This window comes from Vanacampus margaritifer, chromosome 6, assembly GCF_051991255.1.
Source record: "Vanacampus margaritifer isolate UIUO_Vmar chromosome 6, RoL_Vmar_1.0, whole genome shotgun sequence".
NCBI lineage: Eukaryota > Metazoa > Chordata > Actinopteri > Syngnathiformes > Syngnathidae > Vanacampus > Vanacampus margaritifer.
Window position 1 is genome coordinate 7,283,105 of NC_135437.1, and position 72,089 is coordinate 7,355,193.

Below are 72,089 nucleotides of genomic sequence, written 5' to 3' on the forward strand. Positions count from 1 at the left end.
AAGCACTTGTGATTTTTTTTAAGTCCCCTAGATGGTGCTCTTGGTTGGAAGATGCAGTGGAAATTTGATACATTTCCATTGCACTAGGCTTTATATTTAAACCAAGAGCACCATCTAGGGGACTTAAAAAAATTCACAAGTGCTTCATGAAGCTTCATTTTGCCATCACTGCCCGAAAGCACAAAAAGTGAAGTGGAATCCTTAGCGTTTCTTTGTCGCTTTTATTTCGAACTACACTCAAACCTAGCGAATCATTTCCTGAATCAGTCACGAGGTTCATCCGCTTCGCGGGGCTTCAAACGTCACCACGTACGTCATCAACACGCGCATCGACTCGTCGTTCATAAACCACTCGTCACCGGCACACGCTTCAGGGATTCGACCCGAGAAGTACGAATTTCGTACTGAACGGACTTAAACATCGACACTGTGCCTCTGTCACTTCTTTATTGAAGTCAAACATAATTGCTTCATTTCGTGTCTGATTAAATGTACCAGACAGTGCTCGTCGAAATCTCTCGGCCCTGTTTATGTTAGCCTAGCTTAGCTTAGCTTGCTAGCCGCCAAAAAGGATACGGCCGTCAAATGTGTGCGTAAAGTGTCGTGACTTGGTGTGAAAATGTGCGCAAGAACGAAAGTCAAGTACGAAGAGGAGCTTTGTGGAGCACAAGAGGAGAACGAGCGACAACGTCAACTACTGGACGCTGTTTGCAAGCAGCCTCGAGTTGTGTTGAACAGAGCGGGTTTGTCACTTGTTTAATTCATACTTTTCAACAATATGTCCGTATTTATTTTTGAAAGGAATCTTCATCCGGGCACTTTGTTACGTACAATTACAGTTTTTCCTCAGTCGCCATGGACTATATGAACAAATCAGTTCCGCATTCGACGTACGAGTGCACCCAACCTTCCGGTGCGGGGAGACTTTAGCGGAGCGCACTGTTGATGTGATGTAAAACTCTAAGCCTAAATCTTTAATCCACTGAAAAAGAACAGGAGTCACTCCTTGCTTTAATACTATGTCATCAGAATTTTAAAACGACTAATTAGATCACCCAGAGCCGTAATTTTAACGGCTTGAGCTCTTGTAATGATGTAATTGCTTAAAATGATTATTACACGTAAATACAAGCCGTTTGAGTAGCTACTAAAGGAATATAAGAGTTTGTAAAGATGGGAATAAAGGAAATAAGGGTTTGAGTAAGGATGTACAAGAATGCAGTGCTTCAGAGTAAACAGGAGCCAGCTTCAAGGACGAGATAAGACCGAAGGCCAGAAGTCTGGGGGAGATTCCAGCCAGAAGCAGCCCGAAAACAACTTGGCGAAGAAAGGACGTCCAATCATAGAGAGCTAAAGTTAAAACTGCAGTAACACATAGCCAATAGAATTATGTTAGGATGTCTTTGTCTTGTGTGATTTGCATATTGTGTAGTATAACTATTCACTGGGGCAACTCGGATGAGAATACGTCTGCTGGTGGCAACAGAGGCGTACAGAGCTGTATTGAGAGGGACCCGAGACCCAGGTGCTTGTATTAGATCTGTGTGTTAGGAATAAATCCACTCGTGTGTGAAAATGCCGGCTTCCTGATACCTTTCTATTGCAGAACGAGCATGCTATTGTTGGATGAGTGATAGTTTGGTAAGGTCACAAATTGGAGTCAGATTATTAACTTAAATTTATATTAATATAGCAATAAATTCCAACAATTTATGGTGACCCCGACGTGATGCAAGAGAGGTAAAAAAGAAGTCTGGGACTTCGAGAAAACCACAAGAGTCTGGGACTCAAGGATCTGGGATCCACGTCCACACTCAGGTGACGACCTGAAAAAGCCACACGTCCGATCGGTTTTCCTCTTGGGCCCATACTCAAACAAGGTGAGCAGATTCCTTTTGTTTAAATTCTGCACATTGGCAACGCTAAATTATGAGAGGAAGGAATGTGGGACGTGTTAGTAGGGTATAAAATCTGGGATTTACCTACTCGAATAAGTTTGGAACTGTTCGTGGTTTGATACGGTTTAAAATCTGGGATTTACGTATAAAGTGTGGACATTAGTAGGGTATAAAATCTGGGATTTACCTACTAGAATAGGTCGCAACTATTCGTGGTTAGATACGGTGTAAAATCTGGGATTTACGTATCGATACGGTTTAAAATCTGGGATTTACGTATCAGTGTGGAAGCGGTGTGAATGTAAAAACTAAAATTAAACTGCAAGAGAAGTGATTAGGACACGTGCGAGTGGATTTAAGGATGGCAGAGAAGAGATAGTGTGATGAGGGTCTCGGGTCCCCTGAAGTCTGGTCGGAGATTAATGGTCATTACGCTAAAATGGAATCACAGTTGATTAGTGGAATAGAAAGTAAGAGAGGAAAAGAAAGAGGTTGAGTACCACGGGGGATTGGCTTTTGGGTTGATTGTAGGTGTGTTATTAGCCGCTAAGTGTTGATCACACTTAAGTGAGTGCTGTTGTGTGTGTTGTGCTATCAGCGGTCTGTGTTGAACACACAAGACGTCTGCTGTGTTAAACGCCCGTTTATTGACGGTGCGTGGTGTGATATTAGCCGTCCGTGAATTTTTTACGTTCGAGGGCTGTGTGTTATAAGTCGCCGTGAAGATCCAGGATATATTTGTTGATCGCGCAAAAGGTATTTAATATCTGTTTCGTTTTCGTCTTGTTTGTGTTTGTCTGGAAAAAAAAAAAAAAAAAAAAAAAATTTTCTGGGGGGATTAATGAGAATAGTTTTGATCTGTTATATCGTAGTATCATAAGTGAGACGTCACTGACTTTATAAATATTAAAAACGACTAATTACTACATATTATGGACGAAAAAATTGACCGTAACTAAGGAGGTTTGTATAGACTTCCGGTCGAGAGTCAGAATTGGTCGCTAAGCGAACAGTGAGGTCATGATGCTGGACGCATTTCCACCACAGCGTCAACGTAAGTATGAAACTCTTTTAAATGTATGAATGCGCACGAATTGTGATAGTGGTTGGTTCTCACCGTTGTAAAATGTGGTGTGTTTGTGGAACTTGATTGTGTAAACAGCGCCAGACGCTGATTACCTCCGTGAAAAACACTTCTATAAGTTTCTTCGAATGGAAGAAAAGTTAGACGTGTGGGGTCGTGAGCCAAATGTTGGTGTGTGCTAGAATGTTAGCGTGGGATAGCTCTGTGAAAGTTGCGCAGATGATTGTGATTTTGAGAATGAGGAAACTGATGCTAAGCTAGCGGCTCTGCCAGCGTACAAGTTTTGCGCAGAAGAGGAGTTTTTGGTAAGATGCTACTGTGCGAATCTGTTTTTAAGGCTAAGGATGAGTTAGCTGCGGGCAGCCGCATCTATTAAGAAATTGGAACATAAATTGGATGAAGTGTTGACTGTGAAAGATGACCCGGGGGGAAAATTTGAACCAAGCGAGAGCTCTTGGCTTAGAAATGAATTGCTGAGTGTACGCGTTTGTTTGTTTGTTAAGCTCCATGGTGTGTTGTGGCCACGCGTTTTTTCGTTGTTTGTTTTAAATTGTGCGCGACGTGTCTGTGTCGCAGCCGTAACGTTGCGATGGATTGTGCGCGAATAAGTCGACCTTTGAGCTATAAGTACGTGGTGAAGTTATTATTAGACGAATAAATGGTGTATTTTACAAATGAGTGCGCACTTCGGAGTGGTTTGTGTTCGTCTGTGGTTCAACAACTGAGACGACACTGAATTAAGTTGAGGAGGTTGTGTGTGAGTGTTTGTTGAGCCCAGTTGGTGAAATGTTTGGAGCATGTGTGGATTGTGTGATTTTTTTTCCTTGTTTGTGTGCCTGCAGGGAGTTTGTGACTGTTTGTGTGACTCTGACAATGGGAAAGGTGTGTTGTGTGATGTTCTAGCGAGATTTTAGAAATCAAAATGGCCGTTTGGTCTGTTTCTCCTCACTGCCTTTGTGGAGATGAGGAAAGTGCAGAAGTTAAGTGAATGGAAGTGTAAGTTTAGTCCTCTCTCCCATTGTCTCCATTTGGGAGACTTGTAGTCTGTTGTGTGTGTGAATAGCAGGGGTCTTCTAGTCATAAAATCAAATTGTTCCTGTTATGCGGAAGGATATAGAGGTCTAGGTGTTAACTACAGGCCACTATCATATTATTTTTAAAATCAGATCCGTGTTTTTTATAGTTGAATAAGTAATAAAACCAAATTTTAATTGAAATAGACTTTTCATTTTTGATTTTTATATTTCCCCTGCATCTCTGATAACTTATTCGTAGGTGTGAAAATGATTTAACCTTTGTCTTTATCTGAGTCCCATTCTAGAAGTCTGGAAAGGACTTCCATCCAAGTGGCCAGGGTGACTGACTGACAGCTGTCACATGTTTCTTAAATTTAAGGTCACATGTAATGAAGAAGGAGTCTATGGTAGACATATGCGTAAATATAGTAATACTACTTGCTATAATGTAGAACACATTTAGATGAAACTACAAAATACATAGTTTTTGAGAAAATTATTATTATTTTTTGATTATAACAAGCATATAAATCTCTTGCTATGATCTCATCTCCCTCTGTCTGTTCCGAGTGTATAAGTGTTTCAGGCAGGTTCAATCTTTGACGAGAGGTGTTGTTCTTGGGTGTCTCCAACGTGCTGGAATAACCTGGCTGTTGGGCACAGAGTGGACGGCGAACTGAACAATGGTCACTTTCGGGGGGGGAAGTGATCACACGGACTGCGAAAAGGATGGTATACTGCAAATCCGCTCGCCATGAGACTGTTCAATGACTCTTATGAATTATCTGAGCAAAATGTCCATCAACTCTTTGAGCAGACATCTCAAACTCTCATCACAGCCGTCCTGATGAAACTGTCAGCGGTCTCCAGAGACAGCTAAGGCCTGCTTTGAACTTTGCCCTGCATAAACTGCTATCAACAAGGACAGGAAGGAATATGAACTCCAGTGTGGACTCAAAGTTCGAGTCATCTGAGATCGGCCTTTGAGTCATATTTTGGTCTGTTTTGAGTACAGTTTGCACTCTGTACTGTGTCGGTAAAGGAGATGTGATCTATAGCAACGCAGTTTCGGAAGTTGAGAACGGCTTATGTGAATTAGGGTAGTATAAAATTTATTCTAATCTTTAAAACTATATTTTCCGTTGTTTGATGCTTGTTGAATTTGGTCTTCTAATTTTTTGCCCATTTTCCTTTTAAATTTTAGCTTCTGGATTGGACTCAGATGTGGAACACTTACGGCAAAATTGCTGGTTAAAATTTTTAAATTTTTGATTAAGGTCGCAGCACTGATTTTTAATTGGGTCATGATCTGCAAAGTTGCCTAGTGTGTTTTACAAGCCCCGCTACTATGTAGAAGAGGGGAGGATAATTAGCATTTTAAGATTACTTTTTGGTTTATTTGAAGTAGGTATTTTGATCTTTTATCTTATTTTACAGTTAGTTAGTTTTTTCCTCACCCTGTGTTGCCTGGACGGAATTCAAATTTGCGGCTCCAAGGGTTTTGTTTTTAGGAATTGTTGCAAGACTAAGCAGGATCTGCTCCTGTAGTCTTGGTGTTGGCCAAATTGCCCCAATTTGGTTTTTATAATCTACAGGACACAAGGTGTCTGTTTTTCCTCTTTGAAGCAGCAATTTGGAAGCGGCTGCAGTTTTCACATTCGGGTCTGAAATGATCAAAATTGATCTTTATCAGATGGGGGAATGACTGGTCTGTCTGTGTATGGTTGAAAAGGAAGTCTGATGTGAGAATGAAGTTTGGTGTGAGGAATTTACAGGCAGCGAATGAAGAGGATGGGAGTTGGAAAAATAAGTTCTACAAAGATGACAAAAGACGACCCTTATAGCAGAAATACGGTAAGTATGTTCCATCTCAGAAACAATTGAAAAGTATAATTTCTAGAGCCCATGGAATATGCCATTTAGGTGTGGAAGGAACATTGACACACCTGGGTGACATTTTTTCATGAGACAAGTTGTTAAAATTGAACTGCAGTGTTTATTTAAGGTATAAGTATAAATCTCTTCTCAGACTGTTCATGGCCCGGCCGGACATGAATAGTTCTGAGTTAAGATGATGTTGTTTTTAAATGATTTACACTGCTATAATAAGAAACCAGCGTTAAAAATACACAAATTTGATGTACGACAAAGAGCAACATTATGCTCAGGCATTGGAGCTGTGGATTGAGACCACAGGTAAACACCCAGGCAGCTACCCTGAAGCTGAGATGATGTTCAGGATGGCGATGCTGAACGGCCTCCCAAATGAGGTGCAAGCGATTATGAGAATTGAAACTAAAGGACAAAAGTGGTACCATTACTCACAGTTGCGCCCGGCCCCAGAATTTGTGCCTGCCAATGGTGAGCTTAAAGATTGACTGCCCGGACGGGCAGGTCAAGAGAGGGAATGTGTCGATGGCGAGAATTGGATCAAAATCGGACTCGGAAGTGTCTGAACAAAATCGACGACGATGCAAATGTTTAACTTTATTGACTATTTTGTTTGCAGGCTTGTGCTTTGTGTGGACTATGTTAGCGTTTGAACATATGGTGCGGGATGATAGAAGTGATGGAACGAAAGGAGAACGAGTGATGGTGTATCATTCCTGTAATGGAAAGGTATGGTATGAAGCAGAGCAAGATGGTGGTAAGACGCTGACACAGACACAACAACTACTGTTAAATCTGAAGTGTAAACAACCGACACAGGTATCTCTATGGTCACTAATAATTGGCTCCTGATGGCTGAACAGGCCGCTAATAATACTAACGAGGATTGTTTAGTATGTTTAGGTGCAAGACCAATTTTGAAAATCATGGCAGCAACTGCTGTACCCAAAACCTGTCTCTTTGGTTTCCTGTAAAACAAAACTCTCCAAGGAAAGTGCAGCCAATTGGATTCGGCCTTTCCACTGACAAATATGGAAAAGCAAAAGCCCATTTTTGACATCCATGTTGCACAACAAAATTTTACCTGCCTAAAGTTACATGGGAGTGGCCCTGGGATTGGAAACATCCAGGAGTCATGGTGTAATGAAAATGTGTCTTTGCCAGCAGGAATCCCACTCGCTCGGGCTGACGTGTGGCTGTGGTGTGGGACGAAAGTGTTGTATGATAGGCTTCCCCCCAATGCCTCAGGTAAGTGCGCCCTAGTAACGCTGATCATGCCAATTAGTGTGACAGCATTAGACATGGCCAGAATAAATTGGGAAGGCGTTAGACAGTGGGGAAAAATCCCCGTCCTTGGGAGAAAGAAAAGGGACATGCAAGAATGGTTGAATGCAGGAGACCCCACATACATAGATGCAATTGGAGTTCCGAGAGGGGTCCCTGATGAATACAAATTGGTGGATCAAGTGGCGGCAGGATGGGAGAGTATTTTTCTGTTTATTACAGTAAACAAAAATGTGGACCGGATTAATTATGTCCACTATAATGTCCAACGATTGGCGAACTTTACCACTTCGGCACTCCAGGCAGTGCACGAGCAATTAGCAGCCACGTCTCTTATGGCATTCCAAAATAGAATGAGTTTAGATATGGTGTTAGCTGAAAGAGGAGGAGTGTGTGGTATTTTTGGGGAGCAGTGTTGTACTCTGATCCCCAACAATACATCTCCTGATGGTCGCCTTACTAAGGCATTGGAGGGTCTGCGCACGCTAAGTAATAAAATGAAAGAGCATTCAGGCGTGGACACCAGTTGGTACTCTGACTGGTTAAACGTCTTTGGCAAATATAAAAGCTTGATTGCATCAGTATTGATGTCTATCGCGATGTTTTCCGCTATTATGGTGTTATGCGGCTGTTGTTGTATTCCATGTATCAGATCATTGACTGTTCAGACAATGGAACGCACGTTGGGGCCACTACCCCCGGGTGGTCAGTATATGATGATCCCACAGAAGGACCCCCAGGAAGCGGAGACAGCTGTCGCCCTCCGGGAGTCCAGGATGTAAGTATGTGAAGGTGGTCTCAGGGACCTGCGGCCATGAGAGAGAGTGAAAGTTTTATATTAATTTTTTATTAGAAGTGAAGTTTTTTATAGATTTTTTATAAGAGTGAAATCTTTATTGATGTTTATTCATTTTTGATTGTTTAGTGTTTTTTTTTAGCTCGTGTTTAATAGATTTTTAGCTTAATGGCTAGTGTTTTTTTAGCTCGTCTTTAATAATAAAATAAGGTATGTGAGTGATGACCTCAGTCGTCTGAGGTCATGAGAGGGATTAAAGGAATATAAGAGTTTGTAAAGATGGGAATAAAGGAAATAAGGGTTTGAGTAAGGATGTACAAGAATGCAGTGCTTCAGAGTAAACAGGAGCCAGCTTCAAGGACGAGATAAGACCGAAGGCCAGAAGTCTGGGGGAGATTCCAGCCAGAAGCAGCCCGAAAACAACTTGGCGAAGAAAGGACGTCCAATCATAGAGAGCTAAAGTTAAAACTGCAGTAACACATAGCCAATAGAATTATGTTAGGATGTCTTTGTCTTGTGTGATTTGCATATTGTGTAGTATAACTATTCACTGGGGCAACTCGGATGAGAATACGTCTGCTGGTGGCAACAGAGGCGTACAGAGCTGTATTGAGAGGGACCCGAGACCCAGGTGCTTGTATTAGATCTGTGTGTTAGGAATAAATCCACTCGTGTGTGAAAATGCCGGCTTCCTGATACCTTTCTATTGCAGAACGAGCATGCTATTGTTGGATGAGTGATAGTTTGGTAAGGTCACAAATTGGAGTCAGATTATTAACTTAAATTTATATTAATATAGCAATAAATTCCAACACTACTAAAGCTATTTTGTTTATTAGATTTTTTTTAAATGTAAATTATGTATTGTAGCTCCTCTCCCGGGACTACTGGAGTCCGTCCACACAGTGGTTGGTGTTTTCATCCCTAATATTCAATGTTTGTATATCATTTTTTTTTTTATTATATCCGGAACAATCAGGGTTACAAAGTTATGATAAGTGATTTCTGGAACAAAATGAAGACTGAGACGATACGTAACATTCGCCAGATTTGTTATTCTTTCACGGATTTGGCCCATGTGATAATCTTAAATATAAAATACATAACATCCCAATAAATGGACTTTACGAAACCATGTGTATCTTGTGTCCCGCAGACGTCAGTGAAAAATATCTTTGTCCTGAGCGGAGGGAGCCAGAGTTCCCTGGTGTGAAAGAGGAGGAGGAGGAGGACTTGCAGCCTCTTCAAGTTAAAGAAGAGGAGCAGCCACAGCCTCCCAACATAAAAAAAGAGGAGCGGCTGCCGCCATACATTAAAGAGGAGGAGCATTTCACAGAGTTGCCCGTGACTGCTGTCCATTTGAAGACTGAAGATGAATGTCAATATGAAGAGAACAAAGGGGCGGAGCTTCCCAGCAGCAGCTCAAGACAACAAATAACAACAGAAGATGATGAGGACCAAGCAGACAATCGGTTACCTCCAACGTCAGATGGTGAAGACGCGTCACACTCTCCTCACACTAGTGACTATGAACAGTTTGACGGTGATGTGACATGTCACACTGACAGCAAACGTTGGAAATGTTCTCAGTGTGGGAAAACTTTTGGCTACAAGTGTCATTTGAGAACCCATTTGATTGGCCACACTGGTGAGAAACCTTTTGCCTGCTCAGTTTGTGGTCAAAAATTTGCTCGCAAGGAAACCATAAAAATACACACAAGAACCCACGCTGGCGAGAAGCCTTTTGCCTGCTCAGTTTGTGGTCAAATTTTTGCTCAGAAGGGAAACTTAAAAATACACACAAGAACCCACAGTGGAGAGAAGCCTTTTGCCATGCTTCATAGCCATCTCTTTGTTTTCCTGTTCATTAAAAAAAAGTATTGCTATCCTCTAAATGTTGCTGTTAGTTTGAGTTGATGCATTTCAAATGTGTTTTGTTTCATCTGCCAAATTGTAACGTTAATTTAACTTGAATGAGATGAAGGCTTTTTACTGTTTAAATTGTTTGTTTGTTTTTTACACTTTCAAAGAAAATGGACCAGTAGTTCAAAAAAATGGTGGATTTGTAAGCCATGTTTGAAAACAATTTAGTATTTTTGTTACAGTGGAAACTAGAATTAAAGGCGAATCCACGACTGTGTGCTTTTGTTTCATTTTTGTGTGCTCTGGATTGTACCAATTGGGACCAGTAGATGGCAGTGTACAATGGAGCAAAACAGCTGTAGATAGAGAGTCTGGCCAACTGAAAACACGGACGCCATGTTACCCTCGGCCACAGGAGGGCGCGTGCGCTCAAGCGTGCTGTAGCCCATGAGCATGCCTATCGTTTTCCGCGCAAAACACTAGATAACTTTCTTACACAAACTATAGCTGCACAGTTGTTTTTAATATTTTCCCTTGTTTTATTTTTAATTTTTTTTGCCTTTGAGGAATTTGACAAGCCAATAATATAAGGAATACTTTACACTGCATAAATAATACAGGCTATTACTAGTATAATATGGTATACAGTATTTTTTACTGTACATGGATTTTGATTTTCAACCTTGTGAATGCTGCAAATGTATCAGTGTGTTCATACATAACACATAATACGTTCAAATAGAGATCTGATTACATATATTTGCTTTTATGTCCTGCTTTTGGCGCCTGATATGACAAGCAAGATACCTGATAATAAAGCCAATTTCATGGTACCAATGAATGTGATATAACAGGTTCCTCTGTAACTTGTGAGTCATAAGGAATATATGGTCCAAAATTTAAACATGATTTCAGTGTAACTGACAACCAAATGTCATATTTTCTTATCATTTTTTTATCAATGTCTTTCAATCGTACATATACCATTATTTATAACATTTATTTACGACACAAAATTCACAAATAATTTCCACATTATGGGCTCTGTTTTATCAAGAGTTCAAATTAATATTGATTTCAATTATGAGTTTGTAGAGACGAGAGAGTGAATGGACTTAAAACCAATTATAACTTCTAATAAATTTGAATTCTTGATAAAGCAGGGCTCTGGACTGCCAACACTTCATTAATCCAAAGTCTTAAAAAAATTAAAAAGTAACACGGCACACTTCACTCATTTGACGAGGTAGAAGACTTCGTGACTGAAGTCCACCTACTTCAAATCGTGTTATTTTACTTATTTCACATAAGAATGATGTGTTTTACTTTCACTTCCCACAATTTCCTCCTTTGTGAGTTTCTATCCTTGCATTTTCATTTCTTTCCCACTTCTTCAAGCATAAAATAAAATAAAATAAAACTTAAAATCAGCCATAAATCCTTGTTTACAGTTTTTCCACTAAGCACAATGAATATGATATTTGCCTATCAAAAAAATAATATTAATTAAATGCCAAACTGAAAAGTTCAAATCATCCATAAAGAAAATAACAAGACTTAATTCCATTTGTGGAACGTCATTAATTCTTACCGACAACCAAGTTCTTATATCAGTCCAAAATCTTTGTGAAATAGAGCAAAGGAGAAAAAAAACAAAACAAATGATCCAAAGTTTCTTCGTCATTTTGGCAGAAGGAACAGTTATCTACCTCAAACTTAAAATTTCTCTTTAGAAATTCTGCCACAGGGTATATCTCATTTATGAATTTAAAAGTTTGTTTCACTTTAGGCAACACAGGCCATATAATATATTTTGGAAATGCCTTATTTATATGAACTGAATTTACTCAATTAAAACCCTGCCAAACAGTCCCTCTACCAAAATCATGAAATATTCTGTTTTTAAATACCTTTCCAATTATTTTTTTGTCACATTTCTTATCAAAAAGATTGTATTCATCCACCATTAGACAGGGCAATGCCTTTGAAGCATTCTTATACACCAAAAAAACAACAACTCTGAATTAAGAGAATCAAGGGTAAAGGGATTACATCGCAGATTTTGCTATATTCTCTTAGAGAACAGTTAAAGTTATATTTCACTGTAAAGTCTAAATCACTTGTTTTTTTAAAATCCATTACTATCCATTAAATCAGTTACACATTTTTATTTTAAATATTGATTTTCTATTAATCATAATTATTCTATTGTTCCACAAAATTGTCTTGTGAGGAGAAAACTGATGGGCAAATATTAAAAAAAAAATTGTTTATCAAAATTAGACAACTTTATCGGGACTCTGCTCACATCAAAATCACATTTCACCACAAAATCCAAACAACCAATCTTTTTAAACAAAGATCTAGGGATGTGGTATCACATAGAATTGGGCTGCGACAAACAAGACTTAATCCAATTCACTCTAAATATACCAATCATCGATTAAAATTATGGAGCTTTCACACCATCCTTGTCATATTCCTTAACAAGCTGGGATCTTTTAATATAATCTGTTTTATTCCTCCATAAAAACTGAAACATAACGCTATTGGCTTTATTCATATTTCATGAGGATATACAGGAACTAAACATGTTTCTTAATCGTCCAAATGGAGTTTGAATATTTTTTTTGTTTACTCTCTAAACGAATATAGAATTAAACGTTTTATTTTAGATTTTGTTTTTTTTAACAATATATGTCGTTACATGAGATTTGTCCAAATGTGGTTGCCGTAGAGTTCATGTGACGGTGACCGAAACATTCCTGGCTGCATTCAAATAACACACTTATTTACATAATTCATCCTGAATTCGTACTGAACGGACTTAAACATCGACACTGTGCCTCCGTCACTTCTTTATTGAAGTCAAACATAATTGCTACATTTCGTGTCTGATTAAATCGTATCAGACAGTGCTCGTCGAAATCTCTCGGCCCTGTTTATGTTAGCCTAGCTTATCTTAGCTTGCTGGCCGCCAAAAAGGATACGGCCGTCAAATGTGTGCGTATAGTGTCGTGACTTCGTGTGAAAATGTGGGCGCAAGAACGAAAGTCAAGTACGAAGAGGAGCTTTGTGGAGCACAAGAGGAGAACGAGCGACGTCAACTACTGGACGCTGTTTACAAGCAGCCTCGAGTTGTGTTGAACAGAGAGGGTTTGTCACTTGTTTAATTCATACTTTTCAACAATATGCCCGTATTTATTTTTGAAAGGAATCTTCATCCGGGCACTTTTTTTTACATACAATTACAGTTTTTCCTCAGTCGCCATGGACTATATGCACAAATCAGTTCCGCATTCGACGTACGAGTGCACCCAACCTTCCGGTGCGGGGAGACTTTAGCGGAGCGCACTGTTGATGTGATGTAAAACTCAGCCTAAATCTTTAATCCACTGAAAAAGAACAGGAGTCACTCCTTGCTTTAATACTATGTCATCAGAATTTTAAAACGACTAATTAGATCACCCAGAGCCGTAATTTTAACGGCTTGAGCTCTTGTAATGATGTAATTGCTTAAAATGATTATTACACGTAAATACAAGCCGTTTGAGTAGCTACTAAAGCTATTTTGTTTATTCAATTTTTTTAAATGTAAATTATGTATTGTAGCTCCTCTCCCGGGACTACTGGAGTCCGTCCACACAGTGGTTGGTGTTTTCATCCCTAATATTCAATGTTTGTATATCATTTTTTTTTATTATATCCAGAACAATCAGGGTTACAAAGTTATAAGTGATTTCTGGAACAAAATGAAGACTGAGATGATACGTAACATTCGCCAGATTTGTTATTCTTTCACGGATTTGGCCCATGTGATAATCTTAAATATAAAATACATAACATCCCAATAAATGGACTTTACGAAACCATGTGTATCTTGTGTCCCGCAGACGTCAGTGAAAAATATCTTTGTCCTGAGCGGAGGGAGCCAGAGTTCCCTGGTGTGAAAGAGGAGGAGGAGGACTTGCAGCCTCTTCAAGTTAAAGAAGAGGAGCAGCCACAGCCTCCCAACATAAAAAAAGAGGAGTGGCTGCCGCCATACATTAAAGAGGAGGAGCATTTCACAGAGTTGCCCGTGACTGCTGTCCATTTGAAGACTGAAGATGAATGTCAATATGAAGAGAACAAAGGGGCGGAGCTTCCCAGCAGCAGCTCAAGACAACAAATAACAACAGAAGATGATGAGGACCAAGCAGACAATCGGTTACCTCCAACGTCAGATGGTGAAGACGCGTCACACTCTCCTCACACTAGTGACTATGAACAGTTTGACGGTGATGTGACATGTCACACTGACAGCAAACGTTGGAAATGTTCTCAGTGTGGGAAAACTTTTGGCTACAAGTGTCATTTGAGAACCCATTTGATTGGCCACACTGGTGAGAAACCTTTTGCCTGCTCAGTTTGTGGTCAAAATTTTGCTGAGAAGGGAAACTTAAAAAGACACACAAGAACCCACACTGGAGAGAAGCCTTTTGCCTGCTCAGTTTGTGGTCAAACTTTTGCTCAAAAGGGAAGCTTAAAAATACACACAAGAACCCACACTGGCGAGAAGCCTTTTGCCTGCTCAGTTTGTGGTCAAATTTTTGCTCAGAAGGCAAACTTAAAAATACACACAAAAATCCACACTGGCGAGAAGCCTTTTGCCTGCTCAGTTTGTGGTCAAACTTTTGCTCAGAAGGGAAACTTAAAAATACACACAAGAACCCACACTGGCGAGAAGCCTTTTGCCTGCTCAGTTTGTCGTCAAAAATTTGCTCACAAGGAAACCTTAGCAAGACACATGAGAATCCACACTGGCGAGAAGCCTTTTACTTGCTCCGTTTGTGGTCAGAATTTTGTTCAGAAGGAAACCTTAAAAAGACACACAAGAACCCACACTGGAGAGAAGCCTTTTGCCTGCTCAGTTTGTGGTCAAAATTTTGCTAAGAAGGGAACCTTAAAAAGACACACAAGAACCCACACTGGAGAGAAGCCTTTTCCCTGCTCACTTTGTTGTCAAAGATTCCCAAGTAAGGCTGAAGCTAAGAGGCACACGTGTGCTGGTGAGAATAGCAGCGATGAATGAAGCTTGATATGATCTCATTTATGAATTTACATTTAAAATGGTGCAGAAATTTCCAATGATCCGTGTACTTGTATTGTGTGTTGTGTGTCTTACTCTTGACTTACCCTATTTTGTCATTTAAATTCATATTTAAAATGTTACATCAACCTGACAAGGGGCTGCAGATGAAAACTATCTGACGGCTATAATCTGACATGTTTACTTGTAAATGTCCGTGCATTAGCGCTGTGCTGTGCTGTCACTATCAAAAAGTTTTAGAATCGATTAATCAGATTCATTGGAATTTTGCGTAACACTGTATTACAAAAGGATTTCCCCCCTGATTATTGTTTATTATTGGTCTTTATTTCATACTTCATATTCGTATAGTGATTTAAAAAGAAAAAAAAGTGGGGTTGAAGAAAAAAATGGCTCCAAACAATTAGTCGATTATTACAGTAGTTGTCGATTAATTGATTAATTCTGACAGCTCTACTCTGTCCCTTACATATATTTTTATAATACATTTTCCATGTTTAATATGCATGAAAGGTAATTACAATGACAGTGATTTTAAATGATCTCCATTTTTGTGCTCTATTTGTATTGCGTGGACAAGTGTTGACAATTCGGGAGAAACTTTGATTCATTGTGGTGAGATGAAAAAGTGTACCTGATTATGATCCTGAATAAAGTACTGCTCTTCGCATGCCTTTATCTCAACAACGTGCTCACACTCACGACTTTCAAATTTTCAATTCTATTTCAATTCCATTTTCTTACAATAAATCAAAAGCAAAGGATATTTACTTAAGTTGGAGATCGCTAGTTTGAAAACAGCCCCTTACTGTTTTTACCAAGTTAATCAAATTGCAGCCGGAAGTCACATCGCACGACTGATATCATTTTGTAGTCAATGCCGTCTCGGGGCTGATTCAAAAACTTATCGCTGGCTGAGTCTTTGGGACGAGTATTGCAAAGGTAAAACTTGTTTATGATGCAGTGCAGTCCTTTCATGAATATGACTCCGGCTCCAGAGCTGTGTGTTCGTGCAGTTGGAGTGGACGCTAACTATCTGGCTCATTAATGTGATTTGAAACATGCAATTCGACACCTCTGTTACAATCTTTGTTAGAGTGTACGTTTACTAGTAAAATGGATGAATATTTATCTACTAATTACAATTATCTACTGACCTCGCAAAAAAAGATCGCTGCAAATCCGTGAATACTTTGTGGGCTGCCAGTCCTTTCTGTCGATTGCTGCTATCCATCGACGTCTTTTGTCTTCATTAGTAGGTATGCGATAAAAAGCAACATTTGGTTTACTCCTTTGTCTGTCTGTACAACCGACCGCACAGCAAGATGTGACCGTTTTATAAGATGATCGATGAGATAAAGGACTTTACGCTGTACGAGATTCAATGGTTGCAATACAAGCAAGTGGCTCTTTTGGCGTCCAGCGTCCCCGAAGGGGCGTTCCCATGAGGGCTGTGACGTCACGTGCAAAAGGTCAATAGACCATGCATGGCTGCTTTTCTGTCTGGTGTCTGATGGAAGAGAGCGGGGGATGGGATTGACATTGAATGAGACGATAGACAGCACACCTTGACAACTATACTCAAAACGTTTTACTTCTGCTTCCAACTTTTGAAAATGGATATCTGTGATTTGCACTTCTTACTTTTTTGAAATAGTGTTGTTACGTTTTCAACCTCAGTGGATGACAACTGAAGGTATTATTTGATTATTATATTAAGTGTAATCTTTGCGTGTTCAAAATAATTGCATTGAGATCTCATGAAGAAGCTTTCTTTGCAAAGATTTATTTGAGAGCTCTCAAAGACACAGTTAGGGAACCCACATCTGAACGCAATGTCGAGCCCCCAAGTGTATGTCAGACTACAAATCATCCACTCATTTATAATCAAAAGATAAAAGGTTCCTCTTCCCGCCTCTTGATTGAACAAAGGACAGACATGTCGACTCCTAGGTTGAACAAAGGTGTAAAGTTGATGGTAAACAGACATGTGTATACAGTTCCCCTTCTTGCTCGGGGAACAGATAAGATTACACAGGATTTGACCTTAGACCTTATAATTTTACGACCAACTGACTACTGACAACAGACTCTGATAACTTCATGCACATTCCTATCTTCAATAGCTTTGAGGGTAATAGGATCAAATAAAGTTCACAAAATCATTATCCCACTGTATTCTTTTAACTACACTCATGATTATATCACATCTTTATGCTTATAAGTAAATTCAAAAACAGTAAAATTATAAATTGAAAATGTTAAATGTCTTCAGTCCCTCCATTGAACTAATATAAATTCAAAAAACCGGACATTTAATCCCACAATAGTCTAGAGAGAAAGTCCAGCGCAGATCTTGATCGTCGCAAAATGAAGCAATGTTTATGTGTGGAGTTCAGAAATAAGAACAGCAGGAGAGAGAGAGAGAGAGAGAGAGAGAGAGGGTAGTTTAGCAGTCATATGGCATTAAAGGACAATTTGATTCATTAAGAAATTTTCAGTGGAAGGGGCATATCATATGAAAAATAACCCTATGTGTCATAACTATATCCAACAAAATGTGTCACGACGCAATAGCAGATGTGTTTGTGCAGTGAAGTCATCTCCTGGTGAAGGTCCCCCCCATGGAACAGTGCCTCGGAAAGCACTTAGCATCCTCCTGGAACAGACAGCCGGGGCATCTGGGTCAGCAGCTTAGTCAACCCCCTCGGTCGGGGTCAATTGATGTGATTGATGAGCCTGGGACCACATGTGGCTCACATGTGGTGGATGTGGCCCCCACTATTATGATCAGCGAACCAGATCGACCATTTTTTCACCAATCTGTATGCAAAATCATTTTCATTTAGTCACTTATAACATACATAGTCTTCATTCTTTACTTTGAAAAGAGCACCTGGTAGTTTTTGTTAGCAAATGTTAATTGTTTAAGTTCTGTAGGTCCTGGAACGTGCTGTTGGACACGGAAAAAGTTATTTTTGTTGTGGCATTCAAACAGAATCCGTTTAATGACATTTGCACATTCAATGACACAATAATGAAAGTCTTGTAGCCATTGAAACTTTATGAGGCCAATTGTTTAATATTTCTATTTTTCTTTAATGTCCTTGAGATCAGAGATAATATACTAAATCAAATATGTTTTAATCTCAATGCCTTTTCTATATCTTATGAAGTTTTGTTTTTTCAAATGGGTTCGTCTGATCCAATATTCCTAGGAAACCCTTATGATGGTAGATAATGATTAATCAAATATTTTACCATGATATTTACTGTTGTAGCTTTAGCATAAATGTGCTTTTTGTCGTACATCAAATTTCTGTATTTTTTAACGCTGTTTTTTATTATAGCAGTGTAAATCATTTAAAAACAACATCATCTTAACCCAGACTGCTCACGTCCGGCCGGGCCGTAAACAGTCTGAGAAGAGATTTATATATATATATATACTTATACCTTTAATAAACACTGCAGTCCTGCAGTTCATTTTTAACAACTTGTCTCATGAAAAAATGTCACCCAGGTGTCTCAATGTTCCTTCCACACCTAAATGGCATATTCCATGGGCTCTAGAAATTATACTTTTCAATTGTTTCTGAAATTGAATATACTTACCTTATTTTCCCCATGAGTGTCTTTGCCAGCCCTTACTTTCCTCCCATGGTCAAAATCCGATCACCTCACTTCTCCTCCTGTGAATTTATTCACTCACATACTGTAGAAGTATCACTTCATTCACTCACATACTATAGAAGTATCACATCATTCACTCACATACTATAGAAGTATCACATTCAGACTAACTTATAGTCCTATATTTATTTAATTCAACATGAACTGTTTGTGTGCATACTTTCTTCGTGATACACACATACAGACCAGTAACTGACTCCCTCTCATCTGATAAGGATCAACTTTAATCATTTCAGACCTGAATGTGAAAACTGCAGCCACTTCCAAATTGCTGCTTCAAAGAGGGGAAAAAACAGACACCTTGTGTCCTGTTGATAAGAAAAACCAAATTGGGGCAATTTTGTCAGCACCAAAACTACAGGAGCAGATCCTGCTTGGCTTGCAACAACAATTCAATAAAACCAAAGCCCTTGAGGCGCAAATTTGAAACCTGTCCAGCAACACAGAGTGAGGAAAAAACAACCTAACTGTAAAGTAAGATAAAAGATCAGAGGGACCTACTTAAAACAAACCAAAAAGTAATCTTAAAATGCTAATTATCCTCACCTCTTCTACAGAGTAGTGGGGCTTGTATAACACAGCAGGCAACTTTACAGATCATGACCCAATTAAAAAAATTACAGTGCTGCGACCTTAACTCTTTCACTGCCACTGACGTTTAAAGATGTCAAGTAAAAACCTACCGAGCACTGCCAATGACGTCAAAAGACGTCATCCAATGATTTTTTTATTTTTTTTTGAAACGGGTAGAGGACACCCTTCTGCATGTCTGGTGAAAGTTTCCAGCCTGTCTGTTGTGCCTAATGACTATTTTTGGCCCCTAGAGGGCAGCGATGACTCTCTTTTGACAAGATCGGGTGGGCGTCAGTAGAGGCGGAGCTAGAGCGTCGAGCAGGAGATGAGAATGGAAGACAAAGGAAAAATGGCGGCCGGTCGCGAGGAGTTCACGCCCGAGCCGTTTTTTTAAAAGACCAAAAGCATCGCTGAAAGAGCACATTGTTGACGACGATGATCATCATCGATGATGAAGATGAGGGTGGTGACTCCGTGGTTGGGAAGCATTGACGCGGCAGTAGAAGACGTTAGAGGGAGCTAGATGGAGGAGGGAACGGGCAATGGCGAGCGTTTGCAAGCAGCTCTACACTTACAAGACGAAAGGCATCGACCAACGCTAAAATAGTACATTGATGACGACGATGATCATCATCGATGATGATGAAGGTGAATCCGAGCTTGACGGCGAAATTGGAACCGCTGATGCGGCGGCTATGACGGTGTCGTAACGCGGAGCGCAACCGAGCACGCACAGGCGGACGTTCGATCGGACGACGGAGAGTGCCCCGAGTCCAATGCATATTCATCGGAGGAAGTGTGTACAGTCTGCTACTTGCTTTTTATTCCCCGGAAAAAAAGCCCGTCAAGAAAGTGTAGCGTTTGCACGCAAAACGGACCAATGCGAAAGTGAAAGTAAACTGTTGTGCGAGTCCTGGCGTCTCCTTGCACGCAGGAGAGCGTTACAAAAGGAAAAACTGTATTTGAAACATCCACACAATTGTAAGTAGTACCACAGTTGCACACATTTGTAAATAGTTTGCGAAATTGTTTTGTCAAATTGTTACACTGTTAAATGGAAATAAACGTATTTTGTCATTTAAATTCATATTTAAAATGTTACATCAACCTGACAAGGGGCTGCAGATGAAAACTATCTGACGGCTATAATCTGACATGTTTACTTGTAAATGTCCATTCATTAGCGCTGTGCTGTGCTGTCACTATCAAATAGTTTTAGAATCCATTAATCAGATTCATTGGAATTTTGCGTAACACTGTATTACAAAAGGATTTTTCCCCTGATTATTGTTTATTATTGGTGTTTATTTCATACTTCATATTCGTATAGTGATTTAAAAAGAAAAAAAAAAGTGAAAAAAAAATTTTAATATTCTTGAAATCTAGTGTCAGTGAATGTTCTTACTCCACTTGCTTATGAAGGGATTTTATTATTATTATTTGCAGGAAAATAGCTAAATTTGTTTTCAAAGCTTGATATTGATGAGATTGGGAGTGGGACTTAATAGGTTTTTCTTCCTCCAACTCCTTTTCAGGCTAGGTTTAGTTGAGTATTGTCTGGAAAAATTTATATATTGTTGATGTTGATTGCGGCCATAAATAAATGAACAAATGAAATGAAATAAATGGGGAAACAAGTTTTAGACAACTTTATCGGGACTCTGCTCACATCAAAATCACATTTCAGCACAAAATCCAAACAACCAATCTTTTTAACTCTTTCACTGCCACTGACGTTTAAAGACGTCAAGTAAAAACCTACGGAGGGCTGCCAATGACGTCAAAAGACGTCATCCAATGATTTTTTTTTTTTTTGAAACGGGTAGAGGAAACCCTTCCGCATGTCTGGTGAAAGTTTCCAGTCTGTCTGTTGTGCCTAATGACTATTTTTGGCCCCTAGAGGGCAGCGATGACTGTCTTTTGACAAGATCGTGTGGGCGTCAGTAGAGGCGGAGCTAGAGCGTCGAGCAGGAGATCAGAATGGAAAACAAAGGAAAAATGGCGACCGGTTGCGAGCAGCTCACGCCCGAGCCGTTTTTTTCAAAGACCAAAAGCATCGACCAACGCTAAAAGAGCACATTGATGACGACGATGATCATCATCGATGATGATGATGATGGTGGTGACTCCGTGGTTGGGAAGCATTGACGCCGCAGTAGGAGACGTGGGGGGGGAGCTAGATGGAGGAAACGGACAATGGCGAGCGGTTGCAAGCAGCTCTACACTTACAAGACGAAAGGCATCGACCAACGCTAAAAGAGCACATTGATGACGACGATGATCATCATCGATGATGATGATGGTGAATCCGAGGTTGACGGCGAAATTGGAAGCGCTGACGCGGCGGCTATGACGACGTCATAACGCGGAGCACAACCGAGCACGCTCAGGCGGACGTTCAATCGGACGACGGAGAGTGCCCCGAGTCCAATGCATATTCATCGGAGGAGTGGGTACAGTCTGCTACTTGCTATTTATTCCCCGGGAGAAAAGGCCATCAAGAAAGTGTAACGTTTGCACGCGAAACGGACCAATGCGAAAGTGAAACTAAACTGTTGTGCGAGTCCAGCGGCGTCTCCTTGCACGCAGGGGAGCGTTACAAAAAGAAAAACTGTATTTGAAACATCCACATAATTGTAAGTAGTACCACAGTTGCACACATTTGTAAATAGTTTGCGAAATTGTTTTGTCAAATTGTTACACTGTTGAATGGAAATAAACGTATTTCGCAATCTAAAAACACTTTTTCATTGTTGGTGAAAGCGTTTTACAGAAGTAAAGCACTATTTAGGTGTTTGTGGCATCATTCATGGACAAAAAGAAGTGTACAATTCACTAGAGTGCATGAAATAACATCGTTTCACAAAAAGCTCTTTTTCTCCATTTTTTGTTTCAAAACAGAGAATTTCGGTGAAAGTAACCATTTTCTATTGTTGATTACTGAAGAACGGAATAAGGTAGAAACAAACTTTTTTTTCTGATGAAAGCTGAGAGTCCAATCTTTCATTTGGTAGTATGTGTGTTTCCATAGTCCAAACACAACATTTTCTGTGGACCTTGAAAGATCACTCAAAATGCTTAAATCGGCTGGCAGTGGGGACAACCCGGTTCTGAAAACGTCTGGCAGTGACGTTTAAAGACGTCAAGTAAAAACCTACGGTTCACTGCCAATGACGTCAAAAGACGTCATCCAATGATTTTTTTTTTTTTTGAAACGGGTAGAGGAAACCCTTCCGCATGTCTGGTGAAAGTTTCCAGTCTGTCTGTTGTGCCTAATGACTATTTTTGGCCCCTAGAGGGCAGCGATGACTCTCTTTTGACAAGATCGGGTGGGCGTCAGTAGAGGCGGAGCTAGAGCGTCGAGCAGGAGATGAGAATGGAAGACAAAGGAAAAATGGCGGCCGGTCGCGAGGAGCTCACGCCCGAGACGTTTTTTTTAAAGACCAAAAGCATCGCTGAAAGAGCACATTGTTGACGACGATGATCATCATCGATGATGAAGATGAGGGTGGTGACTCCGTGGTTGAGAAGCATTGACGCGACAGTAGAAGACGTTAGATGGAGCTAGATGGAGGAGGGAACGGGCAATGGCGAGCGTTTGCAAGCAGCTCTACACTTACAAGACGAAAGGCATCGACCAACGCTAAAATAGTACATTGATGACGACGATGATCATCATTGATGATGATGAAGGTGAATCCGAGCTTGACGGCGAAATTGGAACCGCTGACGCGGCGGCTATGACGGTGTCGTAACGCGGAACACAACCGAGCACGCACAGGCGGACGTTCGATCGGACGACGGAGAGTGCCCCGAGTCCAATGCATATTCATCGGACGAAGTGTGTACAGTCTGCTACTTGCTTTTTATTCCCCGGAAAAAAAGGCCGTCAAGAAAGTGTAACGTTTGCACGCAAAACGGACCAATGTGAAAGTGAAAGTAAACTGTTGTGCGAGTCCTGGCGTCTCCTTGCACGCAGGAGAGCGTTACAAAAGGAAAAACTGTATTTGAAACATCCAAATAATTGTAAGTAGTACCACAGTTGCACACATTTGTAAATAGTTTGCGAAATTGTTTTGTCAAATTGTTACACTGTTGAATGGAAATAAACGTATTTTGCAATAAAAAAACACTTTTTCATTGTTGGTGAAAGCGTTTTACAGAAGTAAAGCACTATTTAGGTGTTTGTGGCATCATTCATGGACAAAAAGAAGTGTACAATTCACTAGAGTGCATGAAATAACATCGTTTCACAAAAAGCTCTTTTTCTCCGTTTTTTGTTTCAAAAGAGAGAATTTCGGTGAAAGTAACCATTTTCTATTGTTGATTACTGAAGAACGAAATAAGGTAGAAACAAACTTTTTTTTCTGATGAAAGCTGAGAGTCCAATTTTTAATTTGGTAGTATGTGTGTTTCCATAGTCCAAACACAACATTTTCTGTGGACCTTGAAAGATCACTCAAAATGCTTAAATCGGCTGGCAGTGGGGACAACCCGTTTCTGAAAACGTCTGGCAGTGAAAGAGTTAAGTCCATTTATTGGGATGTTGTGTATTTTATATTTAAGATTATCACATGGGCCAAATCCGTGAAAGAATAACAAATCTGGCGAATGTTACGTATCGATCGTCTCAGTCTTCATTTTGTTCCAGAAATCACTTATCGTAACTTTGTAACCCTGACTGTTCCGGATATAATAAAAAAAAAAAGACATACAAACATTGAATATTAGGGATGAAAACACCAACCACTGTGTGGTGGGACTCCACTAGTCCCGGGAGAGGAGCTACAATACATAATTTACATTTTAAAAAATCTAATAAACAAAATAGCTTTAGTAGCTACTCAAACGGCTTGTATTTACGTGTAATAATAATTTTAAGCAATTACATCATTACAAGAGCTCAAGCCGTTAAAATTACGGCTCTGGGTGATCTAATTAGTCGTTTTAAAATTCTGATGACATAGTATTAAAGCAAGGAGCGACTCCTGTTCTTTTTTTAGTGGATTAAAGATTTAGGCTTAGAGTTTTACATCACATCAACAGTGCGCTCCGCTAAAGTCTCCCCGCACCGGAAGGTTGGGTGCACTCGTACGTCGAATGCGGAACTGATTTGTTCATATAGTCCATGGCGACTGAGGAAAAACTGTAATTGTACGTAACAAAGTGCCCGGAAAGCTCAAAAAGCTTATGAAAGCTTTAGCTCCTTCCTACGTTGTACCTACACGGCAGGTATGTATGTCACAACATGAAGCACTATATTATCGGATGAACCATTTCAATACTTTTCAATTCAATAAATTATACTTTTTTTTTAGACTTTGAAAGCCATGGTGGAAAAAAGGTACAAAGAAACCAAGGATAAAACAAAAGCCATTGTGGCAAAAGCATCTGCATGTAGTTTGTCATCAGATATGTGGACTTCCATCAATACTGATGCCTATCTCGCTGTCACATGTCATTTCTTTGATGAAACCACGTCTCTCCAATCAGTTGTACTGGGGGTGCAACATTTCCCTGAGGCACACACTGCAGCAAACATGGCTTCTATGAAAACTTCGCTAATGTCTGAGTGGGGTATCAGTGAAAAAGTGACATGTCTAGTGACTGATGGTGCAGCAAATATGGGAGCTTGTGCCAGAGAGCTTCATATGCGTCACACTATTTGTGTGGCACATACTGTAAATCTTTTGATAAAAAAAGCTCTTGACCAAAGTCCTGAATTATTCCACATCCGGACAAACTGTCGAAAGATAGTTGGTTATTTTAAAAGCAGCACTACAGCAAACGTAAGATCCTTACTTGTCCTATGTAACTTTTTTTTTTTTTCTTCTATACAGTATATTGATTTGACACTTGATTTTGTTTTAGGAGAGACTAACTCAGATACAAGTTCAAATGGGCTTTCCGGTGCTTAAACTTATTCAGGAGGTTGATACAAGGTGGAACAGCACTTATCTCATGCTTCAGCGTATGTACACTTTGAGAGAGCCTGTCGGAGCAGCTTTGGCTGGTCTACGTACTGATCTGACAGCCTTGTCTGCTGAACAATACAGAATTATTGCTGACTGTTTAAAAGTATTAGAGCCATTTAACTATGCTACAATTGAGCTGTCTGAGGAGAAGAAGGTTTCCGGGTCAAAGGTAATTCCGCTCTTGTCCATGTTGCATCACTCTGTGGAAGAAGAGGAGATTCGACTGCTTCAAACTCCAGAGAGCACATCCATGGTTGAGTTTCTGCAAAGAAAAACTTAAACTTTTCTCCACTTCTGGATAACATTTATAGTGACTTGGAGCGCTGGAATAATCTTCCTATTTCTCTAATAGGACGAATAGCCACCATTAAAATGAAAGTTTTACCCAAAATAAACTATTTTTTCTCAATGATTCCATTTAAACCTACGGCTAAATGGTTCCAGTTGTTGGACTCAGCCGTTACAAAATTTTACTGGAATAAAAAAAAAGCAAAGATTAGTCTATCTACTCTTCAGAAAAGTAAATCCAAAAGTGGTCTAGAGGCACCAAATTTTATGTACTACTATATAGCTAACCAGCTACAATATATCGTTCTATGGGCACAACCCAACAGAGACACTAACTGTTGGCTGGAACTAGAACAGAAGGATTGTAATAACCTCAGACTTCGAGATTTACTCTTTATTACAACATTGATTAAGCGACATAATTGTTTTAAAAACCCAATGATTTCCGCCACCCTGACTGCCTGGTGGAAGGCACTAGAATTGACAAAAGCCCAAGTGGAGCCCTGTGGGCTTTCTCCCCTATGGCATAACCCCGACTTTCAACTTAACAACCAACCGTTTTATTTAGGTGTGTGGGAGCAGAAAGGAATTACACATCTCCACCATCTCTTCTCAGATAATATGTTTATATCATATACATCCTTGCTCCAAAAATACAATATAAAAAACGGATTTTTTTTACATTATCTACAAGTTAAAAATATGATAAAGAAAACAATTCCAACACTTCGGGGTACGCTGCAACCGCCTGTTTTAGCTAAAGATATTAACAAGCTTTCTCCGACAACAACAAAAAAACTTTCAAAAATATATAAGTTACTTTCATATACTGATAAAATGTCTTTACCCATCTCGAAATGGGAGACAGACTTGTCTATAGCACCGGAATCTGACTTTTGGATTCAAGTTTGTGAAAACGCATTTAAAATGACAAAACACACAAATTTACAACTTATCCAATATAAAATTATTCATAGAACATACATTACTCAATATATGATGAAGAAAATGGGACTCTCAGACTCCGACATTTGTCTCCAATGCTTACAAAACACTACAGACACTTATTTTCATGCTTTATGGTTATGTACTCCGGTTATGTATTTCTGGACTAAAGTCTTAGAAAAACGTTCCGCTATTTTGGACTGTAGGATACCTTTATCTCCAAATTTGTGTTTGCTAGGTGACCTAACAACAAGTGACTTACCACATAAACAATTTCAATCTACACTTGTAGCCCTACTATCGCGAAAAAAACAATTCTTGTTAACTGGAAAAATAAACAAACTCTGAATATCGACCAATGGTCTAACCTCCTCATAAATCACATTTTAATGGAAAAAATATCTGCCTCAAATAAAAACCAAATATCAAAATTTATAGAAACATGGTCTACGTGTATAGAATTTTTTAACCTAATTCTGGTTACTTAATTCTGTAATTCTTGTAAATCTTAGCGAGAGCCACTACATCGTGATAACTTACATTGATGTTTCTGCATTTGGCAATTTATTATTATATTATATTATTAGTATGGGATTTTTTTTAATAGGCTTTAGGTGAACTGATGAATACACACACACTCGCACGCACGCACAATCACACGCACATACACATACTCACCCACATACAAAAAAAAATATATATATATATATATATATATATATATATATATATATATATATATATATATATATATATATATATGTGTATATATATATATATGTATATATATAAAAAATTTAAAAAAAGAGAAAAAAAACTTTTATTTTTATTTTTTATTTTTTAAAAAGGAGAGCAATGATGATGTCAAATCGAATGAACAATACTGAGCTCCGTCCGTCCGTCCGTCTTCTTCCGCTTATCCGGGGTCGGGTCGCGGGGGCAGCAGCTTTAGCAGGGAAGCCCAGACTTCCCTCTCCCCAGCCACTTCAGCCAGCTCATCCGACGGGACCCCAAGGCGTTCCCAGGACAGCCGAGAGACATAGTCTCTCCAGCGTGTCCTGGGTCGTCCCCGGGGCCTCCTGCCGGTAGGACATGCCCGGAACACCTCCCCAGGGAGGCGTCCAGGAGGCATCCGAACCAGATGCCCGAGCCACCTCAACTGGTTCCTCTCAACGTGGAGGAGCAGCGACTCGACGCTGAGTCCCTCTCGGATGACCGAGCTTCTCACCCTATCTCTAAGGGAGAGCCCGGCTATCCTGCGGAGGAAACTCATTTCGGCCGCTTGTATCCGGGATCTTGTTCTTTCGGTCACGACCCACAGCTCGTGACCATAGGTGAGGGTAGGAACGTAGATCGACCGGTAAATCGAGAGCTTTGCCTTTCGGCTCAGCTCCTTCTTCACCACAACGGACCGATACAGCGTCCGCATCACTGCAGACGCTGCACCGATCCGCCTGTCGATCTACCGCTCTAACCTACCCTCACTCGTGAACAAGACCCCAAGATACTTGAACTCCTCCACTTGGGGCAGGACCTCCTCCCCGACCCGGAGAGGGCACTCCACCCTTTTCCGACTGAGGACCATGGTCTCGGATTTGGAGGTGCTGATCCTCATCCCAACCGCTTCACACTCGGCTGCGAACCGCTCCAGTGAGAGCTGGAGGTCACGGCTTGAAGAAGCCAACAGCACCACATCATCTGCAAAAAGCAGAGATGCAATGCTGAGGCCACCAAACCGGACCCCCTCAACGCCTCGGCTACGCCTAGAAATTCTGTCCATAAAAGTTATGAACAGAATCGGTGACAAAGGGCAACCTTGGCGGAGTCCAACCCTCACCGGAAACAAATTCGACTTACTGCCGGCAATGCGGACCAGACTCTGACATCGGTCGTACAGGGACCGAATGGCCCGTATCAGGGGGCTCGGTAACCCATACTCCCGAAGCACCCCCCACAGAACTCCCCGAGGTACACGGTCAAACGCCTTCTCCAAGTCCACAAAGCACATGTGGACTGGTTGGGCGAATTCCCACGCACCCTCGAGGATCCTGCTGAGGGTGTAGAGCTGGTCCACTGTTCCACGGCCGGGACGAAAACCACACTGCTCCTTTTGGATCCGAGATTCGACCTCCCGACGGACCCTCCTCTCCAGCACCCCTGAATAGACCTTACCTGGGAGGCTGAGGAGTGTGATCCCTCTAAAGTTGGAACACACCCTCCGGTCCCCCTTCTTAAAAAGGGGAACCACCACCCCGGTCTGCCAATCCAGAGGCACTGTCCCCGATGTCCACGCGATGCTGCAGAGACGTGTCAACCACGACAGCCCCACAACATCCAGAGCCTTCAGGAACTCCGGGCGGAACTCATCCACCCCCGAGGCCCTGCCACCGAGAAGCTTTCCAACCACCTCGGCGACTTCGACCCCAGAGATAGGGGTTTTTATTGTCTGCACCAAGCATGTTATACATTTTTCTGTCCACATGATAGCGTAGTCGAGGAAATGAATCATCTTGAAGCCCCGATGTGTGTGTGAAGTATTGCCTGCAGGGCTTGGCTGCTTTATGGGGCTTAATTTTGCCGTCACTAAAATGTGTTTTCCAGGTCATGTGATTAACTCAAAATCTGTGTGGAATGATGCAACAAGGGCACACTAGAATCTTTTTAGCTCAACTCCGAAATGTGTTGCGAATATCCGTCCCAAAACAAACCACCTCGGTTGATAACTTGGTTCCTTCTTAATGGAGAAAATACATTTGGCTAGGTAGCAAAGGTAGCCCACAGTTTGCCAGTCGTGGTGCACGTGTTCACCTGAGTAGTAAGTACAGGAAGCAGCCCATGACAAAGGTGGGCCTCTTCATCCTCTTGTCCAACTTTTTCTTAGTACTGTACCTGCTCAGAAGAGCAATCAATAGAAAAAGGCCGCCGTGAGCATCAAGTTACTCAGTGTCACCTAAAGCCCTGAGCCCCCATAACTTTTATGAGTCTGCTCTTATTCATACCTTTCCTGTATAGCGTGTATATGAAGTAGCGCTAGTCTTTTGCCTAAGTTGTGTACAATTCCATACAGGTGGTCCGTACAGGATTTGGGGAACAAACTCTTGACAGGCCAAACTGAGGTCTTGCTTGACCAACTAGAACTTTTCCACATCTCAAATAAATGCAGCAGCATTCATTAATATGTAAAGATTCCTGGTAAATGTTTTTTAAATGTATTTTTTTATTAAGATGTTCTCAACCACAAAAACTGTACTTGATCAACTCAGTTTGTAGACCAACATATTTACAGTTAAATCTCTACAAAAGGCTTCTTATACAGTGAGCCAGTAAAAAAAAAAAAATGTTTGTCATGTTTATTTCTAGTCATGTTTAGTTCCTGTCACGTTTAGCTTCTGTTTTCCTTGTGTGTTCCCCTTGTCTTGTCACTTCCTGTTTTATTTTGAAAAAAAACTGACTCCTCTCGTTTCAGGTCACTTGCCCTTCCTCGTGTGGTGTCTGTGTCAACCCTGATCCCTGATTGTTTCCACCTGTCTCCCCATTACCCTCATGTGTCATCCAATCAGTGCCCTCAGCCACTTGTGTCTGGTCCAGGTGTGTCTTGTTGTGTCATTAGTGTTGGTGTATTTAGTACGCTGTCTCCCATCTGTTTGGGTCGGTTCATTGTTGCTGTTGTTGTAAGTCTTTCTCCACGTCACGCTGACCTTTTTTGCCTAAGTTGTTTTGCCATGTTTAGATTCATGTTTTGTTAGTTCAATTTATTTTGTACTTTGAAGATAGTTTTTTTTTATTAGAAATTAAAACCTTTTTCTTGGACTACACCTCTGCCTTCCCGCATCTGGGTCCTAAAGCTCCCCAATTGACAATGTCAATATGAAAAACTATGAACAGTGGTTCTAAATCGTGGTGGTGATAAGCATAGCAAAGATATTTGTAGTAAAGTTGTTGCAACTGAGAAAGAACAGGTAAGAGCAGTCTATTTTTGAAAATTAAATCTTTTTTTTAATAGCAAAAACCTGTAAATTCAAATAAAATAAATATCGAAATTCTGTTTCTTTAGATTAAAAAATATATATATATTATTACAATGTAGAATTGCTGTTAGATGTGACAAATGGCAAGTGTATTGGTACTCCAGGAAGTAGAGAACATGACCTGAGGGACTGCAGCTGAGGCTAGAGATCCGAGAGCTGATGATGAAAGGGATTGAGATTGATTATTGTGTGGGACTTCCGGTTCCGGTCTGCAGGCAGTTGTAGCAGTGGAAGAAGCAATGTCACATGACACAATGACACCATTGTCTCTGGTGTCCTTTAAGATTCAGTGATCTAAGTTGACAACACAAACTGTCTTTTTAGTAAGTCACTACGCTAATATAAACAATCTGGTAATGGGTGGAATTAGGAGAAGTATGATTGACACAACGGCTGGATCACCCGCTGTGAAGATATCGATAATAGATCCTTGAAAGATGGATTATTTTTCTCAGCGCAGATGAGGATTCTGCACAATTGAATTAAACAATTGTGAACAGACAGGCTGAAATGGACGTACAAATTGAATTGACAAAGATGATACGCTATTAAAATGCCGATAGACTGCCTCTTTTAATTAAAAGCAGTATAGCGTAACGCTACGATGGTGCGTTACGATGGATTTGCACAATTAAATCGAAAAAATTGTGGCTTTCAGGCTGAAAGCGGTATTAATTATGGAAAAACATGGCAGTCTCTTTATAATAAGGCCTCCTTCAAAGTTGGTGACAACGCTTCGCTCCTTGCAGCCGATAGACCGCTTTGTAATTGACTTAAAGCAGTATTTATTATTTTGGCATTCGTTTGTTTGTTCCGTTTTGTGTGTGAAGAAAATCTGACGTCACAAGAAAAGCTTAAAGTGACCCGATGAGATATGGTGTTGACTAATTCTGTTATAAGTGAGACGTCACTTCATTTTTTAAATATTAATATGACTTAACTACAATATAATATAATATAATAAGCTAATAATTAGCGGGAGTCAATAAATAAGAAGAGAAATGGACGCTTTATTCGACCGCGTAATATAATTTTTTTGGCCCGAAAAGCTTCCGTTAAACTACGGGATGACGCTAGGAAAGGTTGAAAGCGCATGCGCTGGTGTCAGCGGAGAATCATTATGAAATAAAAGACGAGGAATAAAATAATTGCACGACTGGGTGCACGATTGCGGTGGAATAAATCTTATGGCGCCGTTATAAGCTACGGTAAGTTAATTTTATTGATGGAGGACGTTGAGGCTCGCGCCGCCGGCCGTTCGACGTAAAAAAAAAAAACGAGATATAGAACGCTGAAAAAAAACGACACATGATCGTGTATTTTTGGATAAGATGATGAATAATGCTAGTATACTAGCTTTAGGTATTTTGGTGAAGTTATAACCATTTATATAACTTTACGGTGCGCGTTTGTTCTGAATGACTAAATGATTTTGCTAGCCGTAATTAAAACTTCTGGGTTATTATCATCTGTTAAATAATGACCTAAAATGTATTTAATATCGAACGAATAACAACACATAAAATGGAGGAGACATTTGATTTTAATGTGCAGGATATTGTGAAAAGGTGGTGTGCGGAAGTTTGAAATAGAAGGGCAGCGTAGGTTTTTAAGGTGGTTTGAGTAGGTCTTAAGGTGGTTTGAGTAGGTCTTAAGGTGGTTTGAGTAAGTCTTGATGAAAAAGGTTAAATGGGGGAGAATAGATAAGATAGAAAGTACTGAATGGTATTTAAAAGAGACAAAGTAAGTTTTGATAATGGTGTGCACATTTTGAAAAAGCGGGGTTACGTAATATAAATGCTATGATTCATTTTGACCGCCAGATGTCACCCTCGTTCCAAAAATTAAAGATAGTAACAGCTTTGGAACCTTTACAAAAAGGCAATTACAAATTTTTCAATAAGACACGTTAAATGTGTCATTGTTGCGTTTGTATGTGCGTTTACTGACATGTTATAACCTAAATACTGTTGTGGCGGATTTTAATGTTTTCAGTCGAGTGAGGATTATTGGTCAGGGGTCATTATTTCAAAACAAAGTCAACTGGACTGATACAAGCGGGACACAGATCTCTTCAAAACAAAACCCCTACCAACAAAGAAGGGATGTGGCCATACCTGACTCTACCTGCTCGGCCATGCCAATACCTGATGGAGAGCGGAGGTTCCTGGCGCCACCTGATGCCTCAATGACTGTGCCGTCATATACAAATGTGATAAAAGAAAACTGCTCCACTACCCAATGCACACAATGACTGCACCCTGAACTCGCATGCAAAAGTCTTAAATGAAAAACTGCTCCAAGGCTTCCTAATGCATTCCTGCGTCCAGAACTGTCCTATGAAAGACTGCTCCACTACGACGGTGACTCACCCCCACCAACAATGCTTTCTTGAGTTAGTGATACCAGATCATATGATGTGATACTGACTGTTTGCACTGCTCTCTATATTTTTGACAGATATAAGGTGATAACATTTACAGTAAAACATTTCATAAATATAACGATCTGATTGACAACACTCTATGCACACAGATTTATTATATTTTGAAACTTTTGATGCCTATTCTGATTTGTTTATCTCTGTCTATTTTAAAACAGTCAGCTTTTTGGACAAACATCAACAAGGGGGTCTAACAAACTTAATGGTAACATTAAAACTAAGGGCAACTTTATGTATTACTAATAATTGATGGATTGGCTGAAAACAGATTTTTTTTTGTAAAATTTATTGGCTTAAGCTACAATATTTTTATAGTAAAAAAGATAATACTGGTAAATTTCGTCTGGTTTCAGAAATTGAAAACAGCTAATGGGAATAAGGATAAGGAAAATTTATTTCAATCTTAATTATATTTTCCGTTATTTGACGCTTGTTAAATTTGGTCTTCTAATATTTTCCCAAATTCTCATGCCAAATTTAAATAGTTGCTTGGGACGCATTGTCGAATTTACTGGTTAAATGTAAAATTTTCCCCTCTTTTTTTTTTTTTTAAACAAAAACGCAAGCAAAATTTATTTACTGCAAAACTTTATATATTAGTCTGAAAAATTCTCTAAAGCGATCTTTTTCAGATGGGGGAATTATTGGTCGGTCTGGGTATATCGTCGCGAAGGACACAGACAGTCCATGTTGAATTAAATAAATATAAAATTAAAAGTTAGTCTTAATGTGATAATTATAGATAGTCCGTGAGATGAATTTTACAGGAGGACACCTGGTTCCACATCTTGCCTATCAGACCGGCAGGGGGTCCGCCTTCTACTCAACCCCCACCTTCAGGAGCCAGCCACCAGCGGGAGCCAACTGAGAAACGAGTCAACTGCTCCAGTGACCAGACGTGCCAGCTGAGAGGCCATTCAACTGCTTCCAGTTTCCACCAGACGACCTGAGGATTACCCAATGGAGATAGAAGGAATGTGTCCCTTTTCCGGGCGTTCCACAAAGAATGAGTCACACCTTGGGAAAACAAATCCCAGCGATCAATCCCTGCATCTCTGGCAGTTGATGTGGGCTGAAGGATCCATCCATCCATTCCCTTGACCGCTTGTCCTCACAAGGATTGTGAGAGTGCTGGAGCCTATCCCAAATGGCTTCGGGCAGTAGGCGGCGTGCAACCTGAACAGGTTGCCAGCCAATCGCAGAGCTGAAGGACTCTGTTTGGAAAAAACAACAAACAAACGCAAGAACGAAAACAGAACTGACAAACGTCAACAAAAACTTCCCTAGCCCAAACGACAACAAGTCTTCAATCGCGTCTCCAATTGCACGTACATAATGACACTCCTTCTCATACTGACTGCCATGCCAATTTTCTATTTCTGGGATCCCCCAACACAAATTTTTTAACATAATCACAACACACTGTCTTCATATATGATATGCTTATTTTACTGAGAAAAAAACCCCACAAAAAATCTTTTGATGAATCACATTGTTTTGACATATGACTGACCTCCTCTCCTGCTAAAAGGAATGTTTTCATTTTTCTCTTCTTCCTATGTTGCACCTGCCATTGCGATGATGAAGATCCCGCGGGAATCCTTTGGTAAAAATGTTTAAATATTTAGTTGTTGGGCTTTATTTTAAATAAGCCCAAAGGGCGGACTGAAAGATATTATAACATTTTTAATACCTAATTTCATATATTAACCATTGTTACACATTATTAACATTTTAATTCTTCATATTAACCTTGTCGAAAAGTTTTGTGTCCTGAGCAGAGCAGATGATGTTGATCTCGTATGGTCTGACCTTAGGCGGGTACACATTGATTGGTCCAAAATTCCTTGTTTTATTTGTACACGCACATTTTGGTATGGAAAACAGAATTTGCTTTGAAATAACACACACACACACTCTCTTTACTTTCTTCATCAGTCACAGCCACCGTAAATCTGGTTCAACTTGTTTGTGAGATTTTGTTATGGGGAAAAATAGAACCTTCAACTGTATAACATATTCAGTCCCGAACACACACACCAGGATCTGACCTTGTTTACGCCATCTGCTCATGGAAAAGTACCCAGAGATATGTTTTGTCTACAAATAAAAGAGAGGAGGTCCTTAAACTATAAAAGCCGTCTGACACCCGGAAGAGACACATTTGACGCTCCGAATCCCACGATGTTTAAGTGATGATAGAGGCTGTTATCTGTCCAGAGATCTCTGATTGATTAAAAAATCATTTTTGCAAAGGTGTATTTTTCTTACATTAAATCTATCTTCATTTTTGGAACACGCAAAGAGGACACAATTCAGTTATTCCTCTTCATAGCTCATGACTTGGGGTCCCTGGAAAACAATAATAATAGAAAGAAAAAATCTAACAATATTATATCAGTACTGGTTCAACAAGTTTATACATTTTTTAAATCTGGCTAGCTATTTAATTGTGCTATTTTTTATATATAGGTTGATTTGTTATACTGCGTGTATACAAAAGTTTGTTATGTCTGTGTGCAAGAGGATAACTCATGACAAAAACGTCACTGGCATAAAGATGCCAGAATGTAGTTCATATTTTTTGAAAAAAGCACTTAGTATTTTTTATATTTAACGCTACAATACTGCACAACCAACGAAGCAATATTACACATAGATTTTCTGCATACACAAAAAATAAAACACAAATGCAATCTCACTGTGCAAATCAATAGTCTGTACATTACCCAAAGCAATTCTGGTTAGTTGACAGCATTGTGAAGCCAATGGAACCGCAAGATGATCAGCATTTGGCAACAGAAAGAGCCTTACTCTCCAGATTCTATTTGTTCCTTGTGTTTCTGTATTAACAAGAATGTGTTAATGAGATGCAATTGTCAGTAGCACATTCGGCAAAATGGGGTATCGTAATCTCATTATAAAACTATACAAATACAGTAGATTATGGGACGTGGAGTAAAAAATAAATACATTTAAGTTCCGAGACGACCATCTGGGGTGGGCGATGAACATTCTTAAATGTGCTCAAGAACCTTCAAAAGAACACTTTTTTTTCACACGCACATATGTTGCAAATTAATCAAGTAATGGTCCACTAAAGAATCAGTTCCATGGCTCAAGACTGCCCCTAAATGTGGGCATTTTGCCCAAAAAAATTAAGATACTGTATAAAAAAACAACACCATTCACTTATAGAAAAGTATTTATTTATTTATTTTAACGCAAACATTTTCAGGAAGGAGACATTCTTGCCTTCGATTGACGAATTCCGTGATTTTGCACATATCCAAAATAAAAACTTGTTTCCCCATTTATTTCATTTCATTTGTTCATTTATTTAAAGCCGCAATCAACATCAACAATATATCATTTTTTCCAGACAATACTCAACTAAACCTAGCCTGAAAAGGAGTTGGAGGAAGAAAAACCTATTAAGTCCCACTCCCAATCTCATCAATATCAAGCTTTGAAAACAAATTTAGCTATTTTCCTGCAAATAATAATAAAATCCCTTCATAAGCAAGTGGAGTAAGCACATTCACTGACACTAGATTTCAAGAATATTAAATTTGGGATTGTAAAACAAGACAGAAAAGGGCAAATGAAGCTTTCTAATAATGGCAAAACAGTTTATTGATAGATGTAGATTTATTAAATGCAGACCTTTGTTTTTGATTTATTGTAAGAAAATGGAATTGACATAGAATTGAAAATTTGAAAGTCGTGAGTGTGAGCACGTCGTTGAGATGAAGGCATGCGAAGAGCAGTACTTTATTCAGGATCATAATCAGGTACACTTTTTCATCTCACCACAATGAATCAAAGTTTCTCCCGAATTGTCAACACTTGTCCACGCAATACAAATAGAGCACAAAAATGGAGATCATTTAAAATCACTGTCATTGTAATTACCTTTCATGCATATTAAACATGGAAAATGTATTATAAAAAAAATATATAAGGCACAGAGTAGAGCTGTCAGAATTAATCAATTAATCGACAACTACTGTAATAATCGACTAATTGTTAAGAGCCATTTTTTTCTTCAACCCCACTTTTTTTTCTTTTTAAATCACTATACGAATATGAAGTATGAAATAAACACCAATAATAAACAATAATCAGGGGGAAATACTTTTGTAATACAGTGTTATGCAAAATTCCAATGAATCTGATTAATCGATTCTAAAACTATTTGATAGTGACAGCACAGCACAAATGAACGGACATTTACAAGTAAACATGTCAGATTATAGCTGTCAGATAGTTTTCATCTGCAGCCCCTTGTCAGGTTGATGTAACATTTTAAATGTGAATTTAAATGACAAAATAGGGTAAGTCAAGAGTAAGACACACAACACACAATACAAGTACACGGATCATTGGAAATTTCTGCACCATTTTAAATGTAAATTCATAAATGAGATCATATCAAGCTTCATTCATCGCTGCTATTCTCACCAGCACACGTGTGCCTCTTAGCTTCAGCCTTACTTGGGAATCTTTGACAACAAAGTGTGCAGGCAAAAGGCTTCTCTCCAGTGTGGGTTCTTGTGTGTATTTTTAAGGTTTCTTTGTGAGCAAATTTTTGACCACAAACTGAGCAGGCAAAAGGCTTCTCGCCAGTGTGGGTTCTTATGTGACTTTTTAAGGTTCCCTTCCGAACAAAATTTTGACCACAAACGGAGCAAGCAAAGGCTTCTCGCCAGTGTGGGTTCTCATGTGTCTTTTTAAGGTTCCCTTCTGAGCAAAATTTTGACCACAAACTGTGCAGGCAAAAGGTTTCTCACCAGCGTGGCCAATCAAATGGGTTCTCAAATGACACTTGTAGCCAAAAGTTTTCCCACACTGAGAACATTTCCAACGTTTGCTGTCAGTGTGACATGTCACATCACCGTCAAACTGTTCATAGTCACTAGTGTGAGGAGAGTGTGACGCGTCTTCACCATCTGACGTTGGAAGTAACCGATTGTCTGCTTGGTCCTCATCATCTTCTGTTGTTATTTGTTGTCTTGAGCTGCTGCTTGGAAGCTCCGCCCCTTTGTTCTCTTCATATTGACATTCATCTTCAGTCTTCAAATGGACAGCAGTCACGGGCAACTCTGTGAAATGCTCCTCCTCTTTAATGTATGGCGGCAGCCGCTCCTCTTTTTTTATGTTGGGAGGCTGTGGCTGCTCCTCTTCTTTAACTTGAAGAGGCTGCAAGTCCTCCTCCTCCTCTTTCACACCAGGGAACTCTGGCTCCCTACGCTCAGGACAAAGATATTTTTCACTGACGTCTGCGGGACACAAGATACACATGGTTTCGTAAAGTCAATTTATTGGGATGTTATGTATTTTATATTTAAGATTATCACATGGGCCAAATCCGTGAAAGAATAACATAAGAACAACATGTTACAATCGTCTCAGTCTTCATTTTGTTCCAGAAATCACTTATCATAACTTTGTAACCCTGATTGTTTTGGTTATAATAATAAAAAAAAAGATATACAAACATTGAATATTAGGGATGAAAACACCAACCACTGTGTGGACGGACTCCAGTAGTCCCGGGAGAGGAGCTACAATACATAATTTACATTTTAAAAAATCTAATAAACAAATTAGCTTTAGTAGCTACTCAAACGGCTTGTATTTACGTGTAATAATCGTTTTAAGCAATTACATCATTACAAGAGCTCAAGCCGTTAAAATTACGGCTCTGGGTGATCTAATTAGTCGTTTTAAAATTCTGATGACATAGTATTAAAGCAAGGAGTGACTCCTGTTCTTTTTCAGTGGATTAAAGATTTAGGCTTAGAGTTTTACATCACATCAACTGTGCGCTCTGCTAAAGTCTCCCCGCACCGGAAGGTTGGGTGCACTCGTACGTCGAATGCGGAACTGATTTGTGCATATAGTCCATGGCGACTGAGGAAAAACTTTAATTGTATGTAAAAAAAGTGCCCGGATGAAGATTCCTTTCAAAAATAAATACGGACATATTGTTGAATTAAAACAGTGACAATTGTTGAATTAAACAAGTGACAAACCCGCTCTGTTCAACACAACTCGAGGCTGCTTGCAAACAGCGTCCAGTAGTTGACGTTGTCGCTCGTTCTCCTCTTGTGCTCCACAAAGCTCCTCTTCGTACTTGACTTTCGTTCTTGCGCACATTTTCACACGAAGTCACGACACTTTACGCACACATTTGACGGCCGTATCCTTTTTGGCAGCTAGCAAGCTAAGCTAAGCTAAAGTAGGCTAACATAAACAGGGCCGAGAGATTTCGACGAGCACTGTCTGATACGATTTAATCAGAAACGAAATGCAGCAATTATGTTTGACTTCAATAAAGAAGTGACGAAGGCACAGTGTCGATGTTTAAGTCCGTTCAGTACGAATTCAGGATGAATTATGTAAATAAGCGTGTGCGGCTATGTGAATGCAGCGTGGAATGTTTCTGTCACCGTCACGTGAACTCTACGGCAACCACATTTGGACAAATCTCATTTAACGAAATATATTATTTAAAAATAAAAATCTAAAAATAACATGTTTAATTCTATATTCATTTAGAGAGTAAGAAAAAAATATTCAAACTCCATTTGGACGATTAAGAAACATATTTAGTTCCTGTATATCCTCATGAAATGATCATTTTTCTCTTCACAAGACAATTTTGTGGAACAATATAGTAATTATGATTAATAGAAAATCAATATTTAAAATAAAAATGTGTAACTGATTTAATGGATAGTAATGGATTAAAAAAATGATTTAGACTTTACAGTGAAATATAACTAACTGTTCTCAAAGAGAATATAGCAAAATCTGCGATGTAATCCTTTTACCCTTGATTCTCTTAATTCAGAGTTGTTGTTTTTTTTGGTGTATAAGAATGCTTCAAAGGCATTGCCCAGTCTAATGGTGGAAGAATACAATCTTTTTGATAAGAAATGTGACAAAAAAATAATTGGAAAGGTATTTAAAACCAGAATATTTCATGATTTTGGTAGAGGGACTGTTTGGCAGGGTTTTAATTGAGTAAATTCAGTTCATATAAATAAGGCATTTCCAAAATATATTTTATGGCCTGTGTTGCCTAAAGTGGAACAAACTTTTAAATTCATAAACAAGATATACCCTGTGGCAGAATTTCTGAAGAGAAAATTTAAGTTTGAGGTAGATAACTGTTCCTTCTGCCAAAATGATGAAGAAACTTTGGATCATTTGTTGTTTTTTTTTCTCCTTTGCTCTATTTCACAAAGATTTTGGACTGATATAAGAACTTGGTTGTCGGTAAGAATTAATTAATGACGTTCCACAAATGGAATTAAGTCTTGTTATTTTCTTTTTGGATGATTTGAACTTATCAGTTTGGCATTTAATTAATATTATTTTGTTGATAGGCAAATATCATATTCATTGTGCTTAGTGGAAAAACTGTAAACAAGGATTTATGGCTGATTTTAAGTTTTATTTTATTTTATTTTATGCTTGAAGAAGTGGGAAAGAAATGAAAATGCAAGGATAGAAACTCACAAAGGAAAAAATTGTGGGAAGTGAAAGTAAAACACATCATTCTTGTGTGAAATAAGTAAAATAACACGATTTGAAGTAGGTGGACTTCAGTCACGAAGTCTTCTACCTCGTCAAATGAGTGAAGTGTGCCGTGTTCCTTTTTAATTTTTTTAAGACTTTGGATTAATGAAGTGTTGGCAGTCCAGAGCCCTGTTTTATCAAGAATTCAAATTTATTAGAAGTTATAATTGGTTTTAAGTCCATTCACTCTCTCGTCTCTACAAACTCATAATTGAAATCAATATTAATTTGAACTCTTGATAAAACAGAGCCCATAATGTGGAAATTATTTGTGAATTTTGTGTCGTAAATAAATGTTATAAATAATGGTATATGTACGATTGAAAGACATTGATAAAAAAATGATAAGAAAATATGACATTTGGTTGTCAGTTACACTTAAATCATGTTTAAATTTAGGACCATATATTCCTTATGACTCACAAGTTACAGAGGAACCTGTTATATCACATTCATTGGTACCATGAAATTGGCTTTATTATCAGGTATCTTGCTTGTCATATCAGGCGCCAAAAGCAGGACATAAAAGCAAATGTATGTAATCAAATCTCTTATTTGAACGTATTATGTGTTATGTATGAACACACTGATACATTTGCAGCATTCACAATGTCACGGTAGCGTCACGGAGGGGCGTGATGTCTGTCGACGTGTGGCGTAGAGGACCCAAAATGCAGGGAGGCAGGAGAACCACGGCAGGAGTGCGGGTTAGACTGTTGTCTTTTATTGTATAACTCAAAATCAAAAACGACAGAACAAACTCCGGGGGTGACCGTGACGATGGCAATAATCCCACAAGGACTGATCACCACCCGGGAACTAAATACACCCACACAAATTAGGTTAACTAATCACACCTGGGGCCAGGCACAAGTGGCTGAGGGCCCGGATTGGTCAGCCTGCAGAAGGGCAGGAATCCACTCAGGACCAATCGGGACCCTCAACCAAAACCAGGCCTTCCCAGACATGACACACAAGGTTGAAAATCAAAATCCATGTACAGTAAAAAATACTGTATACCATATTATACTAGTAATAGCCTGTATTATTTATGCAGTGTAAAGTATTCCTTATATTATTGGCTTGTCAAATTCCTCAAAGGCAAAAAAAATTAAAAATAAAACAAGGGAAAATATTTAAAAAAAAACTGTACCGCTATAGTTTGTGTAAGAAAGTTATCTAGTGTTTTGCGTAGAAAACAATAGGCATGCTCATGGGCTACACGCTTGAGCGCACGCGTCCTCCTGTGGCCGAGGGTAACATGGCGTCCGTGTTTTCAGTTGGCCAGACTCTCTATATACGGCTGTTTTGCGCCATTGTACACTGCCATCTACTGGTCCCAATTGGTACAATCCAGAGCACACAAAAATGAAACAAAAGCACACAGTCGTGGATTCGCCTTTAATTCTAGTTTCCATTGTAACAAATATACAAAATTGTTTTCAAACATGACTTACAAATTCACCATTTTTTTGAACTACTGGTCCATTTTCTTTCAAAGTGTAAAAAAAACCCAATTTAAACAGTAAAAAGCCTTCATCTCATTTAAGTTAAATTAACGTTACAATTTGGCAGATGAAACAAAACACATTTGAAATGCATCAACTCAAACAGCAACATTTAGAGGATAGCAATACTTTTTTTTTAATGAACAGGAAAACAAAGAGATGGCTATGAGTACATGTGTCAACAAGCGTCATCTACCTGTGAAATAGGTCATTACAGAAAGGGGGGGGCAGAAAAAAAAACAAGCAGAGAAAGATCAGTCAAGAATCTACTGTCAGTTTTTAAATTTTTAAATTTTTCAATTTTATAAATATAACTGCCGGTTACCAGACGCGCTCAAGAAAGACAATTCTGCGATGCCAAGCATGAACAAGGGTGGAGGAGGCCGGTGGGAGTAAACAGGAGTGATGGCAAAATGAAGCTTCATGAAGCACTTGTGATTTTTTTAAGTCCCCTAGATGGTGCTCTTGGTTGGAAGATGCATTGGAAATTTAATACATTTCCATTGCGCTAGCCTTTATATTTAAACCAAGAGCACCATCTAGGGGACTTAAAAAAAATCACAAGTGCTTCATGAAGCTTCATTTTGCCATCACTAGTAAACAGGAGTGGCGCAGGGGTACGAGGAATTGGCGAGGGGAAACCAAAACCTCCACCGCAGCGGTCCTGCCTCATCTTTTTTTCTCCTCCACCCGGCGGTGACGGGAATAGAAGCTGCAGGATCACAGAGTGGGATTTAAATCCCTTTAATCTTTAATCGGATAAGCGGAATTGAAGATGGAACGGAACGGAAAAATTCAACCTTTACACAGATAACGCCCAATTTCAGATGATATGAAGTGTTAAGGCACTACAGGATGTTTTACGCTTTTGCAGAGAGGATTCGCAAAGTGCTTCACATAGAATGTTACACATGTATAAAATACAGAAATACATTTTACAGTGAGTAGATGATAAATCAAATTTTAAAAAATGATCCTGGTACTGCAGCTTCTTCCCACATTCCAAAAACTTGGTCGGTTTCATTTGAGAATTTTCATTGTCCGTTGGTGCGAATGGTTCCATAATATTCCTTGTGATTGTGGCTGCAACAAGAATAAAGTCAGAATCTGACGGCAGTTTATTTCGCAACGGCTAAAATGGCATATTTCCATCAAGCGCTTCATAAAAGAAGCTTTGAATGCAACATTAGCGGATCTAATGAGCGCCAATGCAAGAGTTGAAGTTGTTGAATCAAACATTCTGGGTCTCTTACTAAGTGTCAGTAAGGTGGGGCTTTAGGACCCAGATGCGGGAAGGCAGAGGTGCAGTCCAAAAGAGGTTTTAATTTCAAATCAAAAAAAAAGCTAACTTCAAAGTACAAAACAAATGGAACTAACAAAACCTGAAGCAAAACATGAAAAAACAACTAAGGCGAGACTAACAACATGACATGGATCCGGATAAGGCAAAGAGGTCAGCGTGACGTGGTGAAAGACTTACGAACGTGGCAACAGCAAAAATGAACCGACACAGACAGAGGGGAGACAACCGACTAAATACACCAACACTAATGACATGACAAGACACACCTGGCTGTGGGCACTGATTGGATGACACATGAGGGTAATGGGGAAAGGTGGACACAATCAAGGTTGACACAGACACCACACGAGGAAGGGCAAGTGACCAGAAACGAGAGGAGTCAGACTTTTCACAATAAAACAGGAAAACATGACAGGGAGTAAACAAGACTGAAAGTAAACATGACAGAACCCCTCCGTCGAGGGACGGCTTCCAGACGTCCCTTAAAAAGTTCAAAAACAGGGCGGGCGGAGGGCGCCCCGGACGCCACACCGGAATAGGACGGCCGTGGGATGAACATCTCCAGTCCACCCCCATGGGCCTGACACCGCCATGGAAGAAGCGAAGAGACCCCGCTCGAGAGCGGCCGAAGCCAGGAGGCCCGGGGCTGCAGAGGGTGAGGACGCCCGGGGTCATGAAGCTGCCGTGGAGGCGCGAGGACTTGAGGAGGCCGCCGCGGAGGCGCGAGGACTTGAGGAGGCCGCCGCGGAGGCGCGAGGACTTGAGGAGGCCGCCGCGGAGGCGCGAGGACTTGAGGAGGCCGCCGCGGAGGCGCGAGGACTTGAGGCGGCCGGCGCGGAGCCGGCGCGAGGACTTGAGGCGGCCGCCGCGGAGCCGGCGCGAGGACTTGAGGCGGCCGCCGCGAGGACTTGAGGCGGCCGCCGCGGAGCCGGCGCGAGGACTTGAGGCGGCCGCCGCGGAGCCGGCGCGAGGACTTGAGGCGGCCGCCGCGGAGCCGGCGCGAGGACTTTGGACTTCGGCTGACGTGGTTCGGGGACTTTGGCTGACGTGGTTCGGGGACTTTGGCTGACGTGGTTCGGGGACTTTGGCTGACGTGGTTCGGGGACTTTGGCTGACGTGGTTCGGGGACTTTGGCTGACGTGGTTCGGGGACTTCGGCTGACGTGGTTCGGGGACTTCGGCTGACGTGGTTCGGGGACTTCGGCTGACGTGGTTCGGGGACTTCGGCTGACGTGGTTCGGGGACTTTGGACTTCGGCTGACGTGGTTCGGGGACTTTGGACTTCGGCTGACGTGGTTCGGGGACTTTGGACTTCGGCTGACGTGGTTCGGGGACTTTGGACTTCGGCTGACGTGGTTCGGGGACTTTGGACTTCGGCTGACGTGGTTCGGGGACTTTGGACTTCGGCTGACGTGGTTCGGGGACTTTGGACTTCGGCTGACGTGGTTCGGGGACTTTGGACTTCGGCTGACGTGGTTCGGGGACTTTGGACTTCGGCTGACGTGGTTCGGGGACTTTGGACTTCGGCTGACGTGGTTCGGGGACTTTGGACTTCGGCTGACGTGGTTCGGGGACTTTGGACTTCGGCTGACGTGGTTCGGGGACTTTGGACTTCGGCTGACGTGGTTCGGGGACTTTGGACTTCGGCTGACGTGGTTCGGGGACTTTGGACTTCGGCTGACGTGGTTCGGGGACTTTGGACTTCGGCTGACGTGGTTCGGGGACTTTGGACTTCGGCTGACGTGGCACGATAGGGACTTGAAGCTGCGGAGCCGGAGCCTCATCAGCCTGCCACCATGGGGAGTGAGGAGCAATAGGGAGACTATAACCCGAGGATACCGAGAGTGAAGGATCGTGACGTAAACTAACGGGAGTGGGTAAGGAACCAGGTAAAGGGGAAACTATGTCATGACGTGGCGGTAACGGTGGGCTATGAGGTGCACGCGATGGGGACCGGTGTGGTGAACACGGCGGAGACCCAGGTGAGGAGGGGTGACATGACCCGGTGTCAAAATAATCCCTAAATGAAAACTGTGAAGAACTAAGCTGGTGAAAAAGTCGAATTCGGAGTCAGATTCGGAACTGTAATCCGTAAGTGCATTAATGGGAAAGGGACCTTCATCTTCATCATCGGAGATGTCCGAGTCTAAAAAACATTGAGGCGACAAAATGGTGTCGTAGGGCAGAGACTTGAGTGCGTTTTGCTGATCGTGTGAAAGGGGAAGAGAAGACAAATACCGTGAAAAGGAGCTTACTTGGATGGAATGGGATTGGATGGCAGGCTGATGGTGCTTCCGTGTCGACCGACGACGAGCCGGTCGCTTACGGAAGCTTCCCGCTGGGTCTGATCTTGGTCGGTTCATTCTGTCAGTAAGGTGGGGCTTTAGGACCCAGATGCGGGAAGGCAGAGCAAGGAGGCAGAGGTGCAGTCCAAAAGAGGTTTTAATTTCAAATAAAAAAAAGCTAACTTCAAAGTACAAAACAAATGGAACTAACAAAACCTGAAGCAAAACATGAAAAAACAACTAAGGTGAGACTAACAACATGACATGGATCCGGATAAGGCAAAGAGGTCAGCGTGACGTGGCGAAAGACTTACGAACGTGGCAACAGCAAAAATGAACCGACACAGACAGAGGGGAGACAACCGACTAAATACACCAACACTAATGACATGACAAGACACACCTGGCTGAGGGCACTGATTGGATGACACATGAGGGTAATGGGGAAAGGTGGACACAATCAAGGTTGACACAGACACCACACGAGGAAGGGCAAGTGACCAGAAACGAGAGGAGTCAGACTTTTCACAATAAAACAGGAAATGACAAGACAAGGGGAAAACATGACAGGGAGTAAACAAGACTGAAAGTAAACATGACACTAAGTGTACGAGCAAATATTAAACAAGCCGTATATCATCAATCTATTTTGTAGCCAGTAACGCTGTTTATACTAAGTCATAATTGCATTAAATAGCAATTGGAGGAGATGGTGAATGTTAAATGGGATCAAAAATCCCACCAGGAAGACAGCTCGTCTCCTTCATGCATTTATTCATAGGACACAATCAGTAATGAGATTGGCCTTATATTTTAGCAGTCTCCTCTCTTTCCTACTTGCTGCCTTTATGTGTGATAAGCATGTCTAGAGAAGAAGAGAACCGCCTCCATCTCCTTCCGATCAAAATGTGAAAATTGGATTTCAAAAGTATATTGAATATCGCTGGTTTGGTGTAAAACGTATGTTTATAAAGTTTCTCTACAATACAACATAGCACTTCACAATTGATAATAACATGCCAAAAACAAAAAAAATAAAAAAATAAAATGCATCATACTTACCAGAAATGCTGATTATTTATCGATAAAGCCAATCGTCTTTTGCTAGCTGCGTTGGGTAGTCAGAGCTAGCAAGTTGTTACTGCTCTGAAAGTGGAAATCAAATAGCCAGCTATAATATTGGCTGACCTATTTTCACACTGTCCCTTTTTTCCTTGAAAAGTCCACCTTGAAAATGAACTGAATTCCACATAAGTTGTAAATGTAGGTCAGTGCTTCTGTTCACGTTTGGTCCAGCAGAAAAGGCTTTGAAGGCCCTAACAGCACCAAGCAGTGCTTGTTTCCAGTGTGACGTACAGAAACTTCAACTGACACATTTTCTTCTGTTTTGGGAAATGACAAATGACAGTGTTATTGTTTTGGAAAGCCTTCCACTTTGAGACGTTTTAAGCTGCCCTTTCATATAAAGCCAAAAAGACATGCTTTTTTTTCATCTGGTTTCAGTTAGAAAATAATGTAGTGTAAGAGCGACACACTCACAAGAAGACTTTATTATCTCTCGTTATCTAATAGAAAGCAACTGGACATCTTTTTACGTGTTTTTCACGCTGCGTTGTGAAGACATTTAACATTTTCAATTTATAATTTTACTGTTTTTGAATTTACTTATAAGCATATAGATGTGATATAATCATGAGTGTAGTTAAAAGAATACAGTGGGATAATGATTTTGTGAACTTTATTTGATCCTATTACCCTCAAAGCTATTGAAGATAGGAATGTGCATTAGGTTATCAGAGTCTGTTGTCAGTAGTCAGTTGGTCGTAAAATTATAAGGTCTAAGGTCAAATCCTGTGTAATCTTATCTGTTCCCCGAGCAAGAAGGGGAACTGTATAAACATGTCTGTTTACCATCAACATTACACCTTTGTTCAACCTAGGAGTCGACATGTCTGTCCTTTGTTCAATCAAGAGGCGGGAAGAGGAACCTTTTATCTTTTGATTATAAATGAGTGGATGTTTTGTAGTCTGACACACACTTGGGGGCTCGACATTGCGTTCAGAAGTGGTTTCCTTAACTGTGTCTTTGAGTTTTATCTTGGTGAGACGCTACCACGCGACTCTGTTTTTAAGGCTGAGGATGAGTTAGCTGCGGGCATAGCCGCATCTGTTAAGAAATTGGAACAGAAATTGGATGACGTGTTGGCTGTGAGAGATGACCCGCGGGAAAATTTGAACCAAGCGAGAGCTCTTGGCTTAGAAGTGAATTGTTGAGTGTGCGCATTTGTTTGTTAAGCTCCGTGGTGGTGTGTTGTGGCCACACGGTTTTTCGTTGTTTGTCTTACAATGTGCGCGACGTGTCTGTGTCGCGGCCGTAACGTTGCGATGGATTGTGCGCGAATAAGTCGACATTTGAGCTATACGTACGTGGTGAAGTTATTATTCGACGAAGTAACGGTGTATTTTACAGTGAGTCCGTGCACTTCGGAGATGTTTGTGTTCGTCTGTTGTTATTTTATTTTTTTGGAGGAGAAATGAGCAACGTTGCGGTGAGAATTACCAACCAATAATTCCCCCATCTGAAAAAGATCGCTTTAGAGAATTTTTCAGACTAATATATAAAGTTTTGCAGTAAATAAATTTTGCTTGCTTTTTGTTTAGAAAGAGGGGAAAATTTTACATTTAACCAGCAAATTTGACAATGCGTCCCAAGCAACTATTTAAATTTCAAAAGAGAATTCGGGAAAACACTAGAAGACCAAACTTAAAAAAGTAAAATATAATAATTAAGATTGAAATAAATTGTATCTTATCTGTATTCATATTAGCTGTTTCAATTTCTGAAACCAGACGAAATTTACCTGTATTATCTTTTGTACTATAAAAATATTGTAGCTTATGCCAATGAATTTTACAAAGAATCTCAGTTTTCAGCCAATTCATCAATTATTATTAATACATAAAGTTGCCCTTAGTTTTAATGTTATCATTAAGCTTGCTAGTCCCCCTTGTTGATGTTTGTCCAAAAAGCTGACTGTTTTAAAATAGACAGAGATAAACAAATCAGATCAAATCAAAATAGACATCAAACGTTTTTAAAATGTAATAAATCTGTGTGTATATAGTGTTGTCAATCAGTTCATTATATTTACGAAATGTTTTACTGTAAATGTTATCACCTTATATCTGTCAAAAATAGAGTGCAGCGTAAACAGTCAGTATCACATCATATGGTCTGGTATCACTAATTCAAGGAAAGCATTGTTTGTGGGGTTGAGTCACCATCGTAGTGGACAGTTCTGGACGCAGGAATGCTTTAAGGACGCTTGTGCAGAGCATATGGAGCAGTTTTTCATAGGACAGTTCGTGCGGAGCATTGTGTGCATTGGGCAGTGGAGCAGTTTTTCTTTTATCATATTTGTATATGATGGCACAGTCATTGTGGCAACAGGTGGCGCCAGGAACCTCCCCTCTCCATCAGGTATTGGCAGGATGTTTTGTGATGATGGCTGCATCACGCCCCTCTGATGGTGGTGGCAGTTGCAGTTTCTTTGTGGGTGGGGGGGTTTTAAAGAGGTCTGTGTCCCGCCAGTTGACTTTGTTCTGAAATAATGACCCCTGACCAATAATCCTCACTCGACTGAAAACATTAAAATCTGCCCCAAAAGTATTTAGGTTATAACATGTCAGTAAATATTAAAAACAAAAACTTCCTTTATTAAAAAAAAATTAAATTTTGAGAAAGGGGAAGAAAATAATATTTTTTTTAACAAAAAAAAAATAAAAATAATAATAATAATAATTAAAACAATGAAAGTTTACAATTTTAAATAATTGCTAATTATATGTCAATATTTGTTATGGTTTACAATATTTAATTTAATATGTTTTGCATACCTTCATAAATAATACTTAGGATAAAATAGGACAGATATACTCTAACAATTTACAAATATAGTTAATTAATAAGTGTGTAGTTTTCAATTAATGTTTTCTCAATGGAGGCCGCAGCCCGTTAAGTCAGCCTTTGGTCAAACGTCAAAGCAGGAATGATTTTTAATTACATAGCACCTTAAATTATGTCAAAAATGTGATTCTTCCAGATAGCTTCCCCAGTCTGTTTGTAATGAGACTTCAAATGTCGAATTCAAAGGTTAAATATATTCAGGAGAGATTAAAATTATTTTCTATTTATAAACATGGGAGAAAAAAATAAATAAAAAATAAAAAAACTCCTTTTAAATTATAATTAACACATTACTTCATCCCCAGGACCGGAACATGGCACTTTGGTGGGACCCCAATTGTCCTTAATGGGTGTGTCTCCTGATTCTGAAAAGATATTTAAAATTTATTAAACAATGTTCTCGCGCACAAACAAAATTATAAGGGAAAAAACAATCATCTATATAAAGAATTATTCCACATTAATTGCCATCCAAGTTATTCGTTTTTAGTTAAAGTTATTTATGTTCTATAAGCATAAGATATGCATCTAAATTTTATAATATCTTAAAACTATACCTCTCTATGTTATTTGTGTATTAATATTCGTTCGTTTTATAGCAAACATAATTTTAAATATGACGTATTTGCACTCGTGAAGCCAGTTTAAGTATTCAACATTAGTGCTTAAGAAATTTATGTAAGGGGCTTATAAAATCAGTTACGGCAACAATTTATATAATGTAAAATCAGTTACGGCAACAATTTATATAATGTCGTTCAATTATTTAACGCAGACAATTGCGGGTTTTAGCGTTAGAAGTTTTATTAGTAATTTTACCGTCTAATTAATTTATCCCGTTTAGCGCTTATTAAATGGCTTAATTTGTTTTATTACATAAATTTGTATTATACAGTTATTTTATTTGCAAAGCAACATTTTAGTATTAATCATTTTTCAATACACTTTTCTTAAAGATACGTCCGGGACTCTCCTCTATATAAAAATTACATACACTCATAACATTATTAACGGGCGGTCGCCGTGTACGCACATTCAAAGTTAAATTGCCGTCATTAAAACCATCGAACAAATGCCATATCTTATTAGAATAAACTAACCTTTTTCACAATATAATCAAGTCCCGTCGTTCAATATTAATTACATTTTAAGTCATTATTTAAACGGTATGTTTAATCCGGAAGCTTTAATTCCGACTAGCAGAAGTGATATCAGGTTAAATCATTTAGTCTTATATCATTATTTAAAGTTATATAAATGGTTATAACTTCACAAAAATACCTAAAGCTAGTATTCTAGCATTATTCATCATCATCTTATCCAAAAATACACGATTATGTGTCGTTTTTATTCCACTCGTAAACGCGTTCTTTTATCTCGTATTTTACGTCGAACGCCCGGCGGCGCCAGCCTCAACGTCCCCCATCAATAAAATTAACTTACTGTAGCTTATAACGGCGCCATAAGATTTATTCCACCGCAATCGTGCACCCAGTCGTGCAATTATTTTATTTCTCGCCTTATATTTCATAACGATTCTCCGCTGACACCAGCGCATGCGCACACAACTCCCTGTCGCCTCGTGACAACCATTTTTGTAGTTCTCAAACAGTGTTTTCTTTCTATTAATTATTGCCCGTATTTTATAGCTTATTATATTATATTATATTATATTATATTGTAGATTATCATAGTTCAGTTGTATTAATATTTAAAATGAAGTGACGTCTCACTTATAACAGAATTAGTCAACTGTTCTCTTCGCGGTCACTTTAAGATTTTACCGTGACGTCAGAGTTTCTTCACCGACCAGACGGCATACACACACACAACGGACAGACAAGACATGTCGCTTTGTACGACATATCAAAACATATAAAATCCGGATAACTGTTCTTGTCCCAGCTGAACAGTATTGTCTAAGAATTTTAATAACCGAATATTCCAAGACCTATCGACCGATTTTAAGGAGTTCCAAATATTCTTATGTCGGTCTGACTTCCATAAGTTGAGCAAATATCTCTTGTCTAAGAATATCAATAACCAATTATTCAAAAGACCTAGCGATTGATCTTAAAACGGCATATTAAGTCCGTTTTATGTCAATCTGACTTCCATAAGTTGAGCAAATATCTTGTCCCGATTACATAACAGCAGTTGTACTCTCTGCTGCGTCTATCCGTTGACTTTATTTTATTCAAGGATCATTTCTAATTACCCAAGAATCTATCGCTTGTAAAAACAAAATGCTTTTCTTGTAAAGACAAAAATGCTTTTCAAGCTGACTTCCCCTCAACTTCAATACATATATATGGACTCCAAACCAATTATCCAAATATCTAACGCTTATAAAAACAAAAATGCTTTTTAAGCTGACTTCCTCTCAACTTCAACCCATATATGTGGACTTCAAACCACTTATCCAAACAACTTCAACACATATATATGGATTTCAAACCAATTATCTAAATATCTAACGCTTATAAAAACAAAATGCTTTTTAAGCTGACTTCCCCATGCAGTTGCACTCAATTCAACGTGACAGCATCTTCATAAATATTGCTCGTCACCACATGTGTATTTCCAAATACCGTAGGAAAATCCACAATCATGGACTCCATTCAACCAAACAATTTAAACTTATAACTCTGTTCGCACAAATCCCACCTTTGATTTAGTTATTTACAAAACGTATGGCGGCCGGAGCGGTCCCAAACAGAAAGAATTCCTTAAACGTGGATAATTACTCCACTTACCTCAGTTAATATGGCGCCAGGAATTCAAACCGTCCGCGAACGCCACAACCGTCAAACGTCTTTGTAGTCAGGTTGTCACCATCTGAAGAAGGTATATTAAAAATCCATACTTTTGCGTGTCCAATAAATCAAATTATGGGATAAGAAATGAACAGAGTTCCTGCGCAGGATGATTTATTCCGGAGATTTCCGTTACATCATTGAATCAAACTCCAACAGTTTCAGATCAATAATGCTACTCCTCTTTCGAAGAGCCCACACTTTATTACAATCACATCGCAAGAACAGTGTCTCCAACACCGCCCCTCATGAATAAGTAAATGTGTTATATAATGGAAAAATACAGGTTGAAAAACAGAGTTCTCAGGACACAGATACAGCTGTATTCGTCTCTAGTCAAAATATACTTTCAAGGCACTTCTCAGTACTTTCTCCCATAACAAAATCTCACAAACAAGTTGAACTCAACAGCTCCTAATGTAACATAGTTATATGAGTGTGCGCTCTCTCTCACGAACAGAAATGTGTTTTCGCACAAAACGCTGAGAAGGAACTTTTTTAGACTAAATAATATGACCCATCTTAAGGCCAGACCATACGAGGTCGACATCATCTGCTCTGCTCAGGACACAAAATATGTCTTATAGGTTAATATGAAGAATTAAAATGTTCATAATGTGTAACAATAGTTGATATATGAAATTAGGTATTAAAAATGTTATAATATCTTTCAAAAGTCAAAAAAAATCCTCTCTCTCCAGTTTCTTTGTCCTCAAAAAAGGGTGAAAAAGAATGGTAGCAGGAAATCTGCATATTTTGAAAGTGGGGGAGAATTCTTCCTTTGTCTGTGACAATTTTTAAAGCCCTTCCCCCCATGCTTGTTAAGAGACAGGTCTGTGAGGATGGGGGCAGAGTGCTATTGTAATGAGTAGAGGTGTAATTTTTTTGGGACAAGCAACATCTGGTTGCAATCCTGTCTGTGTGTGTGAATAGCAGGGGTCCTTCTGATGCTAATCGGTTAGATCAAGTTGTTCCTGTTAAAAGGAAAGATATAGAGGTCTAGATGATAACTACAGGCCACTATCCATATTATTTTTAAAAACAGATCTGTGTTTTTTATAGTTGAATGAGTAATAAAACCAAATTTTAATATAGTTGAATAATTAATAAAACCAAATTTTAATTGAAATAGACTTTTCATTTATGATTTTTCCCCCTGTATCTCTCATGACTCATTTGTAGGTGTGAAAATGATTAAACCTTTGTTCTGTCTGAGTCCAATTTCAGAACTTGAAGTCGGACATTTTGCATGCCAGTTTGGAGACTAGAGAACTTCCCCATGAGGGCGCTGACTGTGATCTGTCACATTTTAAGCATAATTTGCGGTAACATGTAATGAAGAAGAAGTCTATGGTAGACATTTGCGCAAATATAGTAATACTACTTGCTATAGTGTAGTGAACACATTTAAATAAAACTGCAAAATACATATTTCTTGAGAAAATTATTATTTTTTAATTACAACAAGCAGATAGGATTCTCTTGCTATGATCTCATCTCCCTCTGTCTGTTCCGAGTGTATAAATGTTTCAGGCAGGTTCAATCTTTGACGAGAGGTGTTGTTCTTGGGCGTCTCAACAAACATGCTGGAATAACCTGGCTGTTGAGAATATGGACAAGCGTTCTCCTGCTCTGCTTGGTGCACAGAGTGGACGGCAAGCTGCACAGAAGGCCTCTTTCGGGAGGGGAAGTGGTCAAACAGACTGCGATAAGGATGGTACAATATATCCGCTCGTCATATGACTGTTCAATGACTCTTATGAATTATCTGAGCAAAATGTCCATCAACTCTTTGAGCAGACATCTCGAACTCTCATCACAGCCGTCTTGATGAAACTGTCAGGGGTCTCCAGTGACAGCTAAGGCCTGCTTTGAACTTTGCCCTGCATAAACTGCTGCTATCTGCTGGACAGGAAGGAATATGAACTCCAGTTGTTGACTCAAAGTTCTCGAGTCATCTGAGATTAGCTCCTTGAGTCATGATTTGGTCTGTTTGTGTACATTTGCACTCTGTACTGTGTCGGAAAAGGAGATGTGATCTACAGCAACGCAGTTTCGGAAATTGAGAACATCTTTTGTGAATTAGGGTAGGATAAAATTTATTTTAATCTTTATTACTATATTTTCCGGTGGTTGATGCTTGTTGAAATGAGGCTTCTAATTTTTTGCCCGTATTTTTTTTTTATACTTTGGCTTGTGAATTTGGACTCAGATGTGGAACACTTACAGCGAATTTGCTGGTTAAATTTTTAAATTTTTGATTAAAGAGGAGGAGCATTTCACAGAGTTGCCCGTGACTGCTGTCCATTTGAAGACTGAAGATGAATGTCAATAAGAAGAGAACAAAGGGGCGGAGCTTCCAAGCAGCAGCTCAAGACAACAAATAACAACAGAAGATGATGAGGACCAAGCAGACAATCGGTTACCTCCATCGTCAGATGGTGAAGACGCGTCACACTCTCCTCACACTAGGGACTATGAACAGTTTGACGGTGATGTGACATGTCACACAGACAGCAAACGTTGGAAATGTTCTCAGTGTGGGAAAACTTTTGGCTACAAGTGTCATTTGAGAACCCATTTGATTGGCCACACTGGTGAGAAACCTTTTGCCTGCTCAGTTTGTGGTCAAATTTTTGCTCAGAAGGGAACCTTAAAAATACACATAAGAACCCACACTGGAGAGAAGCCTTTTGCCTGCTCAGTTTGTGGTCAAAAATTTGCTCACAAGGAAACCATAAAAAGACACACAAGAACCCACACTGGAGAGAAGCCTTTTGCCTGCTCAGTTTGTGGTCAAACTTTTGCTCAAAAGGGAAGCTTAAAAATACATACAAGAACCCACACTGGCGAGAAGCCTATTCCCTGCTCAGTTTGTGGTCAAATTTTTGCTCAGAAGGGAAACTTAAAAATACACACAAGAATCCACACTGGCGAGAAGCCTTTTGCCTGCTCAGTTTGTGGTCAACATTTTGCTCACAAGGTAACCTTAAAAATACACATAAGAACCCACACTGGAGAGAAGCCTTTTGCTTGCGCTGTTTGTGGTCAAAATTTTGTTCTGAAGGAAACCTTAAAAATACACACAAGAACCCACACTAGCGAGAAGCCTTTTGCCTGCTCAGTTTGTAGTCAAAATTTTGCTCACAAGGAAACCTTAAAAATACACATAAGAACCCACACTGGAGCCTTTTGCCTGCTCAGTTTGTGGTCAAACGTTTGCTCAAAAGGGAAGCTTAAAAATACACACAAGAACCCACACTGGCGAGAAGCCTTTTGCCTGCTCAGTTTGTGGTCAAAATTTTGCTGAGAAGGGAACCTTAGCAAGCCACATGAGAACCCACACTGGCGAGAAGCTTTTTGCCTGCTCAGTTTGTGGTCAAAATTTTGCTAAGAAGGGAAGCTTAAAAACACACACAAGAATCCACACTGGAGAGAAGCCTTTTGCCTGCTCAGTTTGTGGTCAAAATTTTGTTCAGAAGGAAACCTTAAAAATACACACAAGAATCCACACTGGAGAGAAGCCTTTTGCCTGCTCAGTTTGTGGTCAAACTTTTGCTCACAAGGGAAGCTTAAAAATACACACAAGAATCCACACTGGCGAGAAGCCTTTTGCCTGCTCAGTTTGTGGTCAAAATTTTGCAAAGAAGGAAACCTTAAAAAGACACACAAGAACCCACACTGGAGAGAAGCCTTTTACCTGCTCACTTTGTCGTCAAAGATTCCCAAGTAAGGCTGAAGCTAAGAGGCACACGTGTGCTGGTGAGAATAGCAGCGATGAATGAAGCTTGATATGATCTCATTTATGAATTTACATTTAAAATGGTGCAGAAATTTCCAATGATCCGTGTACTTGTATTGTGTGTTGTGTGTCTTACTCTTGACTTACCCTATTTTGTCATTTAAATTCATATTTAAAATGTTACATCAACCTGACAAGGGGCTGCAGATGAAAACTATCTGACGGCTATAATCTGACATGTTTACTTGTAAATGTCCGTTCATTAGCGCTGTGCTGTGCTGTCACTATCAAATAGTTTTAGAATCCATTAATCAGATTCATTGGAATTTTGCGTAACACTGTATTACAAAAGGATTTTTCCCCTGATTATTGTTTATTATTGGTGTTTATTTCATACTTCATATTCGTATAGTGATTTAAAAAGAAAAAAAAAGTGGGGTTGTAATAAATCTACATCTATCCATAAACTGTTTTGCCATTATTAGCAAAGCTTAATTTGCCCTTTTCTGTCTTGTTTTACAATCCCAAATTTAATATTCTTGAAATCTAGTGTCAGTGAATGTTCTTACTCCACTTGCTTATGAAGGGATTTTATTATTATTATTTGGGACTTAATAGTTTTTTCTTCCTCCAACTCCTTTTCAGGCTAGGTTTAGTTGAATATTGTCTGGAAAAATTTATATATTGTTGATGTTGATTGCGGCCATAAATAAATGAACAAATGAAATGAAATAAATGGGGAAACAAGTTTTAGACAACTTTATCGGGACTCTGCTCACATCAAAATCACATTTCAGCACAAAATCCAAACAACCAATCTTTTTAACTCTTTCACTGCCACTGACGTTTAAAGACGTCAAGTAAAAACCTACGGAGGGCTGCCAATGACGTCAAAAGACGTCATCCAATTTTTTATTTTTTGAAACGGGTGGAGGGAAGCCTTCCGCATCTGTTGTGAAATTTTTCTGCAGGTCTGTTGTGCCTAAGGACTATTTTTGGCCCCTGGAGGGCAGCGATGACTGTCTTTTGACAAGATCGGGTGGGCGTCAGTAGAGGCGGAGCTAGAGCGTCGAGCAGGAGATCAGAATGGAAAACAAAGGAAAAATGGCGACCGGTTGCGAGCAGCTCACGCCCGAGCCGTTTTTTTCAAAGACCAAAAGCATCGACCAACGCTAAAAGAGCACATTGATGACGACGATGATCATCATCGATGATGATGATGATGGTGGTGACTCCGTGGTTGGGAAGCATTGACGCCGCAGTAGGAGACGTGGGGGGGAGCTAGATGGAGGAAACGGACAATGGCGAGCGGTTGCAAGCAGCTCTACACTTACAAGACGAAAGGCATCGACCAACGCTAAAAGAGCACATTGATGACGACGATGATCATCATCGATGATGATGATGGTGAATCCGAGGTTGACGGCGAAATTGGAAGCGCTGACGCGGCGGCTATGACGACGTCATAACGCGGAGCACAACCGAGCACGCTCAGGCGGACGTTCAATCGGACGACGGAGAGTGCCCCGAGTCCAATGCATATTCATCGGAGGAGTGGGTACAGTCTGCTACTTGCTATTTATTCCCCGGAAAAAAAGGCCATCAAGAAAGTGTAACGTTTGCACGCGAAACGGACCAATGCGAAAGTGAAACTAAACTGTTGTGCGAGTCCAGCGGCGTCTCCTTGCACGCAGGGGAGCGTTACAAAAAGAAAAACTGTATTTGAAACATCCACATAATTGTAAGTAGTACCACAGTTGCACACATTTGTAAATAGTTTGCGAAATTGTTTTGTCAAATTGTTACACTGTTGAATGGAAATAAACGTATTTCGCAATCTAAAAACACTTTTTCATTGTTGGTGAAAGCGTTTTACAGAAGTAAAGCACTATGTAGGTGTTTGTGGCATCATTCATGGACAAAAAGAAGTGTACAATTCACTAGAGTGCATGAAATAACATCGTTTCACAAAAAGCTCTTTTTCTCCATTTTTTGTTTCAAAACAGAGAATTTCGGTGAAAGTAACCATTTTCTATTGTTGATTACTGAAGAACGGAATAAGGTAGAAACAAACTTTTTTTTCTGATGAAAGATGAGAGTCCAATCTTTCATTTGGTAGTATGTGTGTTCCCATAGTCCAAACACAACATTTTCTGTGGACCTTGAAAGATCTGTCAAAATGCTTAAATCGGCTGGCACTGGGGACAACCTGTTTCTGAAAACGTCTGGCAGTGAAAGAGTTAATGTATGGCGGCAGCCGCTCCTCTTTTTTTATGTTGGGAGGCTGTGGCTGCTCCTCTTCTTTAACTTGAAGAGGCTGCAAGTCCTCCTCCTCTTTCACACCAGGGAACTCTGGCTCCCTCCGCTCAGGACATCGATATTTTTCACTGACGTCTGCGGGACACAAGATACACATGGTTTCGTAAAGTCAATTTATTGTGATGTTATGTATTTTATATTTAAGATTATCACATGGGCAAAATCCATGAAAGAATAACAAATCTGGCGAATGTTACGTATTGTCTCAGTCTTCATTTTGTTCCAGAAATCACTTAGCATAACTTTGTAACCCTGATTGTTCCAGATATAATAAAAAAAAATATATACAAACATTGAATATTAGGGATGAAAACACCAACCACTGTGTGGACGGACTCCAGTAGTCCCGGGAGAGGAGCTACAATACATAATTTTTATTGTTTATTAATATTTTATCTTTTTTTATGTTGGGAGGCTGTGGCTGCTCCTCTTCTTTAACTTGAAGAGGCTGCAAGTCCTCCTCCTCCTCTTTCACACCAGGGAACTCTGGCTCCCTCCGCTCAGGACAAAGATATTTTTCACCGACGTCTGTGGGACACAAGATACACATGGTTTCGTTAAACAAAGATCTAGGGATGTGGTACCACATAGAATTGGGCTATGACAAACAAGACTGAATCCAATTCACTCTAAATATACCAATCATCAATTCAAATTGTGGAGCTTTCACACCATTCTTGTCATATTCCTTAACTAGATGGAATCTTTTAATATAATGCGTTTTATTCCTCCATAAAAACTGAAAAATAACGCTTTTGGCTTTATTCATATTTCATGAGGATATACAGGAACTAAATATGTTTCTTAATCATCCAAATGGAGTTTGAAGATTTTTTTTTTACTCTCTAAATGAATATAGAATTAAACGTGTTATTTTAGATTTTTATTTTTTAATAATATATTTCGTTACATGAGATTTGTCCAAATGTGTTTGCCGTAGAGTTCACGTGACGGTGACAGAAACATTCCAATCTGCATTCACATAGCCGCACACGCTTATTTACATAATTCATCCTGAATTCGTACTGAACGGACTTAAACATCGACACTGTGCCTCCGTCACTTCTTTATTGAAGTCAAACATAATTGCTGCATTTCGTTTCTGATTAAATCGTATCAGACAGTGCTCGTCGAAATCTCTCGGCCCTGTTTATGTTAGCCTACTTTAGCTTAGCTTGCTAGCTGCCAAAAAGGATACGGCCGTCAAATGTGTGCGGAAAGTGTCGTGACTTCGTGTGAAAATGTGCGCAAGAACGAAAGTCAAGTACGAAGAGGAGCTTTGTGGAGCACAAGAGGAGAACGAGCGACAACGTCAACTACTGGACGCTGTTTGCAAGCAGCCTCGAGTTGTGTCGAACAGAGCGGGTTTGTCACTTGTTTAATTCATATTTTTCAACAATATGTCCGTATTTATTTTTGAAAGGAATCTTCATCCGGGCACTTTGTTACGTACAATTAGTTTTTCCTCAGTCGCCATGGACTATATGCACAAATCAGTTCCGCATTCGACGTACGAGTGCACCCAACCTTCCGGTGCGGGGAGACTTTAGCGGAGCGCGCTGTTGATGTCATGTAAAACTCTAAGCCTAAATCTTTAATCCACTGAAAAGGAACATGAGTCGCTCCTTGCTTTAATACTATGTCATCAGAATTTTAAAACGACTAATTAGATCACCCAGAGCCGTAATTTTAACGGCTTGAGCTCTTGTAATGATGTAATTGCTTAAAATGATTATTACACGTAAATACAAGCCGTTTGAGTAGCTACCAAAGCTATTTTGTTTATTAGATTTTTTTTAAATGTAAATTATGTATTGTAGCTCCTCTCCCGGGACTACTGGAGTCCGTCCACACAGTGGTTGGTGTTTTCATCCCTAATATTCAATGTTTGTATGTCTTTTTTTTTTATTATATCCGGAACAATCAGGGTTACAAAGTTATGATAAGTGATTTCTGGAACAAAATGAAGACTGAGACGATAGTAACATTCGCCAGATTTGTTATTCTTTCACGGATTTGGCCCATGTGGTAATCTTAAATATAAAATACATAACATCCCAATAAATTGACTTTACGAAACCATGTGTACCTTGTGTCCCGCAGACGTCAGTGAAAAATATCTTTGTCCTGAGCGGAGGGAGCCAGAGTTCCCTGGTGTGAAAGAGGAGGAGGAGGAGGACTTGCAGCCTCTTCAAGTTAAAGAAGAGGAGCAGCCACAGCCTCCCAACATAAAAAAAGAGGAGCGGCTGCCGCCATACATTAAAGAGGAGGAGCATTTCACAGAGTTGCCCGTGACTGCTGTCCATTTAAAGACTGAAGATGAATGTCAATATGAAGAGAACAAAGGGGCGGAGCTTCCAAGCAGCAGCTCAAGACAACAAATAACAACAGAAGATGATGAGGACCAAGCAGACAATCGGTTACCTCCAACGTCAGATGGTGAAGACGCGTCACACTCTCCTCACACTAGTGACTATGAACAGTTTGACGGTGATGTGACATGTCACACTGACAGCAAACGTTGGAAATGTTCTCAGTGTGGGAAAACTTTTGTCTACAAGTGTCATTTGAGAACCCATTTGATTGGCCACACTGGTGAGAAACCTTTTGCCTGCTCAGTTTGTGGTCAAAATTTTGCTCAAAAGGGAAGCTTAAAAAGACACACAAGAACCCACACTGGAGAGAAGCCTTTTGCCTGCTCAGTTTGTGGTCAAAATTTTGCTCACAGGGGAAGCTTAAAAATACACACAAGAACCCACACTGGCGAGAAGCCTTTTGCCTGCTCAGTTTGTGGTCAAAAATTTGCTGAGAAGGGAAGCTTAAAAATACACACAAGAACCCACACTGGAGAGAAGCCTTTTGCTTGCTCCGTTTGTGGTCAAAATTTTACTCAGAGGGAAACCTTAAAAATACACACAAGAACCCACACTGGCGAGAAGCCTTTTGCCTGCTCAGTTTGTGGTCAAAAATTTGCTCACAAGGAAACCTTAGCAAGACACATGAGAATCCACACTGGCGAGAAGCCTTTTACTTGCTCTGTTTGTGGTCAAAATTTTGTTCAGAAGGAAACCTTAAAAAGACACACAAGAACCCACACTGGAGAGAAGCCTTTTGCCTGCTCAGTTTGTGGTCAAAATTTTGCTGAGAAGGGAAACTTAGCAATGCACATGAGAACCCACACTGGAGAGAAGCCTTTTGCCTGCTCAGTTTGTGGTCAAAATTTTGTTCGGAAGGGAACCTTAAAAATACACACAAGAACCCACACTGGCGAGAAGGCTTTTGCTTGCTCAGTTTGTGGTCAAAATTTTGCTCAGAAGGGAAACTTAGCAATGCACATGAGAACCCACACTGGAGAGAAGCCTTTTGCCTGCTCAGTTTGTGGTCAAAGATTCCCAAGTAAGGCTGAAGCTAAGAGGCACACGTGTGCTGGTGAGAATAGCAGCGATGAATGAAGCTTGATATGATCTCATTTATGAATTTACATTTAAAATGGTGCAGAAATTTCCAATGATCCGTGTACTTGTATTGTGTGTTGTGTGTCTTACTCTTGACTTACCCTATTTTGTCATTTAAATTCATATTTAAAATGTTACACCAACCTGACAAAGGGCTGCAGATGAAAACTATCTGACGGCTATAATCTGACATGTTTACTTGTAAATGTCCGTTCATTAGCGCCGTGCTGTGCTGTCACTATCAAATAGTTTTAGAATCGATTAATCAGATTCATTGGAATTTTGCATAACACTATTACAAAAGGATTTTCCCCCTGATTATTGTTTATTATTGGTGTTTATTTCATACTTCATATTCGTATAGTGATTTAAAAGGAAAAAAAAGTGGGGTTGAAGAAAAAAATGGTACAGTAGTTGTCGATTAATTGATTAATTCTGACAGCTCTACTCTGTGCCTTATATATTTTTTTTATAATACATTTTCCATGTTTAATATGCATGAAAGGTAATTACAATGACAGTGATTTTAAATGATCTCCATTTTTCTGCTCTATTTGTATTGCGTGGACAAGTGTTGACAATTCGGGAGAAACTTTGATTCATTGTGGTGAGATGAAAAAGGGTACCTGGTTATGATCCTGAATAAAGTACTGCTCTTCGCATACCTTTATCTCAACGACGTGCTCACACTCACGACTTTCAAATTTTCAATTATATTTCAATTCCATTTTCTTACAATAAATCAAAAACAAAGGTCTGCATTTAATAAATCTACATCTATCAATAAACTGTTTTGCCATTATCAGCAAAGCTTCATTTGCCCCTTTCTGTCTTGTTTTACAATCCCAAATTTAATATTCTTGAAATCTAGTGTCAGTGAATGTGCTTACTCCACTTACTTATGAAGGGATTTGATTATTATTATTTGCAGGAAAAGAGCTAAATTTGTTTTCAAAGCTTGATATTGATGAGATTGGGAGTGGGACTTAATAGGTTTTTCTTCTTCCAACTCCTTTTCAGGCTAGGTTTAGTTGAGTATTGTCTGGAAAAATTGATATATTGTTGATGTTGATTGCGGCCTTAAACAAATGAACAAATTAAATGAAATAAATGGGGAAACAAGTTTTTACTTTGGATATGTGCAAAATCACGGAATTCATCAATCGAAGGCAAGATTGTCTCCTTCCTGAAAACGTTTGCTTTAAAAAAATATATATATAATAATACTTTTCTATAAGTGAATGGTGGTCTGGACCTTATTTTTAATTGACTCAATGCAAAAAGAGCTGTGACGTATTTCGGGAAAAGCTCGTAATGCACCGCATTTCCGGTAATGGCCATCGCCGTTTGTTTTCTGTCAGAGAACCTCGACCAGTTGCCGGCGTTTTGGAGTATATTTTCATCATAGTTTTTTTTATGAGTGTGGTTGCGTGCATTTGTCGAGGCATCGAAGAAGTGGAGAGACGACAGTACATCAAGCAATTGCTTTTTTTTTTTTCTTCCTGCTGATGTTATCCTTCTGTTGACCACACGAGGGCGCCATTTGTTAACAGTAGTTTATTGTACTATTGATGTTTTCATTGTTCAGCGCATTGAGTTGCATTTAAATGTACGATATGTGCTATATAAATAAAGTTTAATTGATTGACTTTTAAGCACAAATGATCTTGTATGTCTCGCATCGGCCCTCTGTGAAATGGCTGGAGAGGATCAGACCATTTCCATTAGTCCTTTAAATTGTTACCATGATAGGCAAGAGGCGGCAGGTCAGTGTGTGTCCTATGACGTCACGTGATCACGTGACCGCGAAGGAAATGATTGTTGAATGGAAGTGGACGTGACCCGGAGCGACTTAGCGACTGCTATTTTACAAATTAAAAGTTACGATTGCCCATAGAGCCATGGAACCTATTACTTCAACCGAAGTAAAGTTGCACATTTAGTCGGGACTCATAGAGCGCGATATTTACTTAAGTTGGAGATCGCTAGTTTGAAAACAGCCCCTTACTGTTTTTACCAATCAAATCAAATCAAATCGCAGCCGGTAGTCACATCGCACGACCGATATAATTTTGTAGTCAATGCCGTCTCTTCTCCTTACACCCGGGCTGATTCAAAAGCTTGTCCCTGACTGAGTCTTTGGGACGAGATGCTACGCTCACACCGGGAAACAATATACCTCGTAATGTAAAGGTAAAACTTGTTTATCATGTTTATGATGCAGTAATTTCATGAATATGACTCGGCTCCAGAGCTGTGTGTTCGTGCAGTTGGAGTGGCCGCTAACTGGCTCGTTAATGTGATTTGAAACACGCAATTCGACACCTCTGTTACAATCTTTGTTAGAGTGTACGTTTACTAGTAAAATGGATGAATATTTATCTACTAATTACAACATTTATCTACTGACCTCGCAAAAAAAATGATCGCTGCAAATCCGTGAATACTTGGTGGGCTGCCAGTCCTCCCTGTTGATTGCTGCTATCAATCGACGTCTTTTGTCTTCATTAGTAGGTATGCGATAAAAAGTAACATTTGGTTTACTCCTTTGTCTGTCTGTACAACCGACCGCACAGCAAGATGTGACCGTTTTATAAGATAATCGATGAGACTAAGGACTTTACGCTAGTGATGGCAGTGCGACACTGAAGCTTCGATACAAGCTTCAAACCCTGAACTACAATTCCATAGAACACTGCTTCAAAGCTTATTTTGGTGCAGAAAAAAAACACGTGACATATGACGTCCGAAGCAGCGACTGATTCTTTTTTTTTTTTTTTTTTTTTCTGGGAGATCTCAGTATTGATCATTTGAAATGTCATCATCATTGTTCTCCCTTTTTTTTTTTTTTTTGTATGTGTGTTTGTGCGTGTGTGCGTGCGTGTGAGTGTGTGTGCGTGCGTGCGTGCGTGCGTGCGTGAGAAAAAAATAAAATAAATAAATAAGAATTCCCATACCGTTCACCTAAACCGAACACATCAAAATCCAGCCAGAGTCGCGGGGCCGCCAGGAGACCCGAAGGGGGACCAAAGAAAAGAAAGAAAAGCGAAGCCCAGCACCGACCAGACACCACCCACCGGGCCACTAACCTTCACCAACCCCAGAGACATCCAAACTCCAACAAATCAGGGAAACCTCAAGGGCCCAAAGGAGAAACTGAGGAAAGGTAGAAAGGACAGACGAAGCAGAGTGAGATCCACAGACACCAGCCTCCACCGAATCAATGACCTGAGGGAGAAACAAATTGTGTCTGAGTCTCGATAGATGCTGGTGTGGTGGATCTAGCATGCATGAAAATCTCCACCAAAGAGGGGAGCCGTCGACCCCCGCCAGGACAGAGCAAGCGCAACACCTCAGGGCCCCCCAGGCCGCAGCCGCGCCAAAGGACGACCCCCGGGCCCCGCAGAGGCCACCGGCCGGAGAGCAAACCCCGGAGCAGGAGCGCCCCCCACCCCAACGCGGCCCGCGCCCCCAACCCAACGCAGCAGGACGGGGCACTGCAGGCCCACCAGGCACCCCACCGGCCCACAACCCCCGCCCCCGGAGCGCCGAGGCCCGGGCCACGGATGGAACCCCCGGCCTAGGGGAGGGGGAGGAGGGCGGACAGGGGAGGGGGAGGGGACGGGGGAAGGAGACGACAGGAAGGGCAGGAGGCAGCGGCAGGGCCGCAGAGAGAGGGGGAGAGGAGGAGGAAGGGCAACGAGGGAGAAGGGACAGGGAGGCGGAGGACGGGCGGGGAGAGGTGAAGAGGGAGAGGAAGCAAGGGGGAGGAAGGGGGAGGGGAGAGGGAACCACGGGGCACCCCGGCGGCCCACAGGCCCCGACCCGCGTCGCCGGACCCAGAGCGACGGACCGCGCCGGGGCGGCGCCGCCCCGGACACCAGGGAGAGCCCCGCAACACAGCACCCACCACGAGACCCAGGGAACGACCAAGACGCAGCCGCCACCCAGCAGCCAACAGAGGGGCAGACCCGCCCACGCCCAGCCAGGGGGGACAGCACCTGTAGAGTTAGTCCCCTGGCATGCAGTGAATCCGAATATTAGCCTTTAGTGCCCATTGGAGGTGAATCTGCTCGATCCTGTTGGCAGCAACTGGGTTCCTGACTATAAAAACACAACCATTAGTAACAAACTGCCAAATGCAGAGACATCAATGTAAGTTATCACGATGTGGTGGCTCTCGCTAACAGGCAGAATTAAATAACCAGAATTAGGTTAAAATATTCTATATACGTAGACCATATTTCTATGAATTTTGATATTTGTTTTTTATTTGAGGCCGATATTTTTTCCATTAAAATGTGATTTATGAGGAGGTTAGACCATTGGTCGATATTCAGAGTTTGTTTATTTTTCCAGTTAACAAGAATTGTTTTTTTAGCGATAGTAAGGGCTACAAGTGTAGATTGAAATTGTTTATGTGGTAGGTCAGTTGTTGTTAGGTCACCTAGCAAACACAAGTTTGGAGATAAAGGTATCCTATAGTCCAAGATAGCGGAAAGTTTTTCCAAGACTTTAGTCCAGAAATACATAACCGGGGTGCATAACCATAAAGCATGAAAATAAGTGTCTGTAGTGTTTTGTAAACACTGGAGACAAATGTCGGAGTCGGAGAGGCCCATTTTCTTCATCATATATTGAGTAATGTATGTTCTATGGATTATTTTGTATTGGATAAGTTGTAAATTTGTGTGTTTTGTCATTTTAAATGCATTTTCACAAACTTGAATCCAAAAGTCAGATTCCGGAGCTATAGACAAGTCTGTCTCCCATTTTAAGATGGGTAAAGACATCCGTATATGAAAGTAATTTATATATTTTTGAAAGTTTTTTTGTTGTTGTCGGAGAAAGCTTGGTAATATCTTTAGCTAAGCCAGGCGGTTGGAGCGTACCCTGAAGTGTTGGAATTTGTTTCTTTATCATATTTTTAACTTGCAGATAATGTAAAAAATTTCCGTTTGTTATTTTGTATTTTTGGAGCAAAGATGTATATGATATAAACATATTATCTGAGAAGAGATGGTGAAGATGTGTGATTCCTTTCTGCTCCCACACACCTAAATAAAACGTTTGGTTGTTAATTCGAAAGTCAGGGTTATGCCATAGGGGAGAAAGCCCACAGGGCTCCACTTGGGCTTTTGTAATTTCTAATGCCTTCCACCAAGCAGTCAGGGTGGCGGAGATCATTGGGTTTTTAAAACAATTATGTCGCTTAATCGATGTTGTAATAAAGAGTAAATCTAGAAGTCTGAGGTTATTACAATCCTTCTGTTCTAGTTCCAGCCAACAGTTAGTATCTCTGTTGGGTTGTGCCCATAGAACGATATATTGTAGCTGGTTAGCTATATAGTAGTACATAAAATTTGGTGCCTCTAGACCACCTTTGGGTTTACTTTTCTGAAGAGTAGATAGACTAATCTTTGCTTCTTCTTTTTTTCCAGTAAAATTTTGTAACGGCTGAGTCCAACAACTGGAACCATTTAGCCGTAGGTTTAAATGGAATCATTGAGAAAAAATAGTTTATTTTAGGTAAAACTTTCATTTTAACGGTGGCTATTCGTCCTATTAAAGAAATAGGAAGATTATTCCAGCGTTCCAAGTCACTATGAATGTTATCCAGAAGTGGAGAAAAATTTAAATGAATTAAATCAGTTAATTTAGGTGAGATTTTTATGCCTAAGTATTTTAAATTACCTATAGGAAATGAGTAATGTGGGTCCTGGCTTGCAGGGTTCCATGAATTTTCTGTAATAGGTAGAAGTGTTGATTTTGTCCAGTTAATAGAATAATCTGACAACTGTGAGAATTTAGTTATTAAGTTAAATACTTCCCCTAACGAAATCGCCGGGTTTTCTAGATAAAGTAAAATATCATCGGCATATAGATTAATTTTATGTTCTGTTACCCCAGAGTGAATTCCTTGAATCCTTCTTTCCTGGCGTATGGCTATTGCAAGTGGCTCGATAAATATTGCAAATAATAAAGGGGATAGTGGGCATCCCTGTCTTGTGCCTCTCTGTAAAATAAAGCTCTTAGATATAATCCCGTTAGTAGTAACTGTAGCTTTGGGAGAATCATATAATACTGACACCCAGTGGATAAATGATTTCCCAAAGCCAAATTTATTTAAAACAGCAAAGAGGAAGGACCAGTTAACTTTGTCAAAAGCTTTTTCTGCATCCAACGATATAATAACTGCCTTCTTATCATGCCGCTGTGACATGCTAATAAGGTTAAAGAGCCTCCTAATATTATTAGTAGAGTGACGATCTTTAATAAAGCCTGTTTGGTCGCTATGAATAATTGTCGAGATTACTGTTTCTAATCTAGATGTGAAAGCCTTAGTAATAATTTTGATATCAGTGTTAATTAGTGAAATCGGACGGTAACTTGATGGAAGGGTGGGGTCTTTTTCTGGCTTTAATAAAAGTTTAATTGCTGCTGTATTCATGTGTGGACGTATGTAACTATTAGTTTTAATTTCTGTTACTACTCTTAAGAATAGCGGAGCAAGCATTAACCAGTAGTGCTTAAAAAATATAGCCGGATAACCATCTGGGCCAGGTGCCTTGCCATTAGGCATACTATCTAGAGCACTGTACAACTCGTTTATAGTAAGTGGCGCTTCTAACATATCTTTATATTCAGTAGTTAACTGAGGCATATTTAAGCTACTGAGGAATGCCTCAATATGCTCAGGGTTAGGTTTGTTAGTTTCTGAGTATAGGTTGCGATAATAGTTATAAAAAATTTGATCAATTTCTTCTGGTGATTGTGTACATTCACCAGTTGTCCCTTTAATAGCCGTTATAAGAGATTTTTCCCGATTGCGTTGAAGTTGGTTTGCAAGAAATTTACCTGATTTGTTATTATATTCAAAGTTGTTGTATCTCAATTGTTGTATTATAAACTCTGTCTTTTTAGTTAGCATATCGTCTAACTGTATTTTTGTATTTTGTAAGTCAGTCCATATTTGGTCATTTGGGTTTATTGCGTACTCATCCGTCAGTTGTTTAATTTTATTTTCCAAGTCATTTTCAAATTTTTGATCCTGTTTCTTTTTATAAGATGAATATGATATAATTTTACCTCTAATTACTGCTTTCCCAGCTTCCCAGAGAAGAGATGGCGATAGGCCTGGAGAGTCATTTATTTCCAAAAAGTCTGCCCACTCTTTCCTTATAATTTTATCAAACTCTGCATCGTTTAGCAGAGAGATGTTAAAACGCCATGTTGGTGGTGGTTTAAAGGTATAATCAACTTGTAGGGAAAGTGAGACTGGTGCGTGGTCGCTAATAATAATAGGATGTATTTTTGTAACAGTTTTATCAGCAATAGAGTTATTTGTAAGAAAATAATCAATTCTTGAAAAAGACCGGTGTACAGCGGAAAAGAAGGTAAATTCCTTCTTATTTGGGTTTTTAAGTCTCCAGCTGTCGACGAGGCCAAAATCATCCATATATTCCCCTATTACTTTAGTAGATTGTAATCGCCTTATACATGTTGTGTTATTAGAACGGTCTATTAATGGATTTAAGAATGTGTTAAAGTCTCCTCCAACAATAATAGTAGAGTTCGCTGCTAAATCAAACAGCTGAGAGAAAAATTCATGGAAAAAGGCCGGATCATCATTATTAGGGGCATATAAATTGCCAAGTGTATATATCTTATTAAATATAGTTACCTGAATAATAATGTATCGGCCCTCTGGGTTTGTTATTGTATTATTTAGAGTAAAGAGTAAATTCTTATGTATGAGTATACAGACTCCTCTTTGTCTGCTGTTATAAGGGGCAGAGTATGCTTGGCTAAAATTCTTATCAATAAGTAATTTTTCTTCAGATTTTTGTAGGTGGGTTTCTTGCAGGAGGCAAATATCTGCTTTTAATTTTAAGAGATGGTCTAAAGTTTTTATTCTTTTTGCCTGTGAGCGAGCGCCACAAACATTCCAGGAAACCAGAACTAATTTATGCATACAAACAATATAGGCTCAGTCCTGTGTAAATATCTGCATAGGCCATTTGTCAATACTGGCATGTTATAGGATAGAATCAAAGTAGTTAGGTGATTTATATAATTTGTGTAAAATATAAGGAAATGTGTAAGTAAATATAACAGTGAAAAAACGGGTAGGGATGTGAAAGTGAAGGACGTTAGTGGGGAGTTAAACAACATTATAATACACCAGTAACTGGTAACCCAAGCGAGATTTTTTTTTTTTGTTTAAATCTACTTTTAGATATAGTTATGTATTATTATTATATTTATAATATAGCGTAAACATAATGAGTATTCATATTTTAGGTTTTATAACCACATATACATTATATGTATGTATGTATGTATATATATACATTATATGTATATGTATATGTATACATCTAATAATCAAACAAAGTTTAGTTCCATCGATGCTAATTAGAACAGCCAGGGAGTGGAGTTGGGGTTCCGGAATAGTTGGCCATCGATGTATAGTTTATCAACGACCATCATAGTCCGTTTACCCTCCTGCCTATTTTGTTTCATTATAGGAAGCAGTACCTTTCGCCGCTCATTAATCTCTCTAGGGAATTGGTCATTCATTCCGAATGAGGTCCCTTTAAGCTCCCGTCCTTTACTTTTAACAAATACTTTTTGTTTAAAATGCTCAAATTTGGCGATAATAGGACGGGGTCTGTTGCCCCTACGGGCTCCAAGCCGATGTACCCGGTGAAAGGAGATGTTATTTACCGTCTCCTGAGGAATTTTTAACGATGTCGTCATAAATTTTTTTTATCTCAACCTCTGGATTGTCAGAGGTGTTCTCGGATATACCTAAGAATATTAAATTATCCTGCATGCTACGGGATTGAACATCCAGAATAGTTTCTTTTAGCATTTTATTTACCTTTTTAATGGTTTCTAACTCGGCTGAAACAGTCACGAGTGTAGCGTGTATCTCGGCATTGTTGCGTTGGAGATCATTTATTTGTTGGCTGAGGAATTCCATACTTACCTTAAATCCTTTCACCTCCTCGCAGATTAGGGAGAGGACCTCTAACTTTTTATTTATGGACTCCAGCATACTGAAGCAGCGATTGATTCGTTGCCCGAATGAATCACATGCCTGGTTCGCGGTCCAATCACGTGATTCTCGATTCTGACAGGTGACAGGTTGAAACAGTTTTGAATTTGAGCGTCAACCCTTTATGACCGCTCTAAACAATCTACTGTTCGTGGGTTGTCGGTGTGTTGTTGGTGCTGTTGAATTGTCATTACCTTGCGTTGTTACATTTGGTCATTCATGGAGCCAGCCAGGAAGAGAGGTCGTTCTGAAATGTGGGAACACTTCAATCTGATCACTCCTGATAAGGTAGGTGTGCTGGCTGTTTAAAGTTATGTATATAGATCAGAATCAGAAAAAAACTTAAATTATCCCCGGGGGACAATTATTTATTGATTTATTTTTTCGAAGGGCATTTTTTTTTCGAGGCGCAAATTAAATAAAAAACGTTTTGACTTGGACGGGAATGGAACCCGAGTTACCCCAGTGGCAGATGCCAAACGCTAGTGTGGAGGTGCAGCGTTATGGTGTCTGATGGAAGATAGCGCGGGATGGGATTGACACTGAATGAGACGATAGACAGCACACCTTGACAACTATACTTAAATATGTTTTGTGAGTTGTTTTTTTTTAGTTGACTGTTTTTCAGATGACGTTTTACTTCTGCTTCCAACTTTTGAAAATGGATATCTGTGATTTGTACTTCTTACTTTTTTGAAATAGTGTTGTTACGTTTTCAACCTCAGTGGATGACAACGCAGCGTGAAAAGCACGTAAAAAGATGTCCAGTTGCTTTCTATTAGATAACGAGAGATAATAAAGTCTTCTTGTGAGTGTGTCGCTCTTACACTACATTATTTTCTAACTGAAACCAGATGAAAAAAAAGCATGTATTTTTGGCTTTATATGAAAGGGCAGTTTAAAACTTCTCAAAGTGGAAGGCTTTCCAAAACAATAACACTGTCATTTGCCATTTCCCAAAACAGAAGAAAATGTGTCAGTTGAAGGTTCTGTACGTCAGACTGGAAACAAGCACTGCTTGGTGCTGTTAGGGCCTTCAAAGCCTTTTCTGCTGGACCAAACGCGAACAGAAATGTTCGCAGAAATGCAATATAAACCTATATTTATCAGGTTTAAATATAAAGGCTAGTGCAATGGAAATGTATTAAATTTCCACTGCATCTTCCAACCAAGAGC

General features: G+C 39.8%; 3 protein-coding genes and 3 long non-coding RNA genes across 7 annotated transcripts; 4 read left to right on the plus strand and 2 right to left on the minus strand.

Annotated features, from left to right (window-relative positions):
• Positions 1-352: 352 nt before the first annotated feature.
• Positions 353-10,104, plus strand: LOC144054160 (uncharacterized). 2 transcript variants are annotated; one of them, XM_077569301.1, is made up of 2 exons: positions 353-743; positions 9,125-10,104. In XM_077569301.1, exons 1-2 carry the CDS (start codon positions 620-622, stop codon positions 9,883-9,885), a joined length of 885 nt encoding a protein of 294 aa, XP_077425427.1. In that variant the 5' UTR covers positions 353-619; the 3' UTR covers positions 9,886-10,104. The 2 variants fall into 2 exon arrangements, 1 of the variants encoding a protein (XP_077425427.1); XR_013294616.1 differs by lacking the exon at positions 353-743 and adding an exon at positions 7,801-7,950 and having other exon boundaries at positions 9,125-9,272.
• LOC144054162 (uncharacterized) lies at positions 2,661-8,650 on the plus strand. The gene is made up of 2 exons (XR_013294617.1): positions 2,661-2,952; positions 5,731-8,650. It is a non-coding gene; the product is annotated as an uncharacterized LOC144054162 (long non-coding RNA).
• Positions 10,105-12,575: 2,471 nt separating the features above from the next.
• On the plus strand, positions 12,576-15,592 carry LOC144054158 (uncharacterized). The gene is made up of 2 exons (XM_077569299.1): positions 12,576-12,987; positions 13,725-15,592. The coding sequence occupies exons 1-2, from the start codon at positions 12,831-12,833 to the stop codon at positions 14,900-14,902; spliced, it is 1,335 nt and encodes a 444-aa protein (XP_077425425.1). The 5' UTR covers positions 12,576-12,830; the 3' UTR covers positions 14,903-15,592.
• Positions 15,593-36,483: 20,891 nt separating this feature from the next.
• On the minus strand, positions 36,484-39,321 carry LOC144054163 (uncharacterized). The gene is made up of 2 exons (XR_013294618.1): positions 38,904-39,321; positions 36,484-38,147 (listed from the first exon to the last, which is right to left on the minus strand). It is a non-coding gene; the product is annotated as an uncharacterized LOC144054163 (long non-coding RNA).
• A 9,308-nt stretch (positions 39,322-48,629) lies between these two features.
• On the minus strand, positions 48,630-51,090 carry LOC144054313 (uncharacterized). Its single transcript, XR_013294643.1, has 2 exons — positions 50,961-51,090; positions 48,630-49,882 (listed from the first exon to the last, which is right to left on the minus strand). It is a non-coding gene; the product is annotated as an uncharacterized LOC144054313 (long non-coding RNA).
• Positions 51,091-59,341: 8,251 nt separating this feature from the next.
• LOC144054274 (uncharacterized) lies at positions 59,342-62,511 on the plus strand. The gene is made up of 2 exons (XM_077569551.1): positions 59,342-59,759; positions 60,498-62,511. The coding sequence occupies exons 1-2, from the start codon at positions 59,636-59,638 to the stop codon at positions 61,844-61,846; spliced, it is 1,473 nt and encodes a 490-aa protein (XP_077425677.1). The 5' UTR covers positions 59,342-59,635; the 3' UTR covers positions 61,847-62,511.
• The last annotated feature ends 9,578 nt before the right edge of the window (positions 62,512-72,089 follow it).

Excerpts from the sequence above, each read along its gene's own strand:
- LOC144054160 (XM_077569301.1), top strand. The coding sequence starts at position 620 with ATGTGCGCAAGAACGAAAGTCAAGTACGAAGAGGAGCTTTGTGGAGCA. Across the intron at positions 744-9,124 it reads AGTTGTGTTGAACAGAGCGG|ACGTCAGTGAAAAATATCTT; the intron begins GTTTGTCACTTG and ends TGTGTCCCGCAG.
- LOC144054158 (XM_077569299.1), top strand. The coding sequence starts at position 12,831 with ATGTGTGCGTATAGTGTCGTGACTTCGTGTGAAAATGTGGGCGCAAGA. Across the intron at positions 12,988-13,724 it reads AGTTGTGTTGAACAGAGAGG|ACGTCAGTGAAAAATATCTT; the intron begins GTTTGTCACTTG and ends TGTGTCCCGCAG.
- LOC144054274 (XM_077569551.1), top strand. The coding sequence starts at position 59,636 with ATGTGCGCAAGAACGAAAGTCAAGTACGAAGAGGAGCTTTGTGGAGCA. Across the intron at positions 59,760-60,497 it reads AGTTGTGTCGAACAGAGCGG|ACGTCAGTGAAAAATATCTT; the intron begins GTTTGTCACTTG and ends TGTGTCCCGCAG.